Source organism: Prunus persica, chromosome G6 (genome assembly GCF_000346465.2).
Source record: "Prunus persica cultivar Lovell chromosome G6, Prunus_persica_NCBIv2, whole genome shotgun sequence".
NCBI lineage: Eukaryota > Viridiplantae > Streptophyta > Magnoliopsida > Rosales > Rosaceae > Prunus > Prunus persica.
In genome coordinates, this window is record NC_034014.1 from 6477965 (window position 1) to 6549714 (window position 71750).

General features: G+C 36.9%; 6 protein-coding genes and 1 pseudogene across 8 annotated transcripts; 6 read left to right on the plus strand and 1 right to left on the minus strand.

The window, feature by feature from the left end:
* LOC18775011 (LOB domain-containing protein 1) lies at window positions 434–2397 on the plus strand. Its single transcript, XM_007205848.2, has 2 exons — window positions 434–941; window positions 1521–2397. Exons 1-2 carry the CDS (start codon window positions 657–659, stop codon window positions 1878–1880), a joined length of 645 nt encoding a protein of 214 aa, XP_007205910.2. The 5' UTR covers window positions 434–656; the 3' UTR covers window positions 1881–2397.
* On the minus strand, window positions 8996–12769 carry LOC18772851 (pentatricopeptide repeat-containing protein At1g63330). Of its 2 annotated transcripts, none has more exons than XM_007207948.2 (2): window positions 10572–12769; window positions 8996–9498 (listed from the first exon to the last, which is right to left on the minus strand). In XM_007207948.2, exon 1 carries the CDS (start codon window positions 12463–12465, stop codon window positions 10633–10635), a length of 1833 nt encoding a protein of 610 aa, XP_007208010.2. In that variant the 5' UTR covers window positions 12466–12769; the 3' UTR covers window positions 8996–9498; window positions 10572–10632. The 2 variants fall into 2 exon arrangements, with proteins under 2 accessions (XP_007208010.2, XP_020423131.1); XM_020567542.1 differs by having other exon boundaries at window positions 10506–12769.
* On the plus strand, window positions 23744–28279 carry LOC18774899. Of its 2 annotated transcripts, none has more exons than XM_020566441.1 (4): window positions 23744–24543; window positions 25553–26331; window positions 27065–27247; window positions 27740–28279. In XM_020566441.1, the coding sequence occupies exons 1-4, from the start codon at window positions 23821–23823 to the stop codon at window positions 28185–28187; spliced, it is 2133 nt and encodes a 710-aa protein (XP_020422030.1). In that variant the 5' UTR covers window positions 23744–23820; the 3' UTR covers window positions 28188–28279. The 2 variants fall into 2 exon arrangements, with proteins under 2 accessions (XP_020422030.1, XP_020422031.1); XM_020566442.1 differs by having other exon boundaries at window positions 23763–24543; window positions 27065–27266; window positions 27740–27852.
* Window positions 31611–35498, plus strand: LOC18774047. Its single transcript, XM_007208633.2, has 3 exons — window positions 31611–32721; window positions 33707–34479; window positions 35040–35498. Exons 1-3 carry the CDS (start codon window positions 31963–31965, stop codon window positions 35179–35181), a joined length of 1674 nt encoding a protein of 557 aa, XP_007208695.2. The 5' UTR covers window positions 31611–31962; the 3' UTR covers window positions 35182–35498.
* On the plus strand, window positions 37162–49889 carry LOC18775571. The gene is made up of 7 exons (XM_020565641.1): window positions 37162–38075; window positions 38195–38906; window positions 39383–40512; window positions 41193–41370; window positions 49004–49080; window positions 49182–49233; window positions 49467–49889. Exons 1-7 carry the CDS (start codon window positions 37162–37164, stop codon window positions 49809–49811), a joined length of 3408 nt encoding a protein of 1135 aa, XP_020421230.1. The 3' UTR covers window positions 49812–49889.
* On the plus strand, window positions 51549–58184 carry LOC18773134 (aldo-keto reductase family 4 member C9). Its single transcript, XM_020566607.1, has 6 exons — window positions 51549–51674; window positions 51798–51885; window positions 52249–52382; window positions 57281–57440; window positions 57550–57795; window positions 58040–58184. The coding sequence occupies exons 1-6, from the start codon at window positions 51577–51579 to the stop codon at window positions 58124–58126; spliced, it is 813 nt and encodes a 270-aa protein (XP_020422196.1). The 5' UTR covers window positions 51549–51576; the 3' UTR covers window positions 58127–58184.
* LOC18774460 lies at window positions 70347–71203 on the plus strand (annotated as a pseudogene).

Consider the following 71750-nt stretch of genomic DNA (forward strand, 5'->3'; position numbering starts at 1 on the left):
TAATTTATACTATAACCATTTGACTAAACCCAACCACCCAATTTGATATATGATTAAAGAGCAAGTGAATTTGATTCTCTTTACTTTTAACAATTCCAGCAATAAAGATTGCTTCTGGTGCTTGCTTGCTACCACCAAATGAAATTACTGAGTAAATGCAAAAAGTAGAGATTTATTTGAAGTGCTTTGGTGGTTAAAAAGATGAATTGAGAAGGACTTTTGGAGACTACCGAATTGTTTGTATACGGCTATTTTGATTTTAGACTTTAAAACTTGTGTCTGCAACTGGGTTTTTTCAGAGGGGATGATGAATTTTCAAACTTGAAGATAAGTTTTTCCTGCAAAAAAATCAAAAGTGAAATTATATATAATTCTGTCATTAAACCTAACGGCTTAAGAGAAATTTATAAATCCGTCTCTATGTGACAGAATGAGCAGCCTAATTAAAATATTCAACAGATGACGTCACAATGACACCTCCTCCCTAGCCCTTTCCCTATTTATACTCTAACTTTGTGCTGCAAACAAACCCCACCCCACCTCTCTCTCTCTCTCTCTCTCTCTCTCTCTCTCCTTCTCAGTTTTCTCTCTCTCTCTCTCTCTTCTTCTCAGTTTTCTCTCTCTACACAAAAGCATAGCTTAAAGATTTAGCTGCAATGGAATGCAGTAATGAGACAATGAACACAAACTACACAACCACCTCCTCAACCCCTCTGTCTCAGTCTCCTTCTTCTTCACCATCCTCTCCTCCTCCTCCTCTGCCTCCTACTCCAACTCCAAACCCACCTGTGGTTATAAGTCCTTGTGCTGCATGCAAGATCTTGAGGAGAAGATGTGCAGAAAAATGTGTCTTGGCACCTTACTTTCCTCCCACTGAGCCAGCCAAGTTCACTATTGCTCATCGTGTCTTTGGGGCTAGTAATATCATAAAGTTCTTGCAGGTACTTTTCTTCATGTACCAAACATGTAGCACTATTTGTCAAAGTAGGTCTATGACTGTGTGTTCTGGAATATTAGATACACAGTAATGTTCTTCTGTCACACTGTAAATTTTGGTAATTTTACTAAATATGTAGTTTAAATTCACAGTCTAATAAAATTATCGTTCTCTTGTTTGACAAAGACAAGTCTGACCAGAAGACACGAAAAGGCATACATAGCTAGAACTTAAGGTCTTTCTCCCATGTGAAACACTAAGTGTCAGATTTTCCATGGAATATTGTGTTAGTTGCATTCATATTTGAAAATTCTAGGAAGTATACACTAGACACAAATGGAGACGTACCAAAGTGGTAGGAAATTCCCTTTCAGCCCTTAGCCCTGATATTATTTTTCATCAAGGAAATCAACTACTCTGACTAAATTATGCTGATAACAACAGAACAAGGGAGAAAAACTCTCAAAAGTATCTCTTTTTTTCCGTTTCTTTTTTCTTTTTCTGTCTATTTTCTCAGTTTGCAATCAATTAAATATTGAAAGTTTATTTGTAACTAAATGAAAGAAACATTTCAAATTTTCAGGAACTTCCAGAATCTCAAAGAGCTGATGCAGTGAGCAGCATGGTTTATGAGGCCAGTGCAAGAATTAGAGACCCAGTTTATGGGTGTGCCGGGGCAATCTGCCACCTCCAGAAACAAGTGAATGAGCTGCAAGCACAATTAGCCAAGGCACAAGCTGAGCTTGTCAACATGCAATGCCAGCAAGCCAATCTTGTGGCACTAATTTGCATGGAGATGACACAATCTAATGATCAGGGCTCTCCTCAGCAATCACTTGATCACAACTTCATCACCAGTTCTCATGGCAGCAACCAGGGTAACATAAGCTTCCTTGATGACACCACCACTCTAGGCTCATTGTGGGAACCACTTTGGACATGAAGAGAAACAAATAATTAAGAGGAATGCTAGCGTCAGTCGAGCATGAGTACGTGACATATCTTGATCAGTGTGGGCTCAACAGTAGGTCTCACATTCATGCATAACTCAGAATGCATCACGCATGTACGACTGACGCTAGCATCACTATTAATTAATTATTATAACCCAATGGATTGAAAAAAAAAAAAAAAAACTTGTTCCAGGAATCCAATCAAATTCTCCTAAGGAGAAGTTGAAGGACACCATATTAATTAATAAATTTTAGGTAGCTCTCTAGTAGGAATGAAGTAGCACTAGATCTTCAGTGTTTGAACAAAAGGGAGGGAAGATGAAAGTTGAGATTGATGTAGTGACTTTGTTTAAGCCTGCTGCAGGGCAAAAGTAGCTAGCTTGGTGGGTCTTTTTCTTTTAGTTTCATGTAATATTTTCCATGTTGAAGAGGAAAACAGATATATGTCTGTTCTCAGTCCATTTGTGTGCTGATCTTACTGAATCTAGCTTTAACCAACTTTTGGTCACCTACTTTAATTACTTAATAAATTGATGTTTGATGCATGAATTAATTCCTTGTCCAACTAGCTTTTGACCATCTTTCTCTGTAACGACCTTTAAGCCCACCAAAAGAAAACCCTCTCTCTTTTGCAACTTGGGATAAGCACCATGTTTATCAACTAATACAATCAGATTTTATTAATTAAATTGAACTTTAATTTGTATATGGTAACAATTAATTATATTTATCTGCGATTATGAGTTGTGTTGTAATTATGCGTGGAGATGAGAAATTGGAAATTAAATTGCATAGGGTGTGTGCGTTAAAGAATCTAAAGTCCTATATCGGAAACTATGGTACACTACTAATAATACTGAAGTCTTTTGTTTCACTTGCTGAACTTTGAAGGTGATTAATTTAGAGACAATATAATTATTGGTAATAAGAACCCGATGATCCGTGGTTGTAAAAATCTAACAAACCTATTATCGTTTAGAATAAAGACACCATTTCAGCATCAGGGTCTGTTTTTATCTGCCTTCATTGGGCAATGTGGACCTATCATGGATTGCACCTGGCTCTCAATTGAAAATGAAACTTGATGTATTTAAAACCGACAATACATTTTTTAGATTTATCTAACCATATATGCTTGGCTCTTGAAAGTGCATAAATCTTGATCACCATGTCAAAGATGTATGTATACCTTTTGGCTTTGGGCTGGCTACAGATGTTTTGACTGATTCCGCAATCTTTTAGTGCATGCTTTCAAGGAAGTAAACAAAATACAATTCCATGGTGACATGACCTTTTTTTCTTCTTTACCATGTTTCTTTTCTGATTGATGCTGCAGCAGCAGCCCCTCCTTAACTTATTTCACACTGATCGAGTTTTTTTGCTAATAAAGGAAATCTTTCGAGTGAATATGCAACATGACCCCCAATATTCTTGATTTTCTCTTTCATGGAAAGGTGGGATGGTGTTCAGTGAAATGTTTCAAAGAGGTATTCACTACGTTATAAAAAAAATAATAATACTAATAATAATAAAAGGATGAGGGCAGACTTGCCCATGTTCAATTTCATAAGCTTCGTTGACTCTTGAGCTTTCTTTTCTGAAAAAGGGCATACTGTATAATAAAATGTCTCAAAGAGGCATATTGATAACCTAAGGCACACCTACTTATGTTTAATTTGATGAACTCTATTCATCACACACCGTAGTATTCTTGTATTTTTCTTTATGATATTGTGTTTGATAAAATGTCTTCAAGAGGCATTTATAAGCTCAAGAAGGTTGAAACGCATCACGTTTATTACACTCTATAACAGTGACTTACAAATTTTTGATGTGATGTTACGTTGACTATAATATAAATTACATATTTACACGTCAATTACCTATCTTTTTTATTGCAAACGACTGGAAGAGAGGAGTTTCGAACTTCTACCCACATAAGTAAAAGTGAAAGAACTCAACCAACTGAACTATACTTTACGGATATTTGCACATGAATTCAACTACATCATAAAATAACATGTCATAGAAATCCTTCCAACTATAACCAATGATTAATCGTGGTGGATCAATTAGATATTACTTTTACTGTCCCAAACTGTGACACTTAGCCAATAAGTCACTTGATGTTGTTAATATTAGTTATTACTGTCCCCCGTCTCCGTTAAAAGTCACAATCTTTTTCCTCTTGACAATGATGCAGAAGAATTTTCTCAACAGAACATTGGGCCCCTCTTGATGGGGGGTCATTGCCACGTGTCCATTTGTTACTCCCCCATTGATAGTAATTAGTAAACTGGTAATCATAGCTTTGATCCCCCCCTAATTAAACGCGTTTTTGAGGCACAATTCAAATCATGTGCACCCCACGTGCGTGAGTTGATGATGATCTCAGATTCTCAACTAAGCAAAGAAGCAAAGCCAACAAAAGATTGTCACCTGTCGGCAACCGATTGATTCTCTCTTTCTGTCCTTTTTTCTTCTCCCTCTTCTTCTTTTTTCCTCAAGAGACAAAATATCTATGTCTCACCCAACATGCCATAATTTTCTATGCTTGAACGGGAACAAAGTCTGTTTTTTTGACCCAATTGTACCTCTACAGAGGCTATAAAATTAAGCAAACCTATTGCTATATATTAAAAAAATACTTTATAAATAAAGAAAAAAAATGAGTTCCACAAGTCAATGATATGATCCTTTAAATTATATTTTTCACTCTCATGACAAGAATTCTTGTGTACTGGTTTGTAGTCATTTTTGTACGTGGTGAACTTTATCCAACCTAACATGCTGTAGTGTGTAGGAAAGATGATGTCTTTAGAGAGAGGTTGATCATAAGTTGACTGGTTAAACATGTATTCCTTGTTGGCGATTCATAATTATACAATATATTTGTCATTAGGTTTTTAATTACTTCGTATGCTATTTGATTAAATCGATGTTATTGTGCGTGATTCTATCCATATCAATTCAATTTGTTGTGTTTGATCACTATATAATATTTACCTATATTCGACACCATAGTTTACTTTGTACTTTTGCTTTTCATTAATAATTACTATCGATTATTCTATATTAAAAAAAAAGGTTCGATCCACCAGAAAAAGTCTTGAATTAATTACACATGCACATGTCACTATATGGTGAATATATGATGAAGGAAATGATTATATGGAACTTAAAAATGTTCACCAATATTTTAAAGTTAATGTTATCATTTGATTATGGGAATTCAATTGGTGAGATGAGAATATGGTCAATTAAAACAGTTGTACCTCCCAAAAAATTGATAAATCAATCACTGATTAACTTTCTAGGTGAATGTGACACTATATCTGAAGGATTGTCTCATACCAGATTGTTTTTAATTATTTTTTTTTTAAAATTAAAAAAATAATAATGGATCTCATTTTTATAGAACACAATTACCTATTTTATTTTTAAATTTTAAAATAAAATTTAAAAAACCAATTGATACACGCGTGATCAAATGCGAAGGAACTAGTATAGATAATAGGTGTGTGGTATGCTGAGTAATGTGGGGAGTGGGAATGGATCTCCCCTACCAACATTATACTGTTCGAGTGCAAGCTAAGAGATCTATAAATAGGTGTGAGCTATAGTTCTAGTTATATAGCTCATCATCAATATTTTATTGGTCAAGAAATTATTAAATTTTATATTTGTATGGCACCATCTTATAATCATAGAAAGAATCTTTATCGCTGTACATTTACAGTGGGTTTAGATCAATCTACATCATTTCCCATTGCCCATATAGTGGTATTAGGTGTACGAAAACCTATTTTAAAAGGTCACATTGCACCAACTTTTGTCACAAAAAAAATGTCAAATATAAGATGGGACAGAGTAGGAGACTGCAAGAAAAGAATGATCCAATACATCGATAAACTGAAGCCAAATTTATTGCATTAAATTAACGAAAGGCAAAGATCGACAAACCCACAACTAAAAGGGAGACTTAAAGAGTCAAAAATTTGAAACAAGTCTTATCCATATTGTTTGAATTTGCATTACCTAAACAACTGCTACTGAGGAGAATGTTGCAATGGGAACTATGACATTAACATTTGCTTTGTTGAATCCGCATTATATATGTATATAGAAATCAATGGGGAAAAGACCAGAAGAGTCGCTCCTTTTGATTCTCGTTCTCTCTTGCTTTTTGAGTTTTGATCTCATTCTGTTCCTTTTTCTGCTGCTTTGATGTGTATGTATGCATGTTGCTAAGCCCACTAGCTGAGTTTTGCAGTCATTTGAGGCTTTTGAGCTTCTTTTCTCACTTCAGAAGTTATGGTGGTGATCACAGAGCGTTCATACCAAACATAAATGTTTTGTTCTCATGTGGCATGTGAATGGTTGGTTGTCGCTAATTAATGAATTATGAGACTCACTTGCATTATCGACCGAAAATTCCCCGGGAACCCATAGTGAGGAGACTGCCCTTTTAGCATCGCTTACAAAAAGTACTATGTGATAAAAGTGGAGATAGGCCCGACATTATTGCACATCATGTTAATTGGCAACACCGTACATCTCGTGTGCCTTTGGCCGTCATTCCACGAGACATTCCCAAAAGTTGCATGGTACAAAGTCTTATAGCCTTTAGATTACATACACCTACTTCTATTTATTTTTAGAAAAACTAACTATCATATATATAGTTAATGGTGTGTTACACTACTTTCATTTGATATGTTTTTACCTCTTTTTATGAGCAAAAGTCTTCAAGATTAGTCCCTAATTGAGGAGTGATACTTCGATAATTTTATATACCAACTAACTCTTGGCTTAGTGCTATTTCTTTTTTCGATGTTGAAAGATGTTTAAGTTCAACACACCACCCCCACCCCCCATTTAAGGAAAAGAAAATGATTTCATTTGCAATATTGTTTTTCTCGTCACCCCTGTTTTCGCATTTTCTATCGCATATGCTTTTTTTTTCAAAAGTTGTGGTTAAGCTTTAAGAAAATTGAACTCAAAGGTTCGCTTGGTCTTGTAGGGCATGTCACATATACTTAATCAAGGGAACATCACATACGTATTATAATATTTAGGAGATGTAAGATGAGCCAAAAGATGCAAATAGAATTTTCCGTTTGCTTGTTCAATCAAAGAAAACTTTGTGATTTGATTTCCGAGGTATTTAAATCATCGATCATGTGATTAAATCTTATCCAGTGAGCACATAAGCTTTCTTTTCCATGAGATGGTGAAATTAGGATAACTAAGCTATGGCAATGGTGCTTTCAACTCAACTGTTTTGAAACACATCGCCATTTTCAAGAGTCGTTTAGCATTTGAAACGAAAACTTCAAAGTTTGCAGGGAATCTTGAATTGAAATAATTGATTTTTCAAACCACGATTTTCACTCATGCTTTTGAAATTATATTATAAATTAAATATTCAACATACTACACATTTTGCTAAGGGATAAGCTTCACAGAATAGGACCAAAAAAAAATTGTAACACTTTGCTAGAGATCAACTTCCCCACGTAATAAACTTTGTGATTTGATTTCGAACCATGTAATTCAGGAATAATTATAAATATTTGTAGACCACGACAAATATAAAACCCTAGTCAAAGTATTTTTCAGTGTTTTTTTTTTGGGGGGGTTTAATTTCCCTATGAAAAATATTATTTTTTTCTTTCTTTTCTTCTAGAGTGATGAGGAAAACCAATTTAATTAGCAAATGTTTAGACAAATCGCAATTGATTTCTACCATAATACCTAATGGTATGAGAAAGTTCAAAGCAGTCAACCAGTCCAAGCAAAACTGCCATGTGTATAACACATTGTCATTTGTTAGGTAATTTAAGGGAGAAAACTAACACATTTGGACATGAAAATTGAACTTGACCCTTTGGACTCTTCCATGACTTATTTTCCCTCGTTGAATGAAGTGTTGTCCCTTACATCTAGGGTTAGGGGCGGACAAATTAAATTTCCGTTAAACCCAACTAACTTGACCTGAATAGTACTATCGATTCAATTTCACACGCAAAAAAGAAAATAATGATAAAAAAATCAAATTATTTTTATGAAATGAAAGACCTAAACTTTCCACGATCAAACACATCAAAGGGGAAACGTTTTAAAGAAAGAAAAAGCCAGCTAACTACATTCAAAACAAAATTGAAATTTTCTTGAATGCTTATATTATAGTACCTATCAAATTGTTGTCTGCATTCAGAGGCGAAGTTCAACACGTGTCATTAGCATGCTAAGCCCATTTTTATTTAAACTCGGGAAAGAGTTTATTTTTCCTAAGATGACCCAAAAGAAGAAAAATTGGTAACAAAATTGAAGGCCCAAAAGAAAATAACAAAAATACACAAAAGCGGACAAAGTGTTACACCCAGTGGGCTTTCCTATTGGTATTATAATAGTGAAACTAAGAAAAATAAATAAAAGTGACCTAAGTTAGTGTTGTGCCCATTGTAACTTTCCTAGCGGTACACTTATGTTAAGCCTTATAGTAACTACAGTGTTTATTTTTCTAATGCACAAGATTGGTAACTTATTTTAAATGTACCTCTTTCGGTTGTGAACTCTTTTTACTTGAACTTCTTTGGGCCTGCGTGCTCTCGTGAGTCTAAGTTCTATTAGTTTGCTTTTTCTTTTTCCTCATAAAAACAAAAAAACAAAAAAAGGGTCAATTTCAATTCTAATTCCATTCCCAAACGTGAATCATCCACCAATGCCTAGGACATCATATAGGACTATTTATTCCTATATTTCTATGTCCATTCGTCGGAGCACACGAGTATAATGACCCTAGTGGTGAAGTTAAAACTTCCATGTCATTGTCATTGGATTTATCTCCACTCTCTGTCTCATTTTTTTATGTAATTCGAGTGGTGGAGTAAAGCTTCAATGTTATGGGAATATATATGTCTACTTTCTCAATTTCAATCTCACTCATTACATAAGTCACGATAAGTGAGATATATAGTGTCGATATATCACCAAGTACGTAGATAAATTATTCTGCAAACAAGGAGTATTTAGAATTAGACTACGTCAATGGTTCGATTCTCACTCTCCTATATACAAAAAACTAATTTATGAGAGTGCCTAACCCAATCCTGTATCTCATGTCATGAGCTGTTATATCCAAAGATTCAATTATCATGTATCATAAATGCCCGCCAAAGTTGTCTATTTTGGCCAGACACACAGAACATAAACAAGAACAATTCCAAGGTTATACTTGTCAAAGCCTAACAACAAACGTTTGCTATGTATACATTTTTATGTGCAGCCGGAAATGAAGAGACATGAAAAACACTGCGAAAATACTACACCGACCTGATATCTGTTAATATCAAGAAAGCATGAGCATGTGTTGGAGAATGGCCTTATGTTTCATAAGGACCAAGGGTTGGCCAACTAAACGAGAAAACCAAACGTGCGGTGCAGCTAAACTCAAGTGTAGCATTTAGAAAGTACCGGACTTTCATGTGCTGAGAGGGACTAAGGTCTTTCGTATTGGAGATGAGCATATTCAGTCACTTCAGTAGTCCATTGTCACGAATGAGAAAGGAAATGATGACTTCCAATCCCAAGCAAAATTGCCATCTGCATTGCAAACAACTCAAGCACTTAACACCCTGTCAACATACGTTTAATAATTCGTAATTGGAATCAAGTACTAAGACAATGACATGTTTACATAATCAGAATCCGTAATCAGACGCATCTACAACAATGGCACGTTCACTAATCCATTATCGGAATCAAGCACACTAAAGTGGTCTTCAACACATACAAATATACGTGTTCACAAACACACGAGTTTTACTTACTGTATTGGTGGAAATACGAACAGAAAGCATAAACTAGCTGCAAATTAAAGCATTTCTTTTTCTTTTTGATAGGAAATATAGTAAACTATCTTCAAAAATCACTTTGTAAAAACTCTCCCTTCCCTTCCAATCCCAATCCCGGCATTGGGGCAAGAATTTTCCATCATGGCTAACTAGTTCCAACTTCTAACCAAGCAAAACATCTAAAGAGTTTGACTGGTATATATATAAACCAGACAAGAAACAAAAGAGTTTTAACTTGGAAAATTAGTTTAGTTAACATAAAGATTGGTACGCAACATAAGTTCAATCAAGGAACAACAGTATATATACCATTATCAGCTGCTATCCCAATATAACACACTCCTCTCCAGAACATCAATGAATTGCCAAAGTTTAGGCTCATTATTTCATCCTCAAACTAGAAGCCATTAGTATATATATTATACATTATGTGGGAAGAGAGGCAAACCAACCTTTGATTTTAAAAAACCTCCGTAGATAACTAGACGCATTTGAATTTTGAAGTCAATGTCAATTGATTTAACATATAATGGTCTATGTTTTGTCAAAGTTTCTGATACCCAAATAAGTAGACACATTATCTGTAGAAACATTTTCAAGCTAGGACAGTCGTGAGAAGGCACACCTAAATTTATATATTTGGCCTTCTATATACGGCAAGATGCCAAGTGATAGGAATACAAAGTAAATAAATCATCATAGATAAATAGAAAAGTCCAAAAGAGTGCTAGATATTCCATTAAACAGAATTAATACCAGAAATTAAGGATGCAAATGAGAAGGCATTTTCACCTCCTGCCATATGCACAACCACTGTAATACCTTTATGGCCATTGAAGGTGCAGCAGTTCCAAATTTCATTGTCCACAAATGCATATTAATTTCACAGTGATTTTTTTATCAACGGCAACAAAGCAGGATCTACTTCATCTTTCGACAGTAAATTAACTATCAACTCTGTTGTTGATGCATCTGCAGAAAAACCCTTCTCTACCATTGTTTGAATAAGTACCATCGCCCTTGATGTCTGTTTATTATGGATGAACCCTCGGATAATTGTATTATAGGTCCAACCATTAGGAGAACAGCCTTCCACTTCCATTTCAATAAGAAACTTTTCTGCTTCGCTTGTAAGGCCCGCGATACAGAGTCCATTAATCATTATAGTGTATGTCCTCGCATTAGGTTCAAGTCCTTTTGATGATAAACCACAAAAGAGATCCCTTGCAGATTCAATTTTTCCAGCTATGCACAAACCTTCAATAAGAATATTGTAAATCACAATATTAATATCCAACTTCTTCGCTTCCATCTCTCCAAACAATTGCATTGCCCTAGAAAGTTGTCGGTTTTTACACAGGCCATCCAGTAAAATAGAAAAAGCTTGAGCATCTGGAAGCTGGCCACAAGCTTGCATCTTAGAGAACAACTTTTGTGCATCATCTATTCTACCCACTTTGCAAAAACCGTCCATAAGAGCGGTATAAGTAACGGTATCTGCAACTAGCCCCTTATGAGACATATCCAGAAAAAGCATCATGGCCTCATCAATCTTTTTATGCTTACAATATCCATTTATCAATGTGCTGTAACTAACAACATTAACCATCGAGCCCTTGCTAAGCATTAGTTCAAAAACCTTTTTCGCTTTGTCCATTCTTCCTCGCAAACAGTAACCATCCATGAGTGAATTGTACGTAACCGAATCAGGATCAATATCTCTTTCAATCATCATCTCAACCACGCCTTCTGCTTCCACGACCATTCCCTCCTTACAAATTGTGTCTACCAAGACGCTGAACGTGAACACATCTGGAAATATATTTTTACTTGCCATTTCATTCAACAACCTTGTAGCTTCTTTCCACTCGCCTAATTTGCAAACTCCATGAATCAAGGATGTATAGGTAATGACATCTGGGGCAATACCCTTGCTCATCATTTCTGAGAAGAGGTTCAATGCATCATCAACTAGTGTATCCTTACAAAGACTGTCGATGATTGTGCTATAGACAACTAGGTCAGGCTTGCAAGCTCCTTCCTCCATCTTCCTAAGCAACTGAATAGCAGCACTATTGTTACCTTTCATGCAAAAGCCCTTTACTAGCGTGCCATAAGTAACCACATTAGGCTGACAATTACCTCCCCTCATCATCTTGTGGAGAAGGGTTGCCGCCTCCGCCACTCTATTCTCAAGAAGAAAGCCGTTGATTAGAGTGGTGAAGGTAAAGACATCTGGTTCAAGACCAACTTTGAAGAAATTTCCCAATACAGATAAACTAAACCCCATTTGGTTTAGATGACAATAACAATTTATGAGAATGTTTAGAGTATAAACATTAGGTCCAATTCCCGACACACCCATTTGTTTATACAAGATGATGACGGCCGGATAATGTTTCAATTTCGCAACTTGACCCAATATTTGAGTGAAACGAACAACTGAAGGCCGAGGACGCATTTGAAGCACTCTATCAAACACATTGAAAGCATCCTCAACAGTTGTGATTTTGGGTGAGTTTCTCACTGGCTGCTCTAGTTGGGTTCTTGTAGATTTGATTGGTTTAAAAGGTTGAGAGTGAAGGAAAGCAAAGTAATCGTTGGCGAAAACAACAAGAGTGGAGTTAGAGTGAAGACAAGGCATACCTCTCCATCTCCTGCTGGTGCAATAAGAAGAAGAAGAAGCAGCTATATTCCGCATCATCATCTTCAGCATCTCAGTGAGTCAGTGAGTCTCAGCCAACCTTCAACATTTGGGAAGCGAGACCAAATCTCGAAAGGGAGCGGCGGAGCTCTCAAGTGCGTGGATGATGATCCAGTCGACAAAAACTTTGTTTCGATGAGTTTCGAATTAGTTTTCCTTTCTAATTGCATTTAACAATGCTATGCTATGTCGGGAAAGGGTTGTGGTTTTCTTTTTTCTTCATTTTTACAAAGAATTTATTTCAGTGGGTTAATTGTTACCAGTGAATTAAATATTTCGGAATTATCTCGAGTACTCGTTGTATAAAGGAAAGGATGTCTTTTGATTAGGGATGACAACGGTCGAGTAGGGGTCAGGTATGATAATACTATTATCGTCTTCGCTCTCTATCTCTGCCCTCATTTCCGAATTCATCCCCTTTTAATAGGTTTCGGGGAATCTCCGTCTCTGTTCCCGTTAGGGAACTATCCCCATACCCGTCCTGAATCTCCGGATTTTTTTTACATAAAAAATATTTATCATATATTTTAACATTAAGTTTCATATTAAATTATCTTTCAACACATCTAAATTTACTATAAAGTTCAACTCAACTATTCAAAATCACATTAATATGAAATTCCAAAGAAGATTAGGAAGAATTAGGAGAGGGAGGTTAACTTAGGGTTAAACATAAATATTATAATTATATATATATTTATTTAAATATATATATATTTTCAGGTCGGGGATGAGGATGCAAATACCATCCCCTCCCCATACCCATCGGGGATTTTTCAAGTTCGGGGATCTCTGTCCCCGATACCCGTTTGGCCACGAAATCTCCCCTCGTTAGGGTTGGGGACCCGATGGGGACCTGCCCCCGCATGGATTTTTGCTATCCCTACTTTTGACGAAAAAATAAAAAACAAATATATATATATAATCTCCTCAAAATCCAAAAGTCCCGCGAGACTACACACACTTCATTTATTTCTCGCTCTCTCAGTCCTACATGGCCAGCATCGTGTCACCCGATGACGACAACGACGATGTTTTATTCGCCATCTCCGAGCAACATCGCGAGCTCATGGAAGCTGAATCCCTAGAGTTCGACATGGATCTTGACAGGACCCACCCCGAATTCCTCGAAATCCGGGACAATTCCTTTGATAGTTCAGACATCGAACCGATGTCGGGCCTACTTACTAAAGACACGAGCCTTTCTGCCAAAATTTCGGCAGTGTCTCACCTAAAAATTGGACATTTTTCCAAATTTTTAACCTGTCAAGATCACAATTAATATCACCAACCGGCAGCATGCATAAGTTAAAAAAATTCATGCCGTTTACATCAATGGCCTCTGGACTGGCAAATCAAACCCTAGTACGAGCGATAACAGAGCAATCTAAGAGTTTTGATTTACAAACGATAACAAAGTTTAACGAAAAGGAAAGAACAAAGCTTATCCTACTGAAGCTCGGGATTCGGAAATTCAAAGCTTGACTCTGCTGCTCAACTCGGTCAACTACTATCTGGGGGGGGCGTAAAACAAAAAAGTATGAGTGGACAAAAACAAAGTTTAGTTCACAATGAAAACAACATAATATAACCCCCACCGTTTAGAAAATGATGTCGAAAACCATATGTATTAAAAATCGATATAGCCATATATAAATCTATAGTTGAGCCCAAACCATAGTGAGATCCAAAATCCCATAATGAAACTTTATTAATCATCCCATTCAAACCTTTCCCCCTTATACCTAAATTAGTGGCTTGAAACGCATGTCTGTTGGCACAACGAGTGAGGAATTAAACAATCAAACCAGGGGATTGTTTGACTTGTGCACATGGAAGAATCCTCAATTGACCATGTGGCTAAGGAACGTGTAACATCGCACATCAACCAACGGAGAGGAGGTGATGTGCTTTATCTGTACATGTCCGCCTCCATCTAGAACGAGGCCTTTTGGGAGCTCACTGGCTTCGAATTTCATGGGAACTCCGAAGTTAAGCGAGTTGGGGCTAGAGTAATCCCATGAAGAGTGACCCACTGGGTAGTTGCTCGTGGGTTCTCAGAAACAAAACCGTGAGGGCAGAGAGGGGGGCCCAAAGCGGACAATATCGTGCTACGGAAGAGCCGATCCTGGGATGTGACAATTTGGTATCAGAGCCACTCTACTATGTGGTGCGTGTGTACCGACGAGGACGTCGTGCCCCTAAGGGGGGTGGATTGTAACATCCCATATCGACCAACAGAAAAGAGGTGATGTGCGGTGCGTGTGTACCGACGAGGACGTCGTGCCCCTAAGGGGGGTGGATTGTAACATCCCACATCGACCAACGGAAAAGAGGTGATGTGCCTTATATATACATGCCTGCCTCCATCTAACACGAGGCCTTTTGGGAGCTCACTGGCTTCAGATTCCATGGGAACTCCGAAGTTAAGCGAGTTGGGGCTAGAGCAATCCCAAGATGAGTGAACCACTGGGTAGTTACTCATGAGTTCCCAAAAACAAAACCGTAAGGGCAGAGAGGGGGGCCTAAAGCGGACAATATCGTGCTACGACGGAGCCGATCCCGGAATGTGACATAACGAGCCGTCCAACTGGGACTAAGCGCACTATCACGTACAGCAGAATCCTCAATACTCGTAATTCGAGTGGTGGAGTAAAGCTTCATTGTTATGGGAATATATATGTCTACTTTCTTAATTTCAATCTCACTCATTACATAAGTCACGATAAGTGAGATATATAGAGTCGATATACTGCCAAGTATGTAGGTAAATTATTCTGCAAACAAGGAGCTGTTATATCCAAAGATTCAATTGTCATGTATCATAAATGCTCGCCAAAGTTGTGTATTTTGGCCAGACACAGAACATAAACAAGAACAATTCCAAGGTTATACTTGTCAAAGCCTAACAACAAACGTTTGCTATGTATACATTTTTATGTGCTGCCGGGTATGAAAAGATATGAAACACACTGCGAAAATTCCACACCAACCTGATATCTGTTAATATCTAGAAAGCATGAGCACGTGTTGGACAATGGCCTCATGTTTCATAAGGACCAAGGGTTGGCCAACTAAACGAGAAAACCACAACGTGCGGTGCATCTAAACTCAAGTGTAGCATTTAGAAAGTACCGGACTTTCATGTGCTGAGAGGAACTAAGGTCTTTCGTATTGGAGATGAGCGTATTCAGTCACTTCATTAGTCCATTGTCACGAATGAGAAAGGAAATGATGACTTCCAATCCCAAGCAAAATTGCCATCTGCATTGCAAACAACTCAAGCACTTAACACCCCGTCAACACACGTTTAATAATTCGTAATTGGAATCAAGTACTAAGACAATGACATGTTTACATAATCAGAATCCGTAATCAGACGCATCCACAACAATGGCACGTTCACTAATCCATTATCGGAATCAAGCACACTAAAGTGGTCTTCGACGCATACAAATATACGTGTTTACAAACACACATGAGTTTTACTTACGGTATTGGTGGAAATATGAACAGAAAGCATAAACTAGCTGCAAATTAAAGCATTTCTTTTTCTTTTTGATAGGAAATATAGTACACTATCTTCAAAAATCACTTTGTAAAAACTCTCCCTTCCCTTCCAATCCCAATCCTGGCATTGGGGCAAGTATTTTCCATCATGGCTAACTAGTTCCAACTTCTAACCAAGCAAAACATCTAAAGAGTTTGACTGGTATATATATAAACCGGACAAGAAACAAAAGAGTTTTAACTTGGAAAATTAGTTTAGTTAACATAAAGATTGGTATGCAACATAAGTTCAATCAAGGAACAACAGTATATATACCATTATCAGCTGCTATCCCAATATAACGCACTCCTCTCCAGAACATCAATGAATTGCCAAAGTTTAGGCTCATTATTTCATCCTCAAGCGAGAAGCCATTAGTATATATATTATACATTATGTGGGAAGGGAGACAAACCAACCTTTGATTTTAAAAATCCTCTGTAGATAACTAGATGCATTTGAATTTCGAAGTCAATGTCAATTGATTTAACATATAATGGTCTATGTTTTGTCAAAGTTTCTGATACCCGAATAAGTAGACACATTATCTGTAGAAACATTTTCAAGCTAGGACAGTCGTGAGAAGGCACACCTAAATTTATATACTGCACGATGCCAAGTGATAGGAATACAAAGTAAATAAATCATCATAGATAAAGGGAAAAGTCCAAAAGAGTGCTAGATATTCCTAAAGGGTGTCCCTCAATAGAAGGAAACTATATATATATATAATGTCTGTATTGTTTTGTTTGATGTAATATGGATATGGTGCTGAAGTTTGAAGTTGAACAGATCTACTATTATATTTGAAACTCCTAAAAAAGCATCACTAGCAACCCCTCGAGTCAGTAAACTGAGCAGGGGAGTTGCTAAGTCAGATTCCGATTCACCCTCTCCTGGTGGTGCTGTGAGGAAGATGATGGCTGCGATGGAGAGGGGGGCTGGGGCAGAGACGGAGAGGGGCTGGGAAGGGGTGGGCAAGGCAAGGTCGTGGTGAGGTTAGTTGGGTTGGAGAGAGAGAGAGAGAGAGAGAGAGAGAGAGAGAGAGAGAGTGTTTTTAAAATAATTTAAACAGTAAAATAATTTTTTTATTAATTTTTGGTCTACGTGGAAGTCTACGTCATCAAAAAATGGATCTTACTTTCGACACGTTAGCATTTAACAAATTCACTAACAGTTTGGCTAACAGAGGGGTCAAATTGTAGGCTTTCTACAACGTTGAGTGTGTATTGATAAATATCACCAAAATTATGTATGAACTCGTAAATAAACTTGTGTTATAAAATAAATGAATCCCACATTAGGTAAAATTAGGTGGGAATTAGTGGAGATAATTAGGTAAGATTAGGTGGGAATTTGTGGAGATAAAGTTAGTAGGTATTAGTCAAAAGATGAGATAATGGGGTTGGGGATAAATCATTATGTCTCCATTAATTCCATTTGCTTTGCCTATAAATAGGCATTATATTTGCTTGTAAACACACATAGAGAAGAGGAAGAGAAGGAAGAATGAGGGTGAGTGAGTTGAGAAGAAAGAGAGCAAGAGAGAAATTCTCCAAGAGAGAAAATTGAGTGAGCCATACATATTGTAAACACAAAGTTGTAGCCCTATTATTTTACATAGTGAAAAAGTTACTGCTGCTGCTCTCCGGGGATGTAGGCATAGCCGAACCTCGTTAAATACTGTGTCTCATCTACTTTACGTGCAGCTCAATATTCGCATATATACCAGTTCATTTCACAACACGTTATCAGCACGAAAAGCTCTCAGGTATAATTTTTGTGTTGCACTATTATCTATACTACTAACCCTTATGTTGATGTAAGGAAGAAAAGTAGTGGAGAAGCTGTGGTATGCAAGAGAGATATACGAGCAAACCAACTGTAAGGATAAGCTCTATGCCTCTTACTTTTTCTATTATTTTATTATCTCTCTACACAACAAGTTCAACTTAATTGCAAGTGAAAAGAAGAAAAGCCAACATGATATGTCTAGCTTTCCACTAATATATTAGTATAATAATATCATATTATTTGATTGTGGTGTTGATATGAATGCACAAATAATTGTCTTTACTTTATCCTTATATATGGTAATTATATGGACAGTTTCACCTTCTATATTTTTTGTGGTGGTTTTTATCCCCACATTTATTTTATTTAAATGTATGGAGCAGAATTAGTGCCCATACAAGCACGTTTACTTTACCGCAAATTTACTTTTTCTTAAAGTATGATGAGGAATTGACCCTCATACTTTATGAAATTTACTTTACCGCACATTTATTTTATTTACTGTATGGTGTAGGTTTATTACCCATACAACAGTATTTATTTAAAAGGGTGGTGCGGGTTTATCGTCCACGCCTTTACTTTTATTTAAATGTATGGAGCAGAATTAGTGCTCATACAAGCACAATTTACTTTACCGCACATTTAATTTTATTTAAGGTATGGTGCGGGATTAACGTCCATACAGCAAGCAATTTAATTTATGAATTTAATTTACCGCACATTTACATTTATTTAAAAAGGGTGGTGCGGGTTTATCGTCCACGCCTTTACTTTTATTTAAATGTATGGAGCAGAATTAATGTCCATACAAGCACCTTAACTTTATGAATTTAATTTACTGCACATTTACATTTATTTAAAGTATGGTGCGGGTTTATCGTCCATACCAGTAATTTATTTACTAACAATTTATTTTATGGATTAAATGTGCTGTATGATGAGTTTTTTACAGTATGCAGATCAGGACCAGAAGTTCCTTGATCCTCATCATACAATTACATCAGGACTTGAAGATCCTTGATGATAATGTTAACATGAGAGCTGGCAGTCTCTCCGGTACTATATTTGTAAACATGTAATTGGACTTGAAGGTCCTTGATCCCTGACATGTAAATAAGGACCTGGGGTTCCTTAATGATGTAACAGTACCGTATTGGTTCATAATGCCGTATACATGGATGATAACTGTACTGGCAAATGTATTGTACACATGAATAGATACGTATTCATGACTTGATGAATAGTACCGGATATATGAATAGTGACGTATACATAAATATTAATCTTTTGGATAAACCATCACTATTCAAAAAAAGGGGAACCTGCAGTTCCTTAAACTCATGGATGAGCAATTAAATGAGATGCCAGAAGTTCCTCAAAACATGGACAATTATGTAAGGGCTTGAAGTCCAGAAATATGTACAGAAAATTGTAAAAATGTCCATACCATGAGAATATGTGATTTTGGCCCGAAGTTCAAAATCTAAGGGGATTGAATGTCCATACCATGAGAACATGTGATTTTGACTTGAGGTTCAAAATCTAACAGTGTTGAGAACCTGAAGTTCTAACAATTAAATGGACAGCCCTTGAGGTATTATTGCAAATTGTGGTACGCCACATATTTCTTTGGCATAAGAGAATGATGAATTGAGGCTCCCCTCACATTTTGTTATATCTGGGCCGGAAGCTCATGAACCCAAATATATAAGATATTAGCGTGGCTTTTACTCAATTCATATTTCATGTCCATTTGAAAAGGGTGAATAAATTCTGAGTTTTGTGTTTTGCACAGGCCAAAAGTTCCATACATTGAAATATGAAATTTGGGAGAGTCGATGTGGTTATTTGAACCTATAAGGCACAAGGTTCCAAACCGTCATTTTGAAAAGACGTAAAAACCACAATTGCAAGTTTAAGAATGTGCGCAATTATTATAACAGGAACATACAACATATAGATTTTTTCCTGCAATAAAGGTGCAGGCCCTGTAAAATCTATAAAAATACATTATGTTCCGGAAGCCTCTGAAGGAAGAGGACAACGCCTCTTAAGCTTAGCCATGAGCCTCTCATGGTCTCCCAAAATTCTTTCATTGGAGACCTGCAGCATGTCTAGCCTTCTCAGTGTATCAACAGAGTACGAACTCACCAGTTTCAACAAGGCATTATTCTCTCCTTTAAGTTTCTCAACCTCCTGTTGAGACTCATGAAGCATTCTTTGGAGAGACGAATTTTCAGTTGTTAAATTCTCAACTTCGTTTGCTCTGGCACGCAAACCATCAGCCATGTTAGAAACAGAAGCAGCACTCTGAATGCTAAAAGCCATTGAGTCATCAATAGCCTCTTCCTCTGATCTCCCTGTCAACAACATTTCATCCATTGGAGTAATGAAATTCCTAGCTACTATGACAGCAGTAGCATCATTCATCATCACAGAATCATTAACTGTGAGATGACGATTTTTGGATACAAAGGATGGACGCCAAACTTGGGCGTCACTGGTTGTTGTGGGAGTATCATTTAAATTGATATAATTTGGGCAGGAAGAAGAGGAAGTCATTTCTAAGAAGGTTTCGAAGAAAGCCTTAAGAAAACTAAAGTTTCAGAAAATGAAGGAAGTTAAGTTGAAACGCAGTTGCTCCAAATCAAGTTTTGCAAAGGCAATATCTATAGGAGGAGATATGGCTACAGTTTTTTTTTTCAGGATCCCAATATCTTTTCGGATCCCCATATTCTCTTTTTCTTTCCCAGATTCCAAAACTTCACGTGGCCTCCATTAATGTTTGTCGGCACTTTCGGGGTTTTCAAAGTATTATTTTCGTCAAAAGCCGATCTTGCTTTGCGGATTTCACGGAGCTACTTTTTCAAAAGTATCCCGAGAATCTCGCAATTTTCCTATGGTTAATTTGAAATTCACCGGTTCTACCTATTCATTGTATTTGTGTATAAATGTGTTACTAACGAAATTTTCTTTGCAGAAGACATCCAGTTTACTCCATACCTAGTGATGCGATATCTACTTATTTTTCTTATCACTGAGCACTTAATATGCCCGAGAAGCAAGACTATCTCTGATCATCCATTCAGGAAGCGAGACTATCCCTGATCACGTTTCCGCCACATCCGGGAACTGTGAAGGCGACCTTATGCTCTAATCTCCTGAGGTCCTTCTAGACTAGGAGAAATGAGAGCTTGTTGTTTGCTCCCACCAGCTTCCTTCCCTGATTGCTTACCTTCTCTTGCAATCAATATCACAATTTTTTGCATTTTTTCTCTTTTTGTAACTCTCTGAGGGTTATTTGTTTTTGACAGAGAAAAGAGTTGTGATTTTACTCTTGCATGATATAACTAGATCATCAAGCGCTACATTTACTGGGCCGATACAAGCTTGAATGATACTTGAGAAAAGTTTCTCCCACCTAAGGACGTAAGCAATAGTTGTGTTATTTTATGCTTATATACTTATTTGATATTTTATCTTGAAAGATAAGTCCGTTCCAAAAGAATAGCTTGTATGTATCCATGAATTATTAATGCAAATTTTACAGATTGCAAGTTGGATACATTGATAATACACTGCACAGATTAATGTACCATAAGAACAGAATATGGGTATAGCAGTGATCAATATGATGCACGCCTGTTGCGTAGCAAATGATATGGATTGAAGTCCCGAAAGGACAATCCTTTGACATGTCAATATTGATATTATGCACGCCTAATGCGTAGCAAATTATATGGGTTAAAGTCCCATAATATGGGTTAAAGTCCCAGAAATTAATTGACTTGTATGTATTAATCTGTGGCATGCCTGCAGCATGACAGATATATGGGTGCACACCTGTTGCGTAGCAAATAATATGGATTGAAGTCCCGAAAGAACAATCCTTTGACATGTCAATATTGATATTATGCACGCCTAATGCGTAGCAAATTATATGGGTTAAAGTCCCAGAAATTAATTGACATGTATGTATTAATCTGTGGCATGCTTGCAGCATGACAGATATATGGGTTCTAAATGTTCCAACTCCCTAAATGGAGATTTTCCGCGCCCTATGTAAAATAACACTCCATTGGAGGTTATAATCCACATTCTCACATAATAAAAGCCCCTGAAGTGGCTTGGGTACCCAAAAGCAAAGAAATGCTTATAATTGATGCATGCGCATGCAAATGAGAATGGTGAGATCATGAATTGATGAATGACAATTTTTGATCCTGAATTGATGAATGACAATTTTTGGTTTTGGAGTAGCTACTCAAATCATCAATGGGCTGTGTTGATTGGAACCACGTTCAATTATTAAATGTCGACAATATTATTGGCCAAAATGGAATAAGGTAATTCCATTATAGATGAGAATGAACGTGAAAGAACAAACCCACAGTACGAACCCCAAAAGATGTTAATACTGAAATTTATACTTGGGTGTTCGGAATAAAAGGGAATATACCTGCTTTGTATGACACACTGTTTCTGGCAGAAACAAGGAATGTTGGGTTTTTCTCCATATTTACAGATTCAATTGTGCCCCCCCTTATTACACAATTACAGAGACCAACATATTATCTTTAAGGGTTATTAAATGCACGGAGCATATCGCCAGAAGCGATTTCCTAAAGATGTATAAATAGCTGGATGAAAGCTATATAATGTGTCATAAAGTTTAATCCCTTTTAAACAAAATTCGTTAAGAGGATTGACATTGCATAAAGTAAGTCCCTAAAGGACATGTGCTTGAAGCACAAAATTTGTACTCAATATTAATATGCATAAATTACCTCAGTGAGTACATTGATTATAATGTGATTGCAACACATTAAAGCTTCTGCAGAATTCACGAAATATTTGTCTCGACTTAAGGATCGAGCATTATGCCAACGAGATTCTTACTTATATTAAGAAAGTATTGAAGCATTTTTATGAGGATTATCCGTTGAACACTTTAATGATTTTCCGGAAGTATATTGGACCGGACATCATATTTTCCAGATAGGGCTCAACTCCATCACCATCATTTTGGGATGATGTGAGGTATATTTGATGCTATCTCCGCATAACACCATGTACGGGCATATTCTTTCAAGTGAACTTACAAATAGCCCAAGTTTTGTTAGAAACGCGGACTCTGAAAATTTCTATGATTTACATAGAGATAGCTCACTGAAAATATATTTACTTACTCAACTACGAGAATTATTAATGGCTATATCCTCCACTCACTCCGAAAGATTCTCACTCCAAAAGACCGTCATGAAGACATCAGGGGGAGCATCCAGAAGTATGCTATACAGATTGCTGTACTTTTTTTTTCTTCCTTCCATCAGTTTTCTACCTCACTGGGTTTTTCTCCAAGCAAGTCTTTAATGATGCAACTAACATATCACATGTGGTCTTCAAGGGGGAGTGTTATAAAATAAATGAATCCCACATTAGGTAAAATTAGGTGGGAATTAGTGGAGATAATTAGGTAAGATTAGGTGAGAATTAGTAGAGATAAAGTTAGTAGGTATTAGTCAAAAGATGAGATAATGGGGTTGGAGATAAATCATTATGTCTCCATTAATTCCATTTGCTTTGCCTATAAATAGGCATTATATTTGCTTGTAAACACACATAGAGAAGAGGAAGAGAAGGAAGAATGAGGGTGAGTGAGTTGAGAAGAAAGAGAGTAAGAGAGAAATTCTCCAAGAGAGAAAATTGAGTGAGCCATACATATTGTAAACACAAAGTTGTAGCCCTATTATTTTACATAGTGGAAAAGTTACTGCTGCTGCTCTCCGGGATGTAGGCATAGCCGAACCTCGTTAAATACTGTGTCTCATCTACTTTACGTGCAGCTCAATATTCGCATATATACCAGTTCATTTCATAACAACTTGTAAATTGAGGGGTTTACTATAGTTTGTCCAATATATATATATATATATATATATATATATATATAATCCCCCCAAAATCCAAAAGTCCCGCGATACAACGCATACTTCATTTATTTCTCTTTCTCTCAGTCCTACATGGCCAGCAGCGTGTCACCCGATGACGACGGCGACGACGTTCTATTCGCCGTCTCCGAGCAACGTCGCGAGCTCATGGAAGCCGAATCCCTAGAGTCCGACATGGATCTCGCCTTTAATATCCAACTTCAAGAAGCCCTCGCCGCTTCTCTCGCTCTCCAACCCTCTTCCTCCTCCACCCAACCCTGTCGAAACGACGCCGTTCGGACCATCCCCAACACCCTAACCCACGTCTCCCTCAAGTCCGAAGAACTCATAAGAATGGAGCAGGAATTGAAAGACCGAGAAATCGAAAAGCGGAAAGCCAGAGAGGATCTCAACCGTCGGATTCACGATGATCAGGTCGGGAGGGAGATCAAGAAGATTCCAGAGGACGAGTGGCAAGAGTCCGGCGAAGTCTTCGCCAAACCCTTCGGCGAAGGCTCCTCCTCGTTGTCGTCGACGAAGAGGGTCGAGAGTGAGAGCGTGTTCAGGCTCTACTTCAAGGGTTTGGTGAGCGAGGAAATGGTTGGAAATGAGAAAGTGGTGCTGGCTGGGGTTGGGGTTGCGCTATGCGACTCCAGGGATAATTTGGTGTTCGAGGTTTGGAAACCCCTGATTGGGAATGGGATGAGCAAGAATGGAGCCCAGTTGAAAGCCTTGATTGAAGGACTTAATGCTGCTCTTGCTTTGGACTTGAAGCGCATCACCTTTTTCTGTGAGAATTTTCCCATTTTTCAGTTTGTGAGTTGCTATCTCTTCTCTTCTCTGCCTCGTTTCGGTCTGTTGATGAAAAATAGTTAGGCTAATTGTGGATTTTTCATTTTAATATAAAAATTCAATTTTTTAAAGATATACTGATGAAATTAGATAGAGCAGATTGTATATTATCTGTTGTAGACAGAGATGACCCATTTTCTCTGAGAAATTTTAGTTGGGCTTTATCAGCATTTGTTTAATTTAGTTGCTAGTATTACACCACACCAGCGTTATATTGATGCTGATGTGGACTAATTAGTTAGGACAGGTGTCAAGATTAGTTAAATTAATTTTTCTTTGTTGTCATATGGCAATGTATGTAAAGGCATTCTAGCTTCTGTTGGAAGAGATGATATCATTATCATATTGAATGAAATTACAGAGTTCTTCACTTCTCTATTTCTCTCTTGCTCTCTAACCCTATATTCTTCAAGATTTTAGCCCTCATTCTACTGTAGTTCTGTGATATTTGAATGAATCCATGACATCTATCATAATTAGCCTTCTATCTTATATATATGGTTATGGACGCTATGGTTTACACTGACCATGAAAGAGACTCTTGTGAAAGAGGTCTAAAGGAATGGAACTTACTATTATATTAGTGTATACAATTGTAGGTTTTGCGAATTAATATTGTTTTTCTTGGAACAATAGTGAACTTTCAATTTTCAGATGTATTTGATGAAATTTGATAGGGCAAATTGTATATCATCCATTGTGGACAAAGAGACACATTCACTTTGAGAAATTTTACTTGTGTCTTCTCAGCATTTGCCAAATTAGTCTGCTATCTTGTACTTAAATTGACCATTAGAGAAAGTCTTGTGAACAAGGTCTAAAATAATGGAGTTTATTATGACATTTATGTGTGCAATGTTGTAGTATTTGTGTTGAAACCAAGAATATTTGATGAATAGTCACTGTGCTACAGTCTATTTACACCCATGAATAGAGCCTGTTGAATTTCTGACGTTATATTTTATGCATGAAGGTTACTGGTAAATGGCAAGCAAAGCAGCACAAGATAGCAGTGCTTGTCAATCAGGTTAAGAGCCTTCAAGGAAAGTTTACACGTTGCAACCCAAGGCTTGTGCCCCGAAATCATATTAAATTTGTATTTAAACTTGCAAGAGATGCAATAGTGTCTCAATCTCAGACCAACCAACCTGCACAATCTACCACTTGTAAGAATGTGAATGAGACTTGTGTGATATGTTTGGAAGATACTGATGTTAGTCAAATGTTTTCGGTTGGGGGCTGCCTGCATCGGTATTGCTTTTCTTGTATGAAACAACATGTGGAGGTGAAGTTGCTTCACGGGATGATTCCTAGATGCCCTCATGAAGATTGTAAGTCTGACCTTAGTGTTGACAGTTGTGCAAAATTCTTGACACCTAAAGTTGTGGAAACAATGCGCCAACGCTTAAAGGAAGCTTCAATTCCTGCTGCGGAAAAAGTTTATTGCCCGTATCCAAGGTGCTCCGCTTTAATATCAAAACGTGAGCTTTTAGAACACTCCAAAAAAACCTTGAGGGATGTGGAACTATCAGGAATTAGGATATGCATGAAATGCAACTGCCTTTTCTGCGTCAATTGTAAAGTCCCTTGGCACAAAAACAGAACATGCTCTGACTACAAAAAGCTGAATCCTTATCCCCCAGAAGAAGATACAAAGCTAAAGTCTCTTGCCTCAAGGAATCTGTGGCGTCAGTGTGTGAAATGCAACCATATGATTGAACTTGCTGAAGGTTGCTACCACATGACTTGCAGGTATTTACTCCCCATTTTTTGGAGTTTACCCCTCATAATAACTTTCGAAATTATTTTCAGTAAAAAAAATATGTGAGGGAACGAGATTTGTTTTAGACATTTCAATCTACCTCGGTCATTGGGGTGTTGTATACACTATTGATGTCCTAACTAGAAAACAAAAAGGCCATACTTTTGGCTCTAGAAAATACTCTGCTTGCTCCAGTTTCCTAAGGAATGGATTTAAAAAATAAAAGAATAGCTTAAATTCCGTAATGGGAGTTTTGAGATGACTTGCTAGTAAAAGTAGAGGGCATGTGGAAAACAGATTCGAAATTCGAATCTTGTGCATTGAGTGATCATCATACTATTGTTTTCAGCAGTAATTTAAATGAGGAAAGAGTTAAGACAATCTATGTGTTTTGGGAGTTGAGAAAATTCATATTTGTTGACAGAGAAAACATGTGTGGAAAGAGTGCTTGAGGAAAATGGTAAAAATCAAATGTAGATCGAGTTGAAGACAGAGAATGGGAAAGGGTTGATAACCTTTGATTTGGTAAATGTCATGATAATATAAACCCAACTAAGAGGATCGTTGACTGGTGTTTTGTTGCCCAAACTTGTTGGGAATCTGGATTTTATCAGTATTATTATATTGTAATTGAAATTTTGAAAGCTGTTGTACGTCAAGTTTGTGAGTTACTGTATTTATGTCATCTTAGTATTCATCCTAATGGGTTTATTTCTTTTGCAGATGTGGGTATGAGTTTTGCTATAATTGTGGAGCTGAGTGGAAAGATAAGAAGGCAACATGTTCTTGCCCACTATGGGATGAGGGTAATATTTTGTACGATGAAGATGAAGATGAAGATGAAGATTCAGAGGACGTGACAGAGTCAGATTCAGAGGAGTATTCTGACTACGAATATCTTTTACCGTAACATCCCCTCTCTAAAGTCATTCCCTCAAATTTTCTCCGAATGGAAAATATTCAGTAGTACTTATATTAATATGTTGTGTAAAGTATCAAATGGTTTGTGGCAAAAAAAAGAGTATCAAATGGTTACTGCTTGTTCAAAAGGTTTTCCCATCTCTTGATTACTGTAAAGAAAGGAAGGAGAACATGACAGTTTGAAAAAAGAACCCACATTATAGTTGACAAAGAGAATGTGCACATGATGACTATGATGAAGACACAAGGATGAACAAATGTGTTTTATAATTTTATATGTTTGTATCAGTGTGAGTGTGTGTGTTTCAGATTGTGTACCATCCTTGGGAATCTGCATTATTTTTTTTATATTGTTCTAATTGTGATTGAAAGCTGTTGAAGGTCATTCCACCTGAAAGAAAAAGATGCAGATCAAGTTTGCAAACAACTGTTTATGTGATCTCGGTACCCATTATCATGCTTTTATTGCTTTTGCAGAAATGCGGCGCCTGAGTTTTTCCATGTCAGTGGAGCTGAGTGGAATGTCGAAAAGGCAACATGTTCATGCCCAACATCAGATGAAGATGAGATCTTGTCTAACGAAGATGGAGACTTTGAGGAGGAGGAAGAGAAGGGTGAAGATGAGGAAGAAGACGAATATGAAGATGAAGATGAAGATGAAGTTGAGGATGAGTTTGAGGAAGAGAAGCAAATATTGTCTGCTGAAGATGATGCAGATTTTGATGAAGAATATGAGGAAATTCAAGAGAAAGAGGTTGGGGAGGACATTCAGGACGAAGAGGAGGAGGAGGTGGTTGAAGAAGGTGAGCATAACTTGTCTGCTGAAGACGATAGATATTTGGATGAAGAATATGAATATGGGGAATATGTGGAGGAGTATTGTGACTCTGACAGCGAGTGCTATGACTCTTACTCAGATTATTAATTGTAACACTATAATACCCACTCGAAAGAATTTTGTGTTCACTGACTTCTTGTCCATGAGGTTTTCCGTTTGATGATCCATCTGTTCTGCTCTAATTTGTTTTAATACCATTAAAGGAGAGGAGGAGAAAAAGGAAGATGAGAAAGACGAGAGTTGAGGTAAAGAGAAGGGGAGGAGAATTCAAAACAGAAAAAAGTGTTTTTTGTGTGTGTTGTGTTTAAAATCTAATTAACAATTATTGAATATTAATTAATTAATTAACAAAATCTGATTATAAATAAAAATATGATTACAAATAGGTCATCCGTCATCTAGTGATACTTTCGTGTTCAAATTAGAAGATACTGAATTTTGAGTTTAGGAAAGTCAATATTCCAATCCAAGTCATTTGCAGAAGTGTTGCTTAATGGTCAAAATTAATCAAAGTAATTTCACGAGAGATTATAGAATAGTAGTATTATGGCCACGTAGTATAACTTGTCACCTTAAATCTGAAGACTTGATTTCCAAGACGCTCTTGGTCTCTTCCTTATCCAGCAAGTTTCCACTCCTTTTTGCCTTCCCTTGCACGCTTTACCAATATGTGAGTTTTATCACTAAAGGATCCATTTTTATGGGTCTTTTGTGTTTTTGGTTTGGAGTTATTGGGTGGTGTTTTGGTCATTGCCATGTTGATTTTGTTATGTTTAGATAAGATAAGCAATTTTATTTAGAGAGGAATGAAACAAGTAGATTCAGTTCCTTCTAGACTTCTTATATGTGAGAAAACTACATTGCCAATGGGCCATCAACCCACCAAAAGAGCCATTCTCTGCATGCTTTTGTTAGCAAGCATTGTGTATGAGATCCTAATCATCTAAACAATTGTATGCTATTTTCATTTGTATACCAATCCTTGTGGTTTGTCCATGCTTGCATTGTCTTGTAGATGTGGTTACGAGTTTTGTTATACTTGTGGAGCTGAGTGGAAGAACAAGAGAGCAGCATGGTTCTGCCAAATCTGGGATGTGAGTAACACTATATGCGAACGGCCACGACATGCACCGCCCATTGTACCTGAGCAGCCACGACAAGTATGGCCACAACGATGATTGCGATTACGAGGACTTTTGTAGGTTACAAGTATAAATAGATTTAGGCTAATATAGTTAACTCTTTATTTTTTATTTATTTGATGACATTATTATGAAAGAGAAACAATGCTTCACTAAGATTTTTCATGATTTACAGTAACTAAGTACACCCTAATATTTTAATCAAAATATAAAATTAACTAAATGCACCTTAGTTAACTACCAAAAATACCCTTATACATCTTAATACACTATCACACAACACCCTAAACATCAACATGCAAACTAAGCTCCAGCAAGAATGAAACCAAATATGTAATCTACCGCCGCTCATGCACAAAAAAAGAAGAAGTAAATAATAATAATAATAAAGAGAGACCAAATATAAGATGAAACTTAGGAACATTAGCTATTGTGAAGAAAATACTTAAGTTGGACTTTCTAATTAGTTTCATCTCAATACACAAGTGAATCAGACAACTCTCAACATCACAAACAACGTAGTTATTATGTACTTTTCAACTTCTAATTTGAATGCACTATATAAATGATTAAGCTCGAAAAAAAAAACCATGAAAAAACCTTCAAAAACTAGAAGGAAAAAGAGAAAAGAGAGCAGAGCAGTGGCGTGAGTGAGTTCTTCACCTTGTGGTCTGCCACAAGAATATAGAGATAGCCTCTTCCAGTTTGAAGGCAAGACAATAATTCAACACAAGAATGAATTCAAGTTCAACGCATGATCTTCGTATTATTAGATGATTAGATCTTCTCTGTCGCTATAACTTTTGCTTTGCTTCACCAAGTGAGTGAATGTTGAATGAACATTCAACGACACCTTCTTGCACCTCTGCTAGTGCCCGTTGAGTTGTTTGTTGTGGGCACCAAGCAATACAAAAACTTTTCTACGTTTGATTAGGGTTGAATATGGTGAGTATGGTATACTTATTAAAATTATATTTGTTTCATTCAATATATCTTTTTTTTTATAAATTTTTTATATAAAAGTTTAGGGGAGGGAAAGGCTACTCCAACACCCAGGGTCAGGGCAAACCCCAGACCTTTTCGAATTTACCAAGGAATTTACAGATTACCCACCAAACACAAAATTGCTAGCAGTATGGTGTACTTAGTGAATTTTAGGCTTCGTTTAGCAGCACTCATATTTAATAATCAAATCTCAACTTGTTGAAATGTGCGTATTATTATTCACGATATATGTTAGTTGCTTAAGGACTTTAATAAATTTTCGATCAAATTTTCGAATTCAATAAATCTTTTTTGATTATTTTATATTAGGGTAAATTTGTAATTCAATTAATAAATTGGTAGTATGGAGTACTCAGTTAATTTTAGAATTCGTTTAGTATCACTCAGGGCATGTTTACGTATCAGTAATGGGTATGGGAGGAAAGGAAATGATTTCCATTCCTGACTTCCTCTGCGTTTACTTGCAATCAAGAATGAAAAAAATAAGTGGACCCCACCTCAAAATCCGTAATCACATCCCCTCAAAACTAGGTATCAGATCAACTAGAAGGGAGTAGTCGATACGATTCCCATTCCTGTTTTCTCTTATTAACTTCCAAAAATACCCTTACCACTTTACCATAATTTCAAAACACCCAAACCCTAAAAAAAACAAAACCTCACGCCAAGAAGTTCCAAGACGCTCCAACCCTAAAAAAAATAAAAACTCAGTTCCAAGAAGTTCCATGTATTTAATCGTATGAAGATTATGCATGTCATTATTATTTGATTGTTTACTAGTTACGTAGGTGAAAGATATATATTCATTGGAGTTTATCTTTTCGTTTGAAATTGGCTCTGGACAAAGATGTTATTAACATTATCATTGAACTGGGCTCCTATTGTTCATCTTGTTCAGCATATTGATTCCTCATGTTTACACCACCTTACTAGTTTTCTGCATGATTAGTTTAGTCTCCTTCGCCAATTTGAGAATTATATATGTGTTGTGGTGAAAATGTGCAGGGCATTTTAGTAATCAAATTAATTTGGATTCTAATTCATGAAAGTTAGTAAACAATAACAATATGAATCAACCCCATTCCTTTGCTAATTCCATATGTTTAGTAAATAGCTTAATGAGAATGATTCTTCCCATTTTTATTCAGTAGTTCCCCGATTCCTAAATTCTCTGATTTCTTGCTTTCTCTATTACTGATACATAAACATGCCTTCATACTCTTTAATAATCAAATCTCAACTCATTGAAATGTGCGTATTATTCACGATGTATGTTAGTTGCTTAATAACTTTAATAAAATTTTGATCCAACATGTCTATCGTGAATCAAATCAAGTAGCAGATATGATTAAAAGCAAGCATACTTCTTCACATGTGTGTTTGGTTTGGAAATTTTCCAAGAGATATTTTAGGTTTTTTTTTTTTTGGTCAATGATATTTGACGTAAGTTACATTGGGATTTATATGGTGTTGAGATCCCTCCTTTATAATGTTTTGTTTCTTTTGACTAAAAAATAAATAAAATTCCCTCTGTTTGAAAAGTGCTGCTTTATGGTCAAAATTCGTCAAGGTAAATTCAGAAGACACGTGGCTGAAATCTGCAGACTCTCATCAATTTCCAAAACCTTCTGTTTCCTTGGTCTCTTCCTTCTCTGACAAGTCTCCACTCCTTTTCGTAGGCTTTCGCGAAGCATTTTTATTCACCACTTTATCTCATGGATGATCGTACTGACCCAGACGACCTCGACACCATTCTCTCCGAGCAACGCAGAGACCTTATGGCCGCCAAAACCCTAGACTCCGACCTGGACATGGCCTTCAAGCTCCAAATGCAGGAGGCCATGGCCGCCTCTCTCGCTCTCAATCCCTCGTTGGCCTCGGGTTCGAGTTCGCGCAACTCTCCGCCTCCTTCGCCGCCTCACGACGCCTTGAACGACGCCATTTTAGACCTCGCCGCCGCGCTTATGCTCGAGGACGTCGAGCGATTCGCGCAGGAGTGGGAGGACCACGAGCGCACCGTTTCGGAGATGATGAAGATGAAGGAAGATCTCAACCGTCGAATTCACGATCAGAAGTTCGCCGCCGACCTCCGCGACGTGCCTGAGGACTACTGGGACAAGCACGGCGACTATTACGAGCGTCCGTACTGTGCGGACGAATCGTCTTCGTCATCGTCGACTAAAGCTGCAGCGGTGGAGACTGAGAATTTGAGGTTGTATTGCAAAGGTTTGGTGAGCGAGGAGAGGGTTAGGGATATGAAGGTGGTGGTGGCTGGGGTTGGTATCGCGATTTGTGACCCGAGAGACAATCTGATATTCGAGGCGAGGAAGAATCTGGAGGCGGTGGTTGATGGTGTGGTGCTGAGCAATGAGGCTTCGGAGCTTGAGGCCATCATTGAGGGGCTTAACAAAGCTCTCACCATGGACTTGAAATCTGTGACCTTTTACTGTGATGACTACATGCTTTACCAATATGTGAGTTTTAGCATTAAACACTCGCTTTTATCGGTCTTCTTTTATTCTCAAATTCACTTTTTAATTGGGTGGGAGTTTGTGTTTATGTTAATGGTAGTAGAGTTGACTGTTGACTGGTGTGCATTGTTTGTTGCATTGCAAATTTGAAATCTTTGGCTGTATGAACTATTGGGTATCTTCTGAAACAGAGGAAAAGAAAAAGATTGTGCATTTGACAATTTTGGAAGTGGGATAGAAATTTTGGGGCTTACTATATGTGGGTTTGTTTGGGAGAACATTATCGGAGATTGAGCAGGAAGATTGTGGGCAACTATGAGAAGTGTGAAAGCCAATTACTAAACATCAATATGAGTGAGTTGCTGTATTGGTTTTTGGTTCAGTGTTTGTGTTGGGTTAATTGGTTGAAGTGCAATCTAACAAGTGTATGTCATGTCATTTGTGACAGTGTTTTGGAGTGTGTTAATTTAGCTTTGTGCAGAAGCTGCAAGGAATAATCCCAAACAACTTGGTATTTGGGAGAATTAACAGTTATCTTGTTAGACCTCTCCTTCTTTCAGTCTGTCATGTTAAACATTTGCTGAGCTTGCTGCATTTTTGTGACAAAGCCAATTACTGGTATTAATGTGTTAAGAGTTTCAAATTTCGGGTTCAGCAATGATTCGGTCATGCAGTTATACTATTTTGTTGCTGTTAGAAATTTGTTAATTATTTTTTGGTGATGTGTTCTGTCAAACTTTGTTGGTTGTATTACAGGATAAATATGTTTTTTGTTTTTTTTTTTCCTATTCCGAAGAATTCAAACTGTATCCAGAAAACCCAAATTCTGTTATTTTCCATTTATTTTTCTCCTTATTGATAGTATAATTCATGTCTTTACAAGTTTGCTGCTCTCATCACTATTCATGTTTATAAAATATAATATGGGCATAACAGAAAATTCCATTTGGTGCCACTCATGTAGATGATTGACATCTTATAAATACAGGTCACAAACAGAGTGCGTCCTGGAAACAGCAAGGTTGCAACATTAGTCAATCAAGTGGCTCTTCTACAAAGAAAATTTGAATATTGCAGCCCTTCTCTTGTAGCACATACTGACATTAAGTTTGCACTTAAAGTTGCAAGAGAGGCTATAGTTTCTCAGATCACCTGGCGTGCAGACTCTAGCAATGGAAAGAGTTTGAAGGAGACTTGTGTAATTTGCTTTGAAGAAACTGATGTTGCAGAAATTTTTTCAATCGATGGCTGTCTACACAGGTATTGCTGTTCTTGTATGAAACAGCATGTGGAAGTAAAGTTTCTTAATGGGATGGGGGCAGAGTGCCCTCATGAAGGCTGTAAAAATGAGGTGAATATTGATAGCTGTGCAGAATTCTTGGCACCTAAACTAGTTGAGGCCATAAGCCAAAGAATCAAGGAATTTTCTATTCCGGTTACAGACAAAGTTTATTGCCCAAATCCCAGGTGTTCTGCATTAATGTCTAAAAAGGAGGTCTTAGAATATACCAAAACTACTTTTGTCCATGCTGAGCAAACTGGAGCCAGGAGATGCATGAAATGTCATTACTATTTTTGTATCAATTGCAAGGTCCCTTGGCACTTCAATATGACCTGCTATGATTATAAAAGATCACATCCCTATCCCCACCCAGAAGACCAATTGCTCAACTCGCTGGCTACAAAGAAACTCTGGCGTCAGTGCGTAAAGTGCAGCCATATGGTTGAACTTGCCGAAGGTTGTTATCACATAACTTGCAGGTATTACTCCCCACTCCTCCATCCTATTTGACTTGTCTTTTGGTCATTGTTCTGTTGATTTTGTCATCTTTAGATCAAATTAGCAATTTTTTGAGAGGGATGAAACTAGCAAAAGATAAAACAAAATATACAGCTAGTGAACTCAAATATGATCTAATTGGTAGCAAGTTGAGTACAAGAGTGGATATGGCTAAGTATAGTGTTGGGTCTCAAGTTCCTCTGAGTTCTTTTGATTGAAAACCACATTGCCAATGGGCCATCAAACCACCAAAAGAGTCAATCTTTGCATGCTGATCTATTTGGCATTCTCTTTTATGCTTTTGTTAGCAAACATTGGATGAGATCCTAGTAATCTATAAATAGATATCATGGTAGGGCCTTACACTGCCCCCTCAGATAGTTATGGTATTGGTGTATTGCCTTTACTAGTTGCAGACCACCTTTTCTATTCTTTTACCCACAAAAAGAACTAGTTTTGATTGTTCTTTTCTGGGTGCTGCTATTTTTTTTCTGTATACCAATCCTTGTGGTTTGTCTATATGCTTGCACTGTCTTTGTAGATGTGGTTATGAGTTTTGTTATACTTGTGGAGCTGAGTGGAAGAACAAGAAAGCAACATGTTCCTGCCGAATCTGGGATGAGCGTAACATTATACGCGAACAGCCACAACAAGCACAGCCCATTATACGCGAACAGCCATGACAGGCACAGCCCATTATACGCGAACAGCCACGACAGGCACAGCCCATTATACGCGAACAGTCACGACAAGTACGACGATGACAATGATCGGGATTACCAAGACTCTTGTTAGACTACAACTAAAGATTTAGGCTATTAGTGTGATCTTTTGCGTTTTGCTTTCCTTTGTTTTCTTTGTTATGAAAAAAAAGGTGAAGGGTGTTTAAGGACCACAATGTCAGATGCTAAGCTAAAATATTGCCCAGCTTTTTGTTAACTTTTGGCACATTAGTTTTGCATTCCTCTTATATTTTTCAAGGGTATCCCCCTTGACACCATGTGGGACGCTTAGGGGTGGGCACAGATTGAGTTGGGTCGGTTTTGATCCTAATTTGTAACTCAATTCATACTTAGCGGTTTATAATTTTAGGTTTAAGACCCGTTTATTATTAGGTCAACCTAACCCCACCAACCCTACCCAACTCAATCATATTTGGATTCAAGACCCGCTCCTTAAAAAAGAGAGGATACATGTTAGTTTGTGGTTGAACCAGAATAAAAGGTATGGAGGAGTTCTTCCTTACAGGCAAGGAGGGAAATATTGTCCATGTTTTATTATCATTCTTAGAAGACTAATGTATCTGAAACAAAAGCGCGTCAAACGAGGGGGGGAAAAATGATATTTTGATTTTTAGTTAGGAAGCAGAATGAAAAGCCATCAGATTTCATCGTGGCCATAGTTCCATAGAAATAAAATGGGATCTTTGAGGGGGTTTTGATTTCGGAGGAGTTAGTACTTCTTCTTTTTCTTTTTCCAGTTAGTTGATGAAGTGTTAGTTCTCTAACCCTTGTATTGTATTTTATTGATGTGGCAATCTTATATTAAATGTGAAGGAGATTCTAGCAGAGAAAATATAGCAGATGATCCAGATCCTCGAGTCACCCTAAGTTTTAAATTGATGGAATTTTTAGCTGAAACCTATTTTTTAAATATTCTTTCTTCTCAATGAAAGAGACGTAGCTCAACCACACAGACAAGCTAAATTTTGTCACTAACACAACAATCAAAATTGCAAAAGGATCCCAAACTACATTCCAGTATCTCGGCCAAAGGATTAATAAATACGAAGAATATTCAAAAATCAGGGAAACATTTCTTTCAATAAGAAAGCCATCTGTACCAATATGCAGCATTTCAGAAAATAACCAGTTACTTGGCAGTCATATTTCACTCCACCAATCTCGAAAACTCCATCAACAAAGCCCACTTTTACTCCACCGTTTGTATCAGTGGTTAGGTACGTGAAATTTGCATTGGCATAAAAAAGAAAAATATAACAACAATGTCCAGGGTCTCACCTGAATAGCAAGTTCCAGTGTTGGGCAAATGACAACAACGCCCGTTCCCTCACGAGGAGTAAACTGTGTCCTATATAGCAACTCCAGCTGGTATTAGAAAAACAAGAGTTTTCCTGCATCCTGTCCTTGCAGCTCCGATGACATCATTTCCGTTCAATAGTGGTGGGATTGCTTTGTCTTCTTTCGTGTATTTAGCGGTAAACCAGGCGTTGCTACTTAATGTTAATGAATCTTCATTGGGAGTACAAAGAAAAAAGAAATCATATGCCCTTCTTTCTGCACTCTTGTTCTAGGATGCATTCCGTCAAGCATGATGGGATGAAGTGTTAAGATATTTAGTCGTTTGTTTTTCAATAAATTCCTATTTGTTAGGAAGTCTGTTGCTTTTACCTATTCCTTAGGAGAATCCCAGAATATTAGGAGTTGTTAGTCGTGGGATTAGAGGCTACTTTATTTTCTAGCTTTCTGTTATTTGCCTTTGTATTTAATTAGACTTCAAGTCAATGAATTGAAATCGCATTCCTTTTACTCATTCTGCAGCAAACTCAGCTTTTAGTTTTACAACATTTGGTATCAGAGCCCCCCACTGGGGTCTGATTTGGAAAAGCAGCAGCTTTCAGTCTTGCCGCAGCAAGATATTCAATGGCTTCTGAAAGCAGCTTTGTGCAACCTGCGATTCCACGTTTCGATGGTCACTATGATCATTGGAGTATGTTGATGGAAAATTTTCTGCGATTCATGGAGTACTGGACTCTCGTGGAAACCGGCATCGATGTGCACACTAGTGAGACTGTTTTGACAGAAGCGCAGAGAAAGACATTGGAGGATCAGAGATTGAAGGATTTGAAGACAAAGAATTATTTGTTTCAAGCAATAGATCGTGCCATTCTCGAAACCATCCTGAAGAAGGACACTGCTAAAGACATATGGGATTCAATGAAGACGAAGTACCAAGGCACTGCACGGGTGAAACGTGCACAACTCCAAGCTCTTCGCAAAGAGTCTGAAATTCTTCACATGAAGGAAGGAGAGTCAGTGAATGACTACTTTGCAAGAACACTGTCAATTGCAAACAAGATGCGCATCCATGGAGAAAATTTTAAAGATATTGCTGTCATTGAGAAAATCCTTCGCTCAATGACACGCAAATTTGACTATGTGGTGTGTTCCATTGAAGAATCGAATGACATTGATAGTCTTTCGATTGATGTGCTGCAAAGCTCACTGTTAGTTCATGAGCAGAGGATGACCAGCTATGTTGTGGAGGAGCCAGCCTTGAAGGTCAGTACTTATGAAGGAATTACTTCTTCAAGAAGAGGTAGAGGACGGGGAGGATTTTGTGGAAGCGGCAGAGGTAGAGGACGCCAACTTTCTTACAATCAAGGAGCACAATTTGACAAGGCGAGTGTGGAATGTTATTACTGTCACAAGCTTGGCCACTATCAGTATGAATGCCCTGACAAGGAAACCAAGGTAAATTTCGCTGAGACTGAAGGAGAAATACTCTTCATGGCTCACATCGACAAGAAGGAGTTTTCATCAGGTGATACTTCTTGGTATTTAGATTCGGGTTGCAGCAATCACATGTGTTGAAACAAGTCCTTATTTTATGATTTGGATGAAACATTCAGAGAAACTGTAAAGCTTGGGAACAACTCTTGCATTTCTGTCATAGGAAAAGGGGATATCAAATTCCATATGAAAAACAACACTGTGCAGACAATTTCACATTCAGTATGATTCATCATCCAGAGAAGGGCCTCATTGCAGAAGCAAAAATGACAACAAATCGAATGTTCCCTTTGCACATTCAGTATGATGCCCAGAAGTGTCTCTCAACAAGAGTGCAAGATCCAACATGGTTGTGGCATCTTCGTTATGGTCATTTGAGCTTCAAAGGCCTGAAAACTCTACATGAGAAGAACATGATGGAAGGACTGCCTAAGATTAACTGTCCCACAGAAATGTGTGAAGATTGCATTGTTGGTAAACAACATCGAGATTCTTTCCCACAAGGAAAAGCATGGAGAGCTGAGCAAATCCTACAGTTGGTTCATTCAGACATCTGTGGTCCAATCAATCCAACATCGAATGGAAACAAAAGGTATTTCATCACCTTCATTGATGATTATAGTCGAAAAACATGGATTTATTTCTTGCAAGAGAAATCTGAAGCTTTTGTTGTTTTTAAAAGCTTTAAGGCTCGAGTTGAAAAAGAATCTGGCAAGTACATTCAGATCCTTCGCACAGATAGTGGTGGTGAATTTAACTCACATAACTTTGCAAGTTTTTGTGAATTGCATGGAATACGGTGGCAACTTATTGCTGCATACACACCACAGCAAAACGGCGTGGCAGAAAGAAAGAATCAGATGATTATGAACATGGTATGAAGCATGTTGGTAAAAAAAGGCATTCCAAAGACTTTCTGGCCAGAAGCAGTCAATTGGAGTGTTCATGTGCTCAACCGAAGCCCTACCCTTGCTGTAAAAAAAACATAACACCACAAGAAGCTTGGAGTGAAGTCAGGCCATCAGTTGATCACTTCAGAATTTTCTGGTGTATAGCGTATGCGCATGTTCCAAATGAAAAGAGAACAAAGCTTGATGATAAAAGTGTGAAGTGTGTCTTTATTGGGGTTAGTGAAGAATCCAAAGCGTACAGGTGATATAATCCCATTACCAAGAAAATAATAATCAGTCGAGATGTTCTGTTTGATGAAGAAAACACATGGGATTGGAGCAGCACCGAACAACAGTAAATTTTAATTGATCTTGAGGAAGCTGGCGGGGAAATTACACAGCCACTGCAACCTCCTCTTGAAAGTCAGGGGTCTGAATCACAATTGCAACTTCCTTGTCAGTCCCTTGCAGAAGCTTTACCAAGTTCTTCAGCAAGAGTTTCAATTCCAAATGAAGTTCAGGCACCTAGCTCAGAACCACAGCGACAAAGAAAAAGACCATCTTGGATGATAGATTATGTTAGTGGAGATGAATTATCTAATGAGGATACAACTGCTTATTTCGCTCTATTTGCAGGCTCCGATCCTATATTGTTTGCAGAAGCAGTGAAAGAAGAAAAGTGGAAAAAAGCCATGGATGCAGAGATTCAAGCTATAGAGAAAAATGAGACTTGGGAGCGAACCAATCTTCTTGAAGGGCAAAAAACCATTGGTGTAAAGTGGGTTTATAAGACGAAGCTGAATGGAAAGGGAGAAATTGACAAGTTCAAAGCAAGGCTGGTTGTGAAAGGCTACAATCAAGAACATGGAGTTGATTATCAAGAGATTTTTGCTCCTGTCGCAAGACAGGATACAATTCGGTTGGTAGTCTCATTCGCGGCACAAAACTCATGGCCCATCTTCCAGCTTGATGTGAAATCGGCCTTCCTTAATGGTAAACTACTTGAGCAAGTCTACATTGAGGAGCCACCTGGTTATGTGATAAAAGGTAATGAACATAAGGTTTACAGATTAAAGAATGCTTTATATGGCCTGAAACAGGCACCTCGAGCCTGGTACAGTTGTATAGAAGCATACTTTGAAAAGGCAGGTTTTAACAAATGTCCATATGAGCACACCCTATTCATCAAGTCTGGAGCAGAAGGTAAAATCCTGATAGTTTGCTTATATGTTGATGATCTTATTTTTACGGGCAATGATGAGGCTATGTTTGTTGATTTTAAGAATTCTATGATGGCTGATTTTGACATAACTGATTTGGGAAAGATGAAATATTATCTTGGTATAGAAGTAGTACAAACAGCTACTGGATATTTTATTGGGCAAAAGAAATATGCTCAGGAGGTGTTCGAGAGGTTTCACATGGAGAATTGTAATCCAGTTGTGACTCCAACTGAACCGGGATTGAAGCTCTCAAGGGATCTTGATGAAGAGAGGGTTGATAGTACTTACTTCAAACAAATTGTTGGAAGTTTAATGTACTTGACAGCCACTCGGCCTGATATTATGTATGCAGTGTGTCTAATTAGCAGGTATATGGAAATGTTGAAGTTTCTATATAACAGTAGATTTCTTGCACACAAAGTATATGAGACAAAGTTGTAGAGAGAAAGAGAGAGGGAGAGAATCTGTTTTGGCTATCTGAATGTAATCAGCACACACATTTCATTTCTCACAGAACATTCCTTTTGTACAGCAGAGAATATGATCTCAGCCATACAATTTAGTGCCAGCAATATGAGCTGCACACTTGGCATGAGCTAGGACATATGAGACCTATGCTCTAGAATCTAATCTAAGCCTTACACCTGTCAAACTAACAAACTTAAACCAGTAACAGAATTTACATTTCAACAGGAAAGACCAACGGAGCTGCATCTCAGAGCTGCTAAAAGAGTGTTTCGTTACTTGAAAGGAACAACAGATTTTGGTATTTTCTACAAGAAAAATGGAGGACCTATTTGACTGGTTTGACAGTGATTATGCTGGTGATTTGGATGATAGGCGGAGTACAACAGGCCATGTATTTTTGATGGGTTCAGGTGAAGCAACAGGTTGTAACTTTGTCCACAACTGAAGCAGAGTTCGTATCTGCAGCAACCTATGCATGTCAAGCAATTTGGTTGAGAAGGATTCTTGAAGAGCTACAGTTTTATCAACATGGGCTTACTGTGATTCATTGTGATAATAGTTCAACTATTAAACTCTCCAGGAATCCAATTTTACATGGAAGAAGCAAGCATATAGATGTGAGGTATCATTTCCTTCGTGATCTTGTAGCTGAAGAAACCATTGATTTGGTTTATTGTCGAAGTGAAGACCAAGTTGCAGATATCCTGACCAAACCTCTAAAGCTGGAAGCATTTGAGAAGTTGCGTGGATTACTTGGAGTTTGTTCAAGTTCCTTTTTAAACTAACTGCATAGATGGCATTCAGTTTAAGGGAGGGTGTTAAGATGAAGACGATTATGTGCAGGAAAATTTTCACCATAAGGCACTTCACTGGCAATAGCGTAGCGTATATAATATAAGGATGCAAACAAATTCACCTCTAGGGTATAACAACAACTTAAGAACACGCATAATTACAATTGCTTTATATTTAATTTATAAAACAGAAATACCGCAAATACATGGAAACAAACTCAGACTGTTTCGAAGTTCTTTCCTACGACAATACCGATGCAAACAGGTAAACAAATCGTAATGGGCTACGTGCCTCTCTTGACAAATCCTAAAATCATGTGTTTGGGTCAAGGTTTTAGGACAACGACTACGTACCTCTCTTGACATCATTAATTCATATTGAATGCAAAGGTATCAGATAAATACGTACTCATTTTTCGAAGCAACACGCATATTAGGTTGTAAGAAACCATATGTGATATGCGCTTGTACTCTTTATCTGTAACATCCACAGGTACCACAAAGATTTTTCGCAATCGTTCCATCCCATACCCCTCAAGATACTTGTGCAGTGCAGGTCATGGAATGACCGCACAGTGATTGTCGTAGCTGATGGATCCTTTTGCCATTCCACCTCAACCCAATCAATATTCGATTTTTGTTTTCCAACCAAGATGATTGTACACAAATTGGCACCTTACGTGCATCAGTTTGAAATCATCCATGTTCTTGGCCACATGAGCCACTCGAAAGTACCTGAGAATCTTTCCTACAACAATACAGATGCAAACATATAAACAAATCTTATTCGGCTAAATTAAGTCTATGTTTATTTAAATATAGCATTAGCATATTATTTACAAATAGTCATATGAAAGTAATACAACTACACAAACACATTCCAAAAAATATAGTACGATTTTAAAATTACATTTTGGACTTCTACACATCATAAAAACAAACATGTGGTGTCTAATAAAATTGTAGACACATTTCAATAATCAAACACATCACAGAGATGCAATTTTACTGTACTACATTTAAAACACGACATTTTCGGTTAAGTTTATTAATATAGTTCTATATGTATACTGTAATTTCAATTAAGCGACATTATTTCGACAATGAGATATTCAATTCACTCTAATTCATGTACATAGATACAAATGCAAACACAAACAGATAATCTCACAAAGTTTTTTCTGCAACTAAAGAGATGAAATATACGGATTTAGATTGTTGGAAAAATTCAATAATTATACTCATAATATTCATATGAAATTAAGTAAATAAATTATACCCGAAACACATCAATTATACACAATAACTAATACAATAAATACGTATGAAAAAGGTTAGGAATATCTGGCATGTAATGTCAGGAGAGGCACGTAGTCGCTGTCCTAAAGCCATAGACGTCTTCCTAAAACCATGTGTTTGGGTCAAAGTTTTAGGACAACAACTATGTAGCTCTCTTGACATCATTAATTCATATTGAATACAAGGGTATTGGATAAATACATACTCATTTTTTGGAGCAACCCGCACATTAGAAAGTAAGCCACTTTTTTTATGTGCGTTTACTCTTTATCAGTAACATCCGCACTGTGGTCGTTCCATCTCGTACCCCTCCGGGTACTTGTGTAGGTCATGGAATGACTGCACAATGATTGTCTTAGCTAGGGCTGGCAATGGGTCGTGTCATGTCAAGATTATATACGTGTCAATAATTAAAACATAACTACTAAATAAAGGAATTCAAAAAGAGAAATTCAAATTATGATATTTCAAGGGTATAGCCGTACGGCTATACGTTTAAATATTATGTTAATGGAGCCTTACCAAAACAAATTTATGTCCGGAGTGCTAAATTGAATCAATAAATTTGTGATCATGAAAATAGTTTAGTAATTCGCTTACTCACTTGAGAAGTTATTTTATTGCTTCTGTACATATCCACATGACATGTTGATGTGATTTATCAAAAAATTTCTCAAATTATTATAATTCGTGCACAATAATTATAAAATTCAAATTTTACACAAATTCTCACATATTATTCAATAAGAATAACATATGGAATAAAAATTCTATTAAAACATCAAATAAAGGAAGATTAATATCTACTTTTTTTCAAAAAAAAAAAAGATTAATATCTACTTTATTTTATTTTTTCAAAAAAAGGTGTACAGCCGCACGGCTATACTCCATGTTTTTTATTTTTTTTTAAAAGACATGTGCTGACACGGGACGCCACATGGCTGGAGTCCTTTTTATAATTAAAAATAGTATCGCCGCACGGCTATACTCAGCTTTGAAATATTTTTAAAAAAGACAAGTGTTCACACGTGGCGCCAAATAGTTGGGGGACCCTTTTTATATTTAAAAATAGTATAGCCGCGCGGCTATACTCAGTTTTGACCCTTTTTTCAGACCACAAGTGTTGACACGTGGCGCCAAATGGCTCGGGGACCTTTTTTATAATAAAAATAGTACAGCCGCGCGGCTATACTTAGTTTTGAACCTTTTTAAGCACACAAGTGTTGACACGTGGCACCAAATGGTTGGGGGACACTTTTTATATTAAAAATAGTATAGCCGCGCGGCTATACTCAGTTTTGAACCTTTTTTAAGAACACAAGTGTTGACACGTGGCACCAAATGGTTCGGGGACCTTTTTTATAATAAAAAAAATACAGCCGCGCGGCTATACTCAGTTTTGAACCTTTTTAAGCACACAAGTGTTGACACGTGGCGCCAAATGGTTGGGGGACCCTTTTTATAATAAAAATATTATAGCCGGGCGGCTATACTCAGTGTTGAAACATTATTCAAAACACAAGTGTTGACACGTGGCGCCAAATGGTTGGGGGACTTTTTTTATATTAAAAATAGTACAGCCGCCCGGCTATACTCAGTTTTGAAATTTTTTTTAAGAACACAAGTGTTGACACGTAGCGCCAAATGGTTGGGGGACCTTTTTTATAATTAAAATAGTATAGCTGCGCGGCTATACTCAGTTTTGAAACATTTATTCATAACACAGGTGTTGACACGTGGCGCCAAATGGTTGGGGGACCTTTTTTATATTAAAAATCGTATAGCCGAACGGCTATACTCAGTTTTGAAATTTTGTAAAAGACAAGTGTTGACACGTGGCACCAAACGGTTGGGGGTCCTTTTTACATTAAAAATGGTATAGCCGCGGCTATACTCAGTCTAAATTTTTTTGAAAACAAAAGTGTTGACACGTGGCACCAAATGGTTGGGGGACCTTTTTTTTTATTTAAAATAGTATAGCCGCGCGGCTATACGTAGTCTTCAAATTTTTTAAAAAATAGTATAGCCGCACGGCTATCCTCAGTTTTGAAACATTTTCAAAAAGGACAAGTGTTGACACGTGTCACCAAATTGTTGGGGGTCTTTTTTTATATTAAAAATAGTATAGCCGAGTGGCTATACTTAGTTTTGAAATATTTTTTAAAAAGACAAGTGTTGACACGAGGCGCCAAATGGTTAGGGACCTTTTTTATATTAAACATAGTATAGCCGCACGGCTATACTCAGTTTTGAAACATTTTTAAAAAAGACAAGTGTTCACACGTGGCACCAAATGGTTGGGGGTCCTTTTTTATATTAAAAATAGTATAGCCGATCGGCTATACTCAGTTTTGAAATTTTTTTTAAAGGACATGTGTTGACACGTGGCTCCAAATGGTTGAGGGAACTGTTTTATATTTAAACATAGTATAGCCGCACGGCTATACTCAGTTTTGAAACATTTTTTAAAAAGACAAGTGTTGACACGTGGCACCAAATGGTTGGGGGACCTTTTTTATATTAAAAATGGCATAGCCGCACGGCTATACTCAGTTTTGAAACATTTTTTAAAAAGACAAGTCTTGACACGTGGCGCCAAATGGTTGGGCACCCTTTTTACATTAAAAATAGTATAGCCGCGCGGCTATACTCAGTCTTGAAATTTTTTTAAAAAATACGTGTTGACACGTGGCTCCAAATGGTTGAGGAAACTTTTTTATATTAAAAATAGTATAGCCGGTTTAGAAATATTTTTTAAGAACACAAGTGTTGACACGTGGCGCCAAATGGATGGGTGGCCTTTTTTATATTAAAAGTAGTATAGCCGCGCGGCTATACTCAGTTTTGAAATATTTTTTAAAAAGACAAGTGTTGACACGTAGCTCCAAATGGTTGGGGGACCTTTTTCATATTAAAAATAGTATAGCCGCCGGGGTATACTTAGTTTTGAAATTTTTTTTACAAGCCATGTGTCCACCTGCCTCCAAATGGTTGAGGGAACTTTTTTACACTTAAAATAGTATAGCCACCCGGCTATACTCAGTTTTTCAAAATAATATATATACATAGTATAGGCAAGAGGTGTTACTATAGTCTTTTACATATGTATTCACACATATATATATATATACAAATAATTCTCACATATTATTGAATAAGAATAACATATGGAATAAGAATTGTATTAAAACATCACATAGAGGAAGATTAATATCTACTTTGGTTCTTCTTTATTTATTTATGTTTAAAAGGTGTACAGCCACCCGGCTATACTCTATGTTTTTGATTTTTTTAAACAGACATGTGCAGATACGTGGCGCCACATGGCTGGAGTCTTTTTTATAATTAAAAAATATTATAGCCGCGCGGCTATACTCAGTTTCGAAACATTTTTTAAAAATACACGTGGCACTAAATGGTTGGGGGTCCTTTTTTATATTAAAAATAGTATAGCCGAACGGCTGTACTCAATCTTGAAACAAAAGTATTGACACGTGGCACCAAATGGTTGGGGGACCTTTTTTTTAAAAAAATAGTATCGCCGCGCGGCTATACTCAGTCTTCAAAGTTTTTTGAACAATACATGTGCTGACACGTGGCTTCAAATGGTTGGGGGAACCGTTTTGTATTAAAAATACCATAGCCGAACGGCTATACACAGTTTTGAAATATTTTTTAAGAACACAAATGTTGACACGTGGCGCCAAATGGATGGGTGACCTTTTTTATACTAAAAATAGTATAGCCGAGCGGCTATACTTAGTTTTCAAATATTTTTTAAAAAGACAAGTGTTGACACGTGGCGCCAAATGGTTGGGGGACATTTTTTATTTTAAAAATAGTATAGCCGCACGGCTATACTCAATTTTGAAACATTTTTCAAAAAGACAAGTGTTGACACGTGGCGCCAAAAAGACAAGTGTTGACACGTGGGTCCAAATGGTTGGGGAAACTTTTTTATATTAAAAATAGTATAGCCAAATGGCTATACTCAGTTTTGGAATATTTTGTAAGAACACAAATGTTGACACGTCGCGCCAAATGGTTGGGGGACTTTTTTTATATTATAAATAGTACAGCCGGACGGCTATACTCAGTATTGAAATAGTAGAGCCGCTCAAAACTGGTTGACACGTGGCACTAAATGGTTGGGGGTCCTTTTTTATATTAAAAATAGTAGAGCCGCTCGGCTATAGTCAGCCTTGAATTTTTTTTGAAAAATACATGCGTTGACACGTGGCTCTAAATAGTTGGGGGAACTGTTTTATATTAAAAATATATAGCCGCACGGCTATACTCAGTTTTGAAATATTTTTTAAGAACACAAATGTTGACACGTGGCGCCAAATGGATGGGTGACCTTTTTTATACTAAAAATCGTATAGCCGCGCGGCTATACTTAGTTTTGAAATATTTTTTAAAAAGGCAAGTGTTGACACGTGGCGCCAAATGGTTGGGGGACATTTTTTATATTAAAAATAGTATAGCCGCGCGGCTATACTCAGGTTTGAATTTTTTTTAAAAAGGTCATGTGTTGACACGTGGCTCCAAATGTTTGGGGAACTGTTTTATATTAAAAATAGTATAGCCGAACGGCTATACTCAGTTTTGAAATATTTTTTCAAAACACAAGTGTTGACACGTGGCGCCAAATGGGTGGGTGACCTTTTTTATATTAAAAATAGTATCGCCGCGCAGCTATACTCTGTTTTGAAATATTTTTTAAAAAGACAAGGGTTGACACGTGGCGCCAAATGGTTGGGGGACCTTTTTTATATTAAAAATAGTATAGCCGCGCGGCTATAGTCAGTTTTGAAACATTTTTTAAAAAGACAAGTGTTGACACGCGGCACCAAATGGTTGGGGGTCCTTTTTTATATTAAAAATAGTATAGCCACGCGGCTATACTCAGTGTTGAAATTTTTTTGACAACACAAATGTTGACATGTGGCACCAAATGGTTGGGGACCTTTTTTACATTAAAAATCGTATAGCCGCGCGGCTATACTCAGTCCTGAAATTTTTTTAAAAATACACGTGTTGAGACGTGGCTCCAAATGGTTGGGGAAACTTTTTTATATTAAAAACAGTATAGCCGAACGGCTATACTCAGTTTTGAAATATTTTTTAACAACACAGATGTTGACACGTGGCGCCAAATGGATGGGTGACCTTTTTTATATTAAAAATAGTATAGCCGCACGGCTATACACAGTTTTGAAATATTTTTTAAAAAGGCAAGTGTTGACGCGTGGCTCCAAATGGTTGGGGGACCTTTTTCATATTAAAAAGAGTATAGCCGCCCGGCTATACCCAGTTTTGAAATTTGTTTTACAAGCCATGTGTCCACCTGGCTCCAAATGGTTGGGGGAACTTTTTTACACTTAAAACAGTATAGCCGCCCGGCTATACTCAGTTTTGAAAAAAAATATATATATAGTATAGGGGAGAGGTGTTACTGGTTTTTTTTTTGTTTAAAAAAATTGAATTTAAGAAATAGTATAGACGAGAGACTATAGTCTTTTACATATGTATTCACATATATATATATATATACAAATAATTCTCATATATTATTGAATAAGAATAACATATGGAATAAAAATTGTATTAAAACATCACATAGAGGAAGATTAATATCTACTTTGGTTCTTCTTTATTATTATTATTTTTAAAAAGGTGTACAGCCGCACGGCTATACTCTATATTTTTTTTATTTTTTTAAAAAGACATGTGCAGACACGTGGCGCCACATGGCTGGAGTCTTTTTTATAATTTAAAAATAGTATAGCCGCGCGGCTATACTCAGTTTTGAAATTTTTTAAAAAAGGACTTGTGTTGACACGTGGCTCCAAATAGATAGGGAACTTTTTTATATTAAAAATAGTATAGCCGCTCGGCTATACGCAGTTCTGAAACATTTTTTAAAAAGACAAGTGTTGACACGTGGCACTAAATGGTTGGGGGTCGTTTTTTATATTTAAAAATAGTATAGCCGGACTTCTATACTCAGTTTTGGAACATTTTTTAAAAAGACAAGTGTTGACACGTGGCACTAAATGGTTGGGGGAACTTTTTTATATTAAAAATAGTATAGCCGGACGGCGATACCCTGATATATATATTTTTTTAAACAACTACAATTGCAGAACCTGTCAAGTTCTTGATGGAATCACACATCACGTGCATATTTAAAGAAATAGTATAGCTGCGCAGCGTAAATTACTTATCGAAAATTTATGCACGCTGGAAACTGTTGTTTTGAGACATGAAATCAGTTTCTGGTTTATGTATGTAGATTGGTTTTGCTCTGAAGAAGCTGTTTACCGATGGGGCTGTGAAGCGTGAGGACTTATGGATCACCTCCAAACTCTGGTTTGTTTGAAACTCTGCTTAAGTTTTGTAGTCTTCAATTTATCATCTCAAAATTCCAACTTTACCATCAAATGCTAAGTTGAAATCAGAATTATCTGCAGGTGTACTGATCATGAACCAGATGATGTGCTTGACTATCTGGATCTCTATCTTGTAAGTGCACAAGTTTAAGATTTACCCTTATAGTAAATGTACCTTGAAGATGTCACCTAGAAATGTATGTTTTATTGGAGGTAAAATGAAATTAATTAATCACATGCCTTGGACTGACTAATCAAAACAAATTTTTGAAGATACATCAACTTTCGGAGTCTCACTAGCACATTTATTTTGTTCTGATGTATGCATAAAGTAATATTGCAATTGCTTATTTGTAATCTTGGTAGATCCACTGGCCAGTGAGCATGAAAAAGGGGTCAGTTGGCTCTGATCCTCAAAACCTTACCCAACCTAATATACCCAGTACATGGAAAGCAATGGAGGCACTCTTTCACTCTGGCAAGGCCAGGGCTATTGGAGTCAGCAACTTCTCTTCAAAGAAGCTTGGAGATCTGTTAGAGGTGGCACGAATACCTCCAGCTGTTAATCAAGTGGAATTGCACCCTCACTGGCAGCAACCGAAGCTGCACACTTTCTGTAAATCTAAGGGAGTTCAGTTATCTGTGAGTATGCGGAGACAAAGTCTTTTATTGTTACACATGACTTCTGTGAATAATTTGGGAACAGAATAGGCTAGATTTTCATTTTTGTGGTTCCTGAACCTCAGCATTGGCTAATTAGTGATGTATTTTTGTGATGAATAATCTTATTCCAGGCTATTGTCCATTGGCAAGGAATAAGGTCCTTAAGAATTTAATTGTGAACTTGGTGGCAGAAAAACTGGGCAATACTCCTGCCCAAGTGACTCTTCGATGGGGGTTACAAATGGGTCACAGTGTAGTGCCTAAAAGCACGAATCAGGCAAGGATACAGGAAAGCTTTGATATTTTTACCCGACGACTTGTTTGCCAAATTCTCTGAAATTAAGCAGGCAAGTGCCTTTTCCTTTTCTCCCCCCTTCTTTTCATTCTTTCTTTGTTCTAGTTTCGGTGCGTGCTTGTCAAGAGGGCTTTAGTTTCTTTTGGACGGTCGATTTTAACTTTCTTTGTAATTGATGATGCAGGTGAAGCTTGTTCCAGGAACTGGTTTTGTACATGAGACTTTGGGTGCGTACAGGACCCTTGAAGAACTGTGGGATGGCGAGTTGTGAGCAGAACCTAGGTCCTGTTTCAATGGTTTATAACTTTATACCTAATGTGCAAGTGCAACCGCACCAAAACTAGAATTGTATGAACTATTGATTCTGCCATTAAAATCTAAGTGATGAGTATATAGTGATGTGAGAGGTGGAATTGTTGCATGTTCAATCTCCTTCACCTGCTTGTTTTTAGCTCAATATAGAAGACAATCAATTTCTGATGCTTTCCTCCTTATTTCAAAATTACTAGTGCTTTATGCCTAAGTATAAAGGCTTGATCATAAAATTGGTGTCCTATCATCAAATTATAGAATGCACTAGAGGGATGGTGTGCAATTTGTCAACAATTTACATCAAGAACGTCCATTCTATTCTTGTATTCATTGATGTAATTTTTTCAATAAAGAATTTAGGTTTTTTTTTTTTGGTAATTTATTATTTGCACTCCAAAATATTGATCATGCACTCTCATTAATAAAATATTCACTTGCAATTAAAAAAAATTTGATGTGTACCATTATTGTTTTTCTATTGCAAAAAGGTAGACTTTTTAAATATAAAAAAATACAAGCGATAGCCTAAACTACAACTAAGAGCAAAATTTCTCACTCACACATGTGTTATCAATGTGTTACGGATATGGAAGTTAAAAGGTAGGCAAATTTTTTTTTTTGTTTGAGGACCTTTCCTATTAAGAGGGGCGATAACATACTAAACTCACACACACTACACAAATGATATTAAAGAGTAGTGTAGTGTAAATTCCGGAAATGGCTTAAGGCTTTGTTTGGTTACCAGGAAATGAGATCAAGATTTGAATGTTTTTGTGCTTTTCCCAAAAGGGGAAATCAAGCCTCTTTAGATTGCCTGTTTGATTCGGTAAACTTAGCATCGACTAAAAATGTGGCTATACTAATTGCAGGCAGGATATCGGCATATTGATTGTGCTCAACTCTATGCCAATGAGAAGGAGGTAATTTATAGTTGTTTGTTTTTTATGTATACTAAATTAGTTATCGAAAAATTTACTGTAGTTGTAGTTTTCATTTCATTATTGCTGTCAATCTTTATTTATTTTTTAATAATCCCTTTATGAATTTGTGCATGTTGAAAATTGCTCTCAGTAACTCCTACCATAATGGTTTAATTGTCAAGTTCATCTTTAGGTTTTCAATTGTAGATAAAAATGTAAATCGTTTATGTTTCCATCATTCTTTCAAGATGTTTAACTTGTTACCCGAATATATGGTTTGATAAAGATGCTGTTTCTGTTTCTCGTAGATTGGTTCTGTCTGAAGAAGCTATTTGAAGATGGTGCGGTGAAGCGTGAGGATTTGTGGATTACTTCCAAACTCTGGTTCGTTCTAACTTATAAATTTAATTCTAATTTAATTGAGTATTGACATATCATTAGGAATTGCATAAGTAGTAATTTATGCTAAAGTGATGGTGCTGCCAACCTTGTTTGGTTTATCCACAGGTGTACTGATCATGCACCAGAAGATGTACCAGAGGCATTGGACAGGACTTTGAGAGACTTGCAGCTCGATTATGTTGACTTGTATCTTGTATGTATTACCTGTTCAGAGCTTCTCAAGTTTTGTCTCTTAGAGTTTGGTACTAGGGTGTATGTATTATCTGATCTTTCTCAGCGATTCAGTATAGATAAATCTGTGCCATGCCCAGTTCAGGGTATAATCTGCAATTTCCTTTTTTAAAGAAAAAATTTACATACAGCATAAAGGAATGGGATGGCAATTTGTTTACCATCTTTTAATATATAAGTTACTTTTGAATTCATTGATCCCCTTTCAGTCTAGTTATGTTTCCTGGAATTTGCTAAAACTTATCAAGTTAAAATCATGGATAATTAGCCTCGTTGTCTTAAATTAGTTATAGCATTTGGGCATTATTCAGTTGTAACTAATGAGCCTGCTGAAAATTTGAACATACACTGGCCAGCCAGGATGAAGAAGGGGTCAGTAGGTTTTAAGCATGAAAACCTTATTGACCCAGATATCCCTGCAACTTGGAGAGCAATGGAATCACTCTATGATTCGGGAAGGCTCGAGCTATTGGCGTGAGCAATTTTGTTAGAATATGCAGACCATTATCTTGCATATTAATTCAATCAACCATGTAATAGGTTTCAAAGAAAATGCAGAGAGTTTTAGAGAATAGAGAGAGAGCTTGGAGAAGAAGCTGGCTATGTGAATTAGCTCAGCACCAAAATCATGCATATACTGTGACTCTGACAAAACCGTTAGAGAAGAGATATTTCCTATTACATCACTCAATCTTAGCCATTTAATCATTACCCTATGAGATAATGACAAGTGGCATAAGCTATTACATTCTCTGCTGTACACTTGGACTATGATCCAACGCAGCCTTTCTAACTAGAATAGAACCTTCCTATTCTAATTGCATTTCAGCAGCCACACTTATACACCAACACTCCCTTCTAAGTGTTGTGCTGAAATAACTCCTAGAGCTTTCCTCAAATACTAAAATCTATCTCTTGCTAAAGACTTGGTGAAAATGTCAGCAAGCTGCTCTTCAGTCTTGCAATATAGCAAATCGATCTCACCATTTTGAAGAGCATCTCTTATGAAGTGAAACCTGCGGTTGATGTGTCTGGTTTTGTGATGATGAACAGGATTCTTCGATATAGCAAGAGCTGAAGTGTTGTCACACAACAACTGAGTTGGTTCTACCTGTTCCTCTCCAAAATCTGATAACACAAACCTCAGCCACATAACTTGTGCAGTAGCTTCTGCTGCATTCATGTACTCAGCCTCTGCTGTAGACAGAGCAACACTGCTTTGCTTGATTGAAGCCCAAGAAAATACACCTGACCCCAAGTTGAATGCATAGCCTGATGTGCTCATCATGTCATCTTCACTTCCACTCCAATCACTATCACAGTAACCTATTAGCACTGCTCCTTTTCCCTTCTCATAAGCAATTCCATAGCTTATAGTGCCTTGAATATATCTCAACACTCTCTTTGCTGTTCCCATGTGCTTCTTGGTTGGATTATGCATGAATCTAGCCAAGAGACTTGCTGCAAACATGATATCTGGTCTGGTTGCAGTCAGGTAGAGCAAGCTTCCCACCATTTGCCTATACAAAGTCTCATCTGCTAGTTCACTTCCATCCACTTTTGAAAACTTTTCATTCACTGCCAGTGGTGTTGCAACAGACTTGCAATCCTTAAGTCCAAACTTGTCAAGTAAGGTCTTTGCATACTTCTTCTGGTGTAGGAAGATGCAAGCATCAGTTTGCAGGACTCCAAGACCAAGGAAGTGATGAAGCAGTCCTAGGTCAATCATTTCATATTGTCTCATCATATCATTCTTGAATGCAGCCATCATTTCTTCTGAACTTCCTGTGTAGATAATGTCATCTACATATAGGGACACAATGAGATTTTCACTTGTAGACATCTTAGTGTACAATGTAGCTTCACTTGGACTTCTATAAAAACCAGTTTTGATGGTGAAATAGGAATTTATCTCTTCATACCAAGCTCTTGGAGCTTGTTTCAAACCATATAAGGCCTTTTTCAGCTTATACACCTTATCTTCACTTCCTTGTATCACAAAGCCAGATGGTTGATCCACATACACTTCTTCATTTAGCACTCCATTAAGAAATGCTGACTTTACATCCAACTGAAACAGTCTCCAGTTTCTCGGTGCGGCTACAGCCACCAAGGTTCTTACAGTATCAAGCCGAGCCACTGGTGCAAAGGTCTCATTGAAGTCTCTATTCCAGGCTTTTGAGAATATCCCTTTGCAACCAGCCGAGCCTTATTCTTCTGCACAGATCCATCTAGGTTCAGTTTAGTCTTATAGATCCATTTGATTCCAATGATTGGTTTATCAAATGGTCTATCCACAAGCTCCCATGTATTGTTCTTTTCAATCATGGTGATTTCATCTTCCATTGGTTTCTTCCAAGAGTCATCCTTTGCTGCCTCTTCAAAACTTTCTGGTTCTATAATGCACATGTTGCATTTTTCATAAATTTCTGCAATGCTCTTGTACTTGAGAAAAGTATTATCAACATCCTGTGATCCTGTGACCCTTTCTAGGTCACTGGTTTCAGTGTTTAAGCTAGGCATCTCATTCACTTCCAATTGTTCTTCAAATTCACAAGAACTCCCTTTTGCTCCTTGTTCTTCTTCTCTGATTTCAGTGAGCTGAATGTTCACACTAGTTTCCTTCTTTGCATTCCAATCCCAACACTCATTCTCACTAAATATCACATCTCTTGAAACAATTACTTTTCCAGTTTCAATATTGTACAGCCTGTATCCTTTCTCACAGCTGCCATACCCCAGAAAAATACACATCTTGCTTGCCAAATCTAGTTTCTGTCTTTGCTGTTTTGGTACATGAGCATAACACAATGAACCAAATACCTTTAGATGCTTAACTCCTGGTTTCCTCCCACTATAAGCCTCAAATGGTGTCCTTTTACTCAAAGCTTTAGTTGGACACCTATTCAAAATATACACAGATATGTTGACTGCCTCAGCCCAGAAGTCAAATGGAATTTTCTTCTCCAACAGCAAACACTTGGCCATTTCTACTATAGTTCTATTCTTTCTCTCTGCCACACCATTTTGCTGTGGTGTGTATGGAGTTGTAAGCTGCCTTTCAATGCCTGCATTATCACAGAACCTGTCAAACTCCACTGAAGTGTATTCTCCCCCTCTGTCACTTCTCAATTTTTTTAGTTTGTAACCACTTTGCAATTCCACAGTGGCTTTGAATTTCTTAAACACATTTAGAGCTTCTGACTTGTGCCTTAAGAAATAAACCCAACACATCCTTGTGCAATTGTCAATGAAAGTGAGAAAAAACCTATTTCCAGCTTTGGTAACTGTCTGCATAGGACCACAGATGTCACTGTGAATAAGTTCTAGTGGAGTTGATGCTCTAGTGGTAGCTTCTTTTGGAAATGCTTCTCTACTCTGCTTGCCTAGAACACAACCCTCACAAACCTCTTTAACTTCTTTAATTTCTGGCAGCCCTACTACCATATCTTGCTCTTTCAACAGTTTCAGACTACTCATAGATGTCCAAAACTTCTATGCCAGAGGTCAGTGGAATGGTTTACACCTGCTCTATAAGCTAAGTGCATTTCAGCCTGCAATTTTAAAGGAAAGCTTCTATTTCCTTTCATTTGAACTTTTGCCACCAGATTTGTATGAGAGCTGTCATTGTAGATTTCCACCTTGTGATCTCCAAATACCAAATAGTAGCCATGCTCTATCATCTGTCCCACACTGAGTAAGTTCTCTTTCAATCCAGGTACAAGCATTATTTCTTTGATATGTCTCTTGCCTGCTTTGGTTTCAACCACAAAAGTGCCATTTCCAGTTACCTCTACAAGCTGTCCAGTTCCCATTTCAACCTTGGCAGTCACATTTCTGTCAATATCCACCAGCAAATCCTCTTTTCCTGTCATGTGATTACTACACCCACTGTCCAAATACCAGATCTCTTCATCCCTTGTTACACCAGCACCACTTGCATTGCTAGCATAGAACATTGTTGGTGCAGCTTCCACTTGAGTAGCATAGTTGACCTGCTGTGGTGTTTTCTTGCTGTAGCAGTCTTTTGCAATGTGGCCAAGCTTATCACAATTATAACACTTTGGCTTGCCCTTGAATCGACATTCACCAAAATGTAGCTCACCACAGTGCTTGTAGGGAGTTTTAGTGCCTTCACTTGCCTTGTTATCCCACTTCTTGCCTTTGGATTTCCAATTTTTATTCTGCTTGCTGTTTTGTTCTCCAGTTTTAGTCTGTTTGGCATCTACACTAAGGCTAGCAAATGCCTTCTCTGTTTTGTTTTCAGAATGCCTATCTAAACGCAACTCAAAGCTCTTTAGTGAGGCTACAACCTCCTGCACCTCAATCTCATTCAGATCTCTAGAGTGTTCAATAATTGAACAGATAGAGTCATAGGTAGATGGCAGACTAATAAGCAGTTTTTGAACAATTCTCTCCCTAGGCAATTCCTCCCCATAACTTCTCATTTGATTTATCAAATCAAATAGTTTAGTAACATAGGCAGTTAAGGATTCATCATCCTTCATTCTTGTATATTCAAATTCTCTTCTAAGACCTTGCAATTTAACACTCCTTACCTACTTATCTCCATGGAATTCTTGCTGCAGAATACTCCAGGCACCTTTTGATGTTTCTTCATGAGAGATTCGTGGGAATATCTCTTCTGAAACTGCTCCTTGAATCAATCCAAGAGCCTTAGCATCCTTCATGAGTACCTCAGCAACTATGCCTTTCTCACTTGATTCTTCTGTCTCCTTTTTCTTATCATCAGATTCATCTGACTTCTTCAGATCCGTACCATCAAATCCTTTTATCACCAAATCCCACAGTCCATGAGATTTGAAGATGGTCTTTATCCTTATGCTCCAGAAATCGTAGTTCTCACCATTGAAAATTGGTGCTCTCAATTCACCACCACTTGACCCAGCCATGTTAGACTCACATCTGCAGAACTCAAGCTCAGCTGCAACTTCAATAGCTTAGCACAGAAAAACGCCCAGTATTACTTGATCAAACCTGGCTCTGAGGCCATGTTAGAATATGCAGACCATTATCTTGCATATTAATTCAATCAACCATGTAATAGGTTTCAAAGAAAATGCAGAGAGTTTTAGAGAATAGAGAGAGAGCTTGGAGAAGAAGCTGGCTATGTGAATTAGCTCAGCACCAAAATCATGCATATACTGTGACTCTGACAAAACCGTTAGAGAAGAGATATTCCCTATTACATCACTCAATCTTAGCCATTTAATCATTACCCTATGAGATAATGACAAGTGGCATAAGCTATTACATTCTCTGCTGTGCACTTGGACTATGATCCAACGCAGCCTTTCTAACTAGAATAGAACCTTCCTATTCTAATTGCATTTCAGCAGCCACACTTATACACCAACAAATTTCTCTACAAACAAGCTGTCAGATTTGCTGGATATTGCACGTGTTCCTCCTGCTGTTGACCAAGTGGAGTTTCATCCTTCATGGCAGCAGGCCAAGCTGCGTTCTTTCTGTAAATCCAAGGGTGTTCATCTTTCTGTGAGTATGCAAATACTGAATTACGTTGTCTGTGTATTGAGTAGTGACAACTCACCTGTCTGTAATTGGACCAAATTTTAATTTAAGCATGTTCATATTTTTCTTTCAGGGATATTCACCACTGGGTTCTCCTGGAACAACATGGATTAAAAGCGAAGTCCTTAAGAATCTAATTCTTCTCACTGTTGCTGAGAAATTAGGCAAAACTCCTGCACAAGTTGCTCTTAGATGGGGACTGCAAATGGGTCATAGTGTTCTTCCTAAATGTACTAATGAAGCAAAGATCAAGGAGAACCTTGATGTTGGCTGGTCTATCCCAGAGGACTTGTTTCCCAAGTTTTCTGAAATTGAGCAGGTAAGTTTTTTACAGGAATTGATCCTCTATTCTCCTTGCAATCAGTACCTTGATGTCTTTGTATGGTCAGTTGTGCCATAACACCATTAAATACATTCCAACATTATTCCATGTATGGTTCTTCAAATGGGCCTTTCTGGAGCCGGGGATTACGTCTTGAGATTTCATCTTGTTGATAATGTTGATACAAGCACTGATGTCATGCAGTCTTTTCTCCTAACTACATTGATTTCCAATTGTGCAGGCAAGGCTGATCAGAGGGGGCTCGTATGTTCATGATACTTTTGGTCCCTACAGGAGCATAGAGGAGTTCTGGGATGGTGAAATCTAGAAAATCACATGAATGTTTTTGTGAAAGAGAGTCTAGGAGCATTTGTTACGCGAAAAAATGAACTTTTATGATTTGTATGGATCGTTTATGTCCTAAAAAGCGATTTGCTTGATTATGGTACTTGCACTTCTCTGTGTTTTGTTTACATGAAGAATACGACCACTTCTTACTACTATACCCATAAATCTTTGTTTGAAATTGTTGTTCTGGTTGGCAAAGAGATTGCAAAATCACCGTCATGCAATTTTGTTACAACAAGTAAGAAATAATCTTAGCCTCTTACATTCTTTCAAAGTTAGTAAAATACGGAACGGGAAAAATACGAATAAAATATGCAGTGTTTTATTTGACAAAATTTTTGTAAGTTACAACTGAAAAGTTCAGCCACTATATAATATTTTAATATATATTATTTTTATTCAATAATATGTGAAAATTATGTGTATAATACATGAATGTTGCCTGTATTATTGACAATTTTGTAAAAAAACACATGTATTAAACATGGAAAATATATACGTATTGTACGTTTGTTTTTAAAAAAACGTGTATATTACCGAGTCTTTAAGATGTGTATGGAAAACGGAAGTATTATTAAAAAATATGTATGTACGTGTATAATATAAGTATTAAACAGGAAAAATGAAAAATTCTTTATACCGATAATAACTCTGGAAAACTAAAAAAGCAAAAGGGAATAATGGAGACTCTGATCTAATAGTAAAGGATAACGCTCAAAACTATTCTTATCCATAAACTAAAATATGGGAATTTTAAAATAAATAAATAAAAAATAAAAAAAACACGAAGGACCCCAGTATAGTTAAATAGTATATTAGGCCATTATTTGAGTCTCTATTGGCCCCTTTTAAAAGAAATAGTATAGCCGAGCAGCTATACTCGGTTTTGCACTTTTTTTTTAATAAAAGAAATAGTCTGGCCAAGCGGCTATACTCCATTTTTTCTAATCTTTTTTAAAGATATAGTATAGCCGTTTGGCTATAGTCGGTTTTTTCCAATTTTTTTAGAAGAAATAGTATCACCGCATGACTATACTATGTTTTTTTTTAAAAAAAAAAAATTAAAATAAACAGTATAGCCGTGCTACTATACCCGGTTTCTTTCCTAATTTTTCAAAAATAAATAGTACAGCCGAGCGGCTAGACTTTTTTTAAAGTTTTAAAAAAATCGTATAGCCGTGCAGCTATACTCGGTTTTTTTTTTTTAAAGAAATAGTATAGCCGCGCAGCATATAGTCTAGCCGTGCGGCTATACAAGGGTTTCTTAAAATTGTTTTTTGAAGAAATACTATAGCCAAACGGCTATACGGGGTTTTCCCAAGTTTTTGAAAAGACATAGTATAGCCGAACGGCGATTCTGGGTTTTTTAATTTTTTCAAAAAGAAATTGTATAGCCGCCCGACTATACTCGGGTTTTTTGTTGAATTTTTTTAAGAAATAGTATAGCCACCCGGCTAGACTCGGTTTGTTCAATTTTTTTAAATAAATAGTATACCTGGTTTTTTCCCCTTTACGTACTTTAGAGTATACATGGTTTTTTCCCCTTTACGTACTTTAGGAGTATAGCCGCCCGGCTATACCCAAAGTAGTATAGCCGATCGGCTAGAGCCCAGGCGGCCGATTTCTTTTGGATCATTTTTCGGTTGAAGAGCGCCAATAACATTTTTCATTGCTCTGTCTACTTCTTCACCGTCGCTCTGAGAGATTGATAATGGCGGACGATATTGGTTCATTTGAGTTAAACACCGGAGCGAGGATCCCTTCGCTAGGGTTAGGGACCTGGCAATCAAGCCCTGGCCTCGTCGGCGACGCCGTTGCCACCGCTGTCAAGGTCTTCATCGCTGATCACTCCCAGCTTTGAATTTTTTGTAATCTTTACCATTGATTTGGTAGACTTAGCATCTAACACTCAGCTGAAAAATGGGGTTCTACTAATTGCAGGCAGGATATCGCCATATTGATTGTGCTCAACGCTATGGCAATGAGAAGGAGGTAATTGCAGTTGCCTTTTGCTAAATTATTAAATAAATTTGAAGTTTTAATATCATTTCTCTTCATTAAAGTTGAAGTTTTAATTTTGCTTTTACCCGTTTATTTTACAATACTTGTTTGAAAAAAAAAAAAAAAATTTGTGTTTGGTTCATTTGTTTTAAGATGCTGAGTAGTTACTACAATTTTCACGTACTTTTTACAAAATTTTCCGTATCACACACAAATTCACATATTATACAAATGGTGGTTCATATATTTTGAAAAATAGTATAGCCGGGCGGCTATACTGGTTTTTTTTCCAAATTTAAAATAGTACTTCCACGCGGCTATACTAGGTTTTTTCCTAATATTATTTTCAAAATAGTACAGCCGCTCGGCTATACTCGTTTTTACCTAATTTTTTAAAAACCAGTATTGCCGGGCGGCTTTACTAGGTATTTCCCCTTCTTCTTCTTTTTAAACAGTATAGCCGTGCGGCTATACGCGGTTTTTTTTTTAATATTCTGGTGAATCGGACTCGGACTCGAACTCATCACTGCGAACGTCTAGGGCACAGTGCAAGCCCATTCCAGGTTTTGAGCAGTGTTCGAGATATCAGCCTAAGCGCTAGGCGGGAGGACACCGACACCAGGGAGTTAGGGGGGGGGCCTAGGTGGCCTGGGCTGATCTATGCGGCGCCTAGGCGGTCTGGGAGGATCTAGGCGGCCTGGGCGGATCTATGCGGCGCCTAGGCGGCCTGGACTGATCTAGGCGGCCTGGGCGGGTCGTGTCCTTTTTTTTTCCAAATGAAGACAGACGAAGCTTGCTGGTGCGAAGCAGCAAAGGTGACATGCATATAGTGTGTGAGAAGGAGGAAATGTGACATAAAATAAGGAAAGGCATAAGAAATGAGGGGTTCGTTTCGTGTGGAGTGAAAGGAATAGATAGAAAACTGTGTTTCTGTTGTTGAGAGAGTGAGAATTGGGAGGCAAATGAAGAGGGAATGAGAGATTTATAATTCCTGGTGGTCTTGGTTGGGGTAAAGAAAAGGAAAGGATAAATTAGTCGTCAACACGCATGCAGGGAGAGGTCGGTTAGTGGAGGGAGGCGCATTGGCATTGCTCACCAATGCCTTTCTGCTTTATTCATTTCTTTCTAGTACTAGAAGCCTAATGTTACGTAGAAAATCCTTACATCTTCTGCTCTGCAACTACTTTTTTATTTATTTAAATATTTTGACTGTACAAGTGGCATAGCACTGTAGGGGAAGACACCTTCAACAATAATTAGTGTGGTATTCTGTAGCAAGTGGCCTAGCACTGCGAAATTCTAAAATGTTATATTATTTCATCTTTTGTGTGGTGTTCTGTAGCAATCCTCTTCAGGAATGTTTTCAGAATTTAGAGAGAATACAAGCTAATTTCACAGGGAGGAGAAGCCATAGAAAAGCAGAACGCAGTGATGACTTTGATTGCACACTATGCTAAATATGAACCTGTCACAACTCCTTGTGGGCATTTCATGCCTATTTCAGTCAATGGATCGAGGTGAGTGTTTTGCTGTCACTGATCCTATTTAATTGAGTTAGTCTATATCTTCTAATCCCTTTTTAGTCCTTGACTTGTGTTAAATTTTCCTAGGTAACAAATGTCCTTTGTGCCCAACAGTTCTAGAACATGTGTGCTTATAATAATTGAATGAGATGCTTGTATTATTTGACATCAGAATTATTGCTTTATGGTTGCGCATCCCCCAGGAGTTCCACCTATTATAGATTGAGTCTGGCATTCTCACTTTTACAGAGTATAACAATATGTGCTTGCTAATTTTTTGTGCTTAATTAGTGTTATAGCTTTCAGAGTTTACCAAGATTGTTTGCTTCAGTTCTGTGGTCTACCTTCAATATCTTCTTTATGTTTTTGCCAGTGCGACACTTAACGACATTATACAAAAGAACTTCCCAGAGGAATTTGCCGAAAGGAAGTTGGAGAATGATACAATGACAAACTTCAGTGTTGATGTGATGCCACTCTTTGTCATGGATGTTGTCCTCCCATTTCAGAAGTTTCTGCTACTCATTTTTTAACCTCGGAATAGACTTATGGTAAGTTGGTTAGCAGTTTGTATTTTTCACATATGACATTCATAAAATATTTAAACGTAGAAGTGCATTTGCTGCAAAATAACTATGTTGACAAACTTATCTGGCAAGTTTTGTATGCCTACTTGGTACTTTTCTACAGTCCATGTGATCCATGTGTTGTGTTGTTTTTATTGAATATTCATAGAGTTTTGCTTGTACCTTGTCACTCAAACAACGGGTAAGGAGGACATATATCAACTAGAAGGGTCTAGAGAGAGAGAGAGAGCAGACGTAAGTTAATAACAATTTGGTTTGCTGTAATCTCTCTATTGGAGTGTGCTCTTTTCTTTTATATTTTATTTTTAAATTTTTTGTTGTAGAGAATAGTAAGAAGTTTGAGTTAAACTTGATCCGGTTCTTAACAATGCTTTTGAGTTTTTTTAAAAAAAAAATTTTATTAATAAATTGGTCACACATTTTTCTAGATGCAAAGTTGCATAGTTTTCAACTTCAATTGGCAAAACTTGAGATACAATAAGCAGAGCTTGAAGTGTTGTCGATAAGGCATCTTATTTTACATGTGACACATGACCTAAAGGAATTTGGTTGTAAATCTTCAAATGTATTATAGTTGTCACTGAATTAAGTCTAATAATGTCATTGCTAAAAGGACCTCTTGACAACTTAAACGTTAGGTCACTATATATTATTTTTATTCAATAATAGGTGATAATTATTTGTATAATACGTTAATTTTGTGTGTCTTATTGAAACTTTTGTTAAAAATGTTATTATTTGAAAGGATTTTAAATTTTAAAACGTTTTATTTTCTGTTTTAATTTTTGGTTAGTTTCTTTTATTTATTATAGGAGTTACAAATTGTTTAATTTTCAGTTTTTATTTTCTATTCATTGCCACCAACTTTTATGGTTAAATGTGTTTGGAGGTTACGAGTTTTGGATGCCTATAAAAGGCCACTCCTCCTTCACATTTCAAATACTACAATCAGATTTCTCTATTCTTATACTTTCACATATTCCATACTTTCTATATTATTTTTGGGCAACGGTTCTGTGGCTTGGAGTTTTCTATCCGACTGTGAACGTGCTCATAGCGGATCTTAAGCCTGCGTATTGGGGTCGTATCTTGGAGTCTTGTAGACCGTCATTACTTGCACGTAGGGAGGCTACAAAGGCTTTAGGACAACGTCTTTGAGGTGCTTTCACTATACCAGGCTTGCTTTCTTAATCTTAACTTGTTTTATTTATTTGTTTACTTGGCTCTTTATTTTACTTTACTGTTTAATATTTATTTTATATATTATTTATAACTAAAAGTTTTGAATAAGAATTTTATAAAAAGGGAAAAAACCACAATTTTTAATAACAATCTAAAGCCTTTGTATGTTAAAATTATTCTTACCGTATTTGTTTAAAGAAAACCTTTTTACCAATATTAAACCTCTAACCTAATTGGTGTGCACCTTTGTTTTTTAAAAAAAAACTTATTAAAGTTATTATTCAAAACCTTAAGTACCACTGTTGGAAAAGTTTAGTTACTCGTTTCAGTTTTGCTTGTGTTTGATTGCTCAGTTACCAACCTCAAACAAATTTCAAAATCTTAATAAAATCAGTTTTAAAAATTAATTAAGTGCATCAGATTTTGTAACCGTTGTTTTAAGACAAAATTAAAGTTAGATATTTTGTCATAAACTTGGCACGTTTGTTTCTTTAAGTTATTGTCTGTCCACCAACTGTTTGATTAATATTCAATCTTAATTTCTATTATATTTAAATTTCAGATTTTGTTGCTTCATTATTGTTTATTGGAATTGAGATGGATAGTGTAGAAACCAATAGTGTTAAACCAGAAAAATTTAATGGGACAAATTTTAAGAGGTGGCAAAGACAACTTAAATATTGGTTAACTATTTTAGGGTTAGTTTCTGCCTTAGAAGATCAAACCACACCTGATAAAACTACTGAAACCACTTCTAAAACTAAGGAGAAGATGACCAAAGAAGAATTAGAATATCATTGCCATAATAGAATCCTTAGTGCTCTCTCTGAAGATCTGTATGATGTTTATCAAGATACCAAAAATGCAAAAACTTTGTGGGATGAATTAGAAGCTGAATATGGGATAGAAGATGCGGGAATAGATCGTTTTACAATCTCGAACTTTAATAACTATACGATGGTTGAGAATAAAACTGTAAGTGAACAAATTCATGAGTACCAAGATTTTTTTAAGGAAAATAGAACTTAAGGGTACTAAGTTTAGTGAAGAGTTTAAAGTCTCTTGTCTCATAGATAAATTACCTCCAAGTTGGTCAAACTTTGCAAAAACCCTTAGGCACAAACAAGGAGTTTTAACCTGAACCCAAGTTTTAAACTCCCTTAGGATTAAAGAGAAACATGAATCAAGTAACAAGCCTAAGGAAGAAAAGACAAATGTGAACCTAGTGGAAAGTTCAAACAATAGGAATCGTTTCCAATCTAGAAGGAAATCTTTCAAGAGGACAACAGAAATAGCCAACCCAACCATAATCAATTCAACCGAAACCAAAATTGCCAGCACAATAGACCCGATAACAATTCCAATGGCAATAGGGATCAACCATGCTTCGTTTGTGAAAGAACAAATCATTGGGCCAAAGACTGTCATTACAAGAAGACCGAGCCCTACAAGCCCAATCCTAAGTGGAACAAAGGACAAAGTGGTCCTAAAGCCCAAGTGAATGTGTTGGTGGATCAAGATGATCAAGATGAACCCAATCTAAGGAATAGTTTTAAGCCTCTAGTTAATGTCGCATATTTAAGTAATAGTGATTGGTGGTTAGATTCTGGGGCAAACGTAAATGTGTGTTTTGACAAACGATTTTTCAAAAATTACCAGAACTCAAGTGGAGGAAGTGTAACCCTAGGAAATGACACCGTCGCACAAGTACGTGGAATAGGAGAAGTGGAATTGAAGATGACATCTGGGAAGACTCTAACTCTCAAGGATGTGCGACATGTTCCTGAAGTGAGGAGAAACCTTATCAGTGGATCGTCCTTAGTAAAACAAGGATACAAAATTGTAATGGAGTCGAATAGGATTGTTATTACTATAAACGATGTCTTTATTGGAAAAGGATATGTTTGTGATGGATTGTTCAAAATAAATGTAGTTTTTGAAGATAATAAAATTTCTCCTTAAGTTTTTAACATTGAGTCTTGTAATGTATGGCATGGAAGGTTAGGACATGTAAGTTTGAGCAAAATCAAAACGTTAATGGATCTTGAGCTAATAATCCTTAAGTCTAACATAGACCTTAAGCATAAATGTGAAGTGTGTGTTCAAGCCAAACAAACTAGGAATTCTTTCAAACCTGTAGAGAGAAACACAGAAATCTTAGAGCTCATACATAGTGATGTGTGTGATTCAAATAGGTCTCCTACTAGAGGTGGAAACAAGTACTTTGTGACTTTTATTGATGACTTCTCTAGGTATTGCCATATTTATCTTATTAAGACAAAAGATGAGGTGTTTAATAAACTCAAGATTTATAAAAGTGAGGTAGAAAACCAATTGGAGAAAAAGATTAAAAGACTTAGATCTGACAGAGGTGGAGAGTATACCTCAAATGAGCTTGGAGTGTTTTGTGAAGAACATGGAATTATACATGAAGTTACTCCACCATATTCACCCCAATCTAATGGAGTGGCTGAAAGGAAAAATAGAACCCTGATGGATATGGTAAATTCTATGCTTCTTAGTAGTGGACTACCTGAAAATTTGTGGGGGGAAACAATATTAACTGTTTGTTTCATACTTAATAGGATAACATTGAAAGATAATGAGAAAACTCCTTATGAGTTATGGAAAGGAAGATCACCTAACCTTAGAATCCTAAAAGTGTGGGGGTGTTTAGCTAAGGTACTCATACCCGATCCAAAGAGAAAGAAAATAGGTCATAAGACTATAGACGCATTTTTCCTCGGTTATGCGAAAAATAGTAGTGCCAATAGATTCCTGGTGATTAACTCTGAAGTAAAGGAAGTTGCAAACAACACAATTATGGAAGCAAGAGATACTACATTCTTTGAAGATATTTTCCCGTACAAGACAAGAATTTCTAAGGAAGTACAAATAAGTGAAAAGCCTTCTAGCTCAACTACGATTGAAAATTTAGAATCTCAAGAACTTAGAAGAAGCAAAAGAGCGAGAGTTGAGAAGAACTTTGGAGATGATTTCTATACCTTTCTAGTAGAAGGAGATCCCACAACTTATAAGAAGCCGTTATGTCTGTGGATGCACCATTCTGGAAAGAGGCTATAAATGATGAGTTTCAATCTATAATTCAAAATAACACGTGGATGTTAACGAATTTGCTTGCTGGAAATAAAGCGATAGGGTGCAAGTGGGTGTTTAGAAAAAAGTTGAAACCTGATGGAAGTATTGATAAGTACAAAGCGAGATTGGTAGCTAAGGGTTTTACACAAAAGAAAGGGATAGATTATTTTGATACCTACTCACCTGTTTCTAGGATTACCACCATAAGGACCTTGATAGCTTTAGCATCTGTGCATAATTTAGTGATTCATCAAATGGATGTGAAGACGGCATTTCTAAATGGAGACTTAGATGAAGAGATCTATATGGAGCAACCCGAAGGATTTATAGTTAAGGACCAAAAACACAAGGTGTGCAAGTTGGTTAAATCATTATATGGCTTAAAGCAAGCTCTTAAGCAATGGCATGAGAAATTTGACAAGGTGATTTTAGATTATGATTTTAAGTTTAATGGTCATGATAAATGCGTTTACTATAAAGAGAATAATGGAGAACACGTAATCTTGTGCCTATATGTTGATGACATTTTGATCTTTTGGACGAATTAGAGATTGTGAATGATGTGAAGTCATACTTATCTAGGAATTTTGACATGAAAGATATGGGAGAAGCACATGTAATCTTAGGAATGAAAATTAAGAAGACGACACAAGGAATCTCTCTAAGTCAATCTAGTACTATTGAAAAGATGTTGAAGAAGTTCAATTACTTTGAGTGTAAGCCCACACCAACACATTATGATCCCAATGTTCATTTAAAGAAAAATCAAGGTGAACCATTTTCTCAGCTGAAGTACTCCTAGAGGATAGGTTCTTTGTTGTATATTGAAAATAAGACTAGACCAGACATTGCTTATGCTGTTGGAAGGTTAAGTAGGTATACACATAACTCAAGCAAGGAACATTGGAATGCTTTGGAAAGAGTTTTCAAGTACCTAAGAGGAACAATAGATTATTCATTGTGCTATAAAGGATTTCCAAATGTAGTAGAGGGATATAGTGATGCAAATTGGATAACTGACAATGAAGAAGTAAAGTCTACTAGTGGTTACATTTTCTTATTAGGTGGAGCTGCAATTTCATGGGGTTCGAAGAAGCAAACAATTATTTCTAGAAGTACTATGGAGTCTGAACTCATAGCTTTGGATACTACTTGCACTGAGGCTGAATGGATTAAGAGTTTATTGATGGATATGCCTCTGGTAGAGAAACCATTGCCTGCTTTATCTATTCATTGTGACTGCAAGGCTACAATAGACTTGGTGAAACAATCTCACACAAATAGGAAAATGAACAGACACATACATGTGAGATATAAATCTATGAAGAGTCTATTAAGTAAGAACATTGTGTCTTTGGAGTATGTGAAGTCGGAGAACAACATTGCTGACCAATTGACTAAAGGTCTTTCTAGGAGCAGAGTCCTAGAAATGTCGAGGGGGATGGGCTTAAGCCCATAAGGGAGTCACCTAGGGAGGTAACCCAACTTCTGTTATTGACGATCCCATGAAGGAAGTTCAATGGGTAGAAACAATCCATACTGCGTGACTCATTGAGCACGGTTTATATCATGTGGAGGCATCCCAGAGATGTCCTCATGCTCATCCCTATGACATCAGTGCTATATAATGTGACGTTAGGAAGGGAGTTATCCCTGAATGAGTTTCGAGGCGGGCAATCTCCCGCAGGGTGCAGGTCACATGTACTCTTGGAGAACTCACCTAAGTGAGAGACGTCGTGAGGCCGCGACTGTGAGAATTGGGCTATTCTCTAGCAACTCTCATGAGAATCAAGATTAGCGCATGGCCATAAATAGCGCTACCCCGCTTCCAAGCCTCAACCAATACTATGTGTGGGATATGTTGAAGTTTGGTCAAAGGTGCCGAGTTCAATACTGTGTACACTCAGGTTCCTCAAATGGAAACTATCATCACTAAGTGAAGGTTCAAGCCCGGAAGGCACCTACACCTATTGCATAGTATTATGTTGCCCATATGTATATTTTCTTTATATTTTACAATTTTAAAATTTTAAAACCCTTTGTGGGGGATTGTTATTATTTGAAAGGATTTTAAATTTTAAAACGTTTTATTTTCTGTTTTAATTTTTGGTTGGTTTCTTTTATTTATTATAGGAGTTACAAATTGTTTAATTTTCAGTTTTTATTTTCTATTCATTGCCACCAACTTTTATGGTTAAATGTGTTTGGAGGTTACGAGTTTTGGATGCCTATAAAAGGCCACTCCTCCTTCACATTTCAAATACTACAATCAGATTTCTCTATTCTTATACTTTCACATATTCCATACTTTCTATATTATTTTTGGGCAACGGTTCTGTGGCTTGGAGTTTTCTATCCGACTGTGAACGTGCTCATAGCGGATCTTAAGCCTGCGTATTGGGGTCGTATCTTGGAGTCTTGTAGACCGTCATTACCTGCACGTAGGGAGGCTACAAAGGCTTTAGGACAACGTCTTTGAGGTGCTTTCACTATACCAGGCTTGCTTTCTTAATCTTAACTTGTTTTATTTATTTGTTTACTTGGCTCTTTATTTTACTTTACTGTTTAATATTTATTTTATATATTATTTATAACTAAAAGTTTTGAATAAGAATTTTATAAAAAGGGAAAAAACCACAATTTTTAATAACAATCTAAAGCCTTTGTATGTTAAAATTATTCTTACCGTATTTGTTTAAAGAAAACCTTTTTACCAATATTAAACCTCTATCCTAATTGGTGTGCACCTTTGTTTTTTTAAAAAAAACTTATTAAAGTTATTATTCAAAACCTTAAGTACCACTGTTGGAAAAGTTTAGTTACTCGTTTCAGTTTTGCTTGTGTTTGATTGCTCAGTTACCAACCTCAAACAAATTTCAAAATCTTAATAAAATCAGTTTTAAAAATTAATTAAGTGCATCAGATTTTGTAACCGTTGTTTTAAGACAAAATTAAAGTTAGATATTTTGTCATAAACTTGGCACGTTTGTTTCTTTAAGTTATTGTCTGTCCACCAACTGTTTGATTAATATTCAATCTTAATTTCTATTATATTTAAATTTCAGATTTTGTTGCTTCATTATTGTTTATTGGAATTGAGATGGATAGTAAACAAACCTTCCCCAAAGCTAGTCTTCTTGATGGTTCCAACACCTCCATCTCCTTCAACAATTTCGGCACTTTTAACTGCTTGTGGAGCAATCTTTGGGACGAGGTTGTCAGCATCTAGAACAAGGGCTTTGAACAACCTAGGTGGAGCAATGACAGAGGTGAACTCGGTTTCGTATGTGAAGACACCCATGATGATGATGATGATTTAAGAGCTTATTAGAAAATGATCAAAGAAAGAATGAATGTGGAGGAAGCTAAAAGAGAATGATTGATATTGGTGTGAGGAAGTGTGAGCACCATAGGCGGTATTTATAGGTTATTAAGGGTGAAGTGTCTGTTGTGTAAAGTAAACCCCATGGATATGAATTGAATATTTTAGTCAAAGAAAGCCACCTATGCAAGGAATTTTCTAATGGAATGTTCTGAAACACATCCACGCACACAGTCCATTCTGATTGGCTAGTAAATATCATATTGGTCGTATACAACACCACTGGTGTGCTGCTGATTCTGCTGACTGCTGACTCAATAATATCCTTATTCAATTGAAAATTCTAAAGTCCTTTTCACTTTCATTTTCAAAGTCTAAAGTCTTTGATATACAGCTGAGATTTCACAAAGCCTGACCTTCAGCCTCAATCTATAAATAGCATCTCCAGTTCTCACATTTTCCAGCATCAAATATCATCCCTGCCAATTCTCTAATCCTTTCACACTTTCATTCTTTCTTTGATCATTTTCTAAGCTCTCAAATCATCATCTTCATCATGGGTGTCTTCACATACGCAGACGAGTCCACCTCAGTCATCCCCCCACCAAGATTGTTCAAAGCCCTTGTTCTTGAAGCAGACACACCCTCATCCCCAAGATTGCTCCCCAATCAGTGAAAAGTGCTGAAATTGTTGAAGGAGATGGAGGTGTTGGAACCATCAAGAAGATTAGCTTTGGTGAAGGTTGGTTTCTGCCATTGCCTCTTCTAAGTCTAACTTGTTTGCTTAATTAATATCATAAATCTTGAAAGCATTAATCTCTTAATTTCTAATTATAATCTCATTTTACAGGAAGTCATTACAGCTATGTGAAGCACCGGATCGACGGGCTTGACAAAGATAACTTTGTGTACAGCTACAGTTTGGTCGAAGGAGATGCTCTTTCAGACAAGGTTGAGAAAATCAGTTATGAGATTAAGTTGGTGGCATCTGCTGATGGAGGTTCCATCATAAAGAGCAGCAGCAACTACCACACCACAGGTGATGTTGAGATCAAGGAAGAGGATGTTAAGGCTGGCAAAGAGAAGGCAACTGGTCTGTTCAAGCTTATTGAGAACTACCTTGTGGCCAACCCAGATGCCTACAACTAAAATCTTAAATGAAATATACTGCATGTGCTTTCTCTGTCATTTTATTGGTGTGGCTTTCATTTTGCATTTTTTTCTTTTGTCTATCAAGCCAGAGCTGCTTTGGCTTGCACCTAAGGCTATGATAAATTGTAATGTTTCTATTTGATTTGATTCTAAATAAATAAAGCAAAAATCAGTTGCTGGTCTTTACAAATTTGGTCTGCAGTATCTATTTTCAATTTCGTGAATTTCAATCTTTTTTTCACTAATAAAAATTTACTAATTAAAAATAAAGATTCGATAAAATTAGAATGATAAGGATGACGCGCATAAATCGAGAAATGGCCCTTTGGTTTGGTCAAGGCTTTTGAGAAGTACCGTTCGGGGCAACCTACAAGTAAAACTATCTATCACAGTACTGCTCGCAAAGAGCAACAAAAGTTTTGTGACCTCTTTTTCCATCTTCATTCATTGGTGCGGCTTTCATTTTTGTTTATTTTTTTTTATATCAATCCATCACCAACTGGACGACAAAATCAATATTTCACCCCTTTTTTTCTTACTATTTCCACAATAACAAAATCCAATCTTTGTTTCTCTTTTTCTCATCTGTTTTCATGGAGTAGTATGCCACGGAAATGACATTTTTCTCAGATCATCTGATTCTGAATTTTTTATTCATCCACATTAGCCAAGAAATCAATGAACTAGATAATTGCTCAATCGAAAACAATCTACGAGTCTGAGTGGGTTTTCTTATGT

Coding starts and splice junctions, on each gene's coding strand:
- LOC18773134 (XM_020566607.1), top strand. CDS start 51,577: ATGCTGTTTCTGTTTCTCGTAGATTGGTTCTGTCTGAAGAAGCTATTT. Junction 51,675..51,797: donor TGGATTACTTCCAAACTCTG/GTTCGTTCTAAC, acceptor GTTTATCCACAG/GTGTACTGATCATGCACCAG. Junction 57,796..58,039: donor AGTTTTCTGAAATTGAGCAG/GTAAGTTTTTTA, acceptor CCAATTGTGCAG/GCAAGGCTGATCAGAGGGGG.
- LOC18775011 (XM_007205848.2), top strand. CDS start 657: ATGGAATGCAGTAATGAGACAATGAACACAAACTACACAACCACCTCC. Junction 942..1,520: donor ATATCATAAAGTTCTTGCAG/GTACTTTTCTTC, acceptor TCAAATTTTCAG/GAACTTCCAGAATCTCAAAG.
- LOC18774047 (XM_007208633.2), top strand. CDS start 31,963: ATGGATGATCGTACTGACCCAGACGACCTCGACACCATTCTCTCCGAG. Junction 32,722..33,706: donor ACTACATGCTTTACCAATAT/GTGAGTTTTAGC, acceptor TTATAAATACAG/GTCACAAACAGAGTGCGTCC. Junction 34,480..35,039: donor TGTTATCACATAACTTGCAG/GTATTACTCCCC, acceptor CTGTCTTTGTAG/ATGTGGTTATGAGTTTTGTT.
- LOC18772851 (XM_007207948.2), bottom strand. CDS start 12,465: ATGCTGAAGATGATGATGCGGAATATAGCTGCTTCTTCTTCTTCTTAT.
- LOC18774899 (XM_020566441.1), top strand. CDS start 23,821: ATGGCCAGCAGCGTGTCACCCGATGACGACGGCGACGACGTTCTATTC. Junction 24,544..25,552: donor ATTTTCCCATTTTTCAGTTT/GTGAGTTGCTAT, acceptor TTATGCATGAAG/GTTACTGGTAAATGGCAAGC. Junction 27,248..27,739: donor GACTACGAATATCTTTTACC/GTAACATCCCCT, acceptor TTGCTTTTGCAG/AAATGCGGCGCCTGAGTTTT.
- LOC18775571 (XM_020565641.1), top strand. CDS start 37,162: ATGGCTTCTGAAAGCAGCTTTGTGCAACCTGCGATTCCACGTTTCGAT. Junction 38,907..39,382: donor ATCAGATGATTATGAACATG/GTATGAAGCATG, acceptor CTTCCTTGTCAG/TCCCTTGCAGAAGCTTTACC. Junction 49,081..49,181: donor TGGATCACCTCCAAACTCTG/GTTTGTTTGAAA, acceptor AATTATCTGCAG/GTGTACTGATCATGAACCAG.